At 58.5% G+C, this 52,387-nt stretch overlaps 2 protein-coding genes across 2 annotated transcripts; one reads left to right on the top strand and one right to left on the bottom strand.

The window, feature by feature from the left end:
• Positions 1-14,599: 14,599 nt before the first annotated feature.
• LOC140474346 (dolichol-phosphate mannosyltransferase subunit 3-like) lies at positions 14,600-18,067 on the top strand. The gene is made up of 2 exons (XM_072567685.1): positions 14,600-14,729; positions 17,233-18,067. Exon 2 carries the CDS (start codon positions 17,270-17,272, stop codon positions 17,546-17,548), a length of 279 nt encoding a protein of 92 aa, XP_072423786.1. The 5' UTR covers positions 14,600-14,729; positions 17,233-17,269; the 3' UTR covers positions 17,549-18,067.
• Positions 18,068-24,043: 5,976 nt separating this feature from the next.
• LOC140474345 (sugar transporter SWEET1-like) lies at positions 24,044-47,017 on the bottom strand. The gene is given in 8 exon segments (XM_072567684.1): positions 24,044-26,273; positions 27,819-27,938; positions 38,458-38,619; positions 41,333-41,368; positions 41,370-41,410; positions 41,413-41,456; positions 43,792-43,869; positions 46,561-47,017. Coding segments are annotated over 8 exon segments (654 nt in total). The 5' UTR covers positions 46,629-47,017; the 3' UTR covers positions 24,044-26,168.
• Between the last annotated feature and the right edge of the window lie 5,370 nt (positions 47,018-52,387).

Genomic DNA, 52,387 nt, shown 5'->3' with positions numbered 1-52,387 from the left:
GGAGGGGGTTGAGGGTGAGGGTGGGGAGGGGGGTGAGGATGGGGGTGAGGGTGGGGAGGGGGGTGAGGGTGAGGGGGGTGAGGGTGAGGGGGGTGAGGGTGAGGGTGAGGGTGAGGGGGGGTGAGGGTGAGGGGGGTAGGGGGGTGGGGGGTGAGGTTGGGGAGGGGGGTGAGGGTGGGGAGGAGGGTGAGGTTGGGGAGGGGGGTGAGGGTGAGGGTGAGGGTGGGGAGGGGGGTGAGGGTGAGGGTGGGGAGGGGGGGTGAGGGGTGAGGGGGGGAGGGTGGTGAGGGTGAGGGTGAGGGTGGGGAGGGGGGAGGAGGGTGGGGATGGGGGGAGGGTGGGGAGGGGGGGTGAGGGTGAGGGTGGGGAGGGGGGGAGGAGGGTGGGGAGGGGGTGAGGGTGGGGAGGGGGGTGAGGGTGGGGTGAGGGGGGTGAGGGGGGTGAGGGTGAGGTGGGGGAGGGGGGGGGTGAGGGTGAGGGGGGGAGGGTGGTGAGGGTGAGGGTGGGGAGGGGGGTGAGGGTGAGGTGGGGGGTGAGGGGGTGGGGGGTGAGGGGGAGGGGGGGAGGGGGGGTGAGGGTGAGGTGGGGGGAGGGGGGGTGAGGGTGAGGGGGGGGAGGGGGGGTGAGGGTGAGGGGGGGAGGGGGGTGAGGGTGAGAGTGAGAGTGAGGGTGGGGATGGGGGGGAGGGTGGGGAGGGTGGGGAGGGGGGGAGGGGGGTGAGGGTGAGGTGGGGGAGGGGGGGTGAGGGTGAGGGGGGGGAGGGTGAGGGTGGGGAGCGGGGGAGGAGGGTGGGGAGGGGGTGGGAGGGGGGAGGGGGGGGAGGGGGGTGAGGGTGGGGAGGGGGGGAGGGGGGTGAGGGTGAGGTGGGGGAGGGGGGGTGAGGGTGAGGGTGGGGAGGGGGGTGAGGGTGAGAGTGAGAGTGAGGGTGGGGATGGGGGGAGGGTGGGGAGGGTGGGGAGGGGGGGAGGGGGGTGAGGGTGAGGTGGGGGAGGGGGGGTGAGGGTGAGGGGGGGGAGGGTGAGGGTGGGGAGCGGGGGAGGAGGGTGGGGAGGGGGTGAGGGTGGGGAGGGGGGGAGGGGGTGAGGGTGGGGAGGGGGGGGAGGGGGGTGAGGGTGAGGTGGGGGAGGGGGGGTGAGGGTGAGGGTGGGGAGGGGGGTGAGGGTGAGAGTGAGAGTGAGGGTGGGGATGGGGGGAGGGTGGGGAGGGTGGGGAGGGTGGGGAGGGGGGGAGGGGGGTGAGGGGTGAGGTGGGGGAGGGGGGGGTGAGGGTGAGGGTGGGGAGGGGGGTGAGTTATGGTTTAGTTATTTACCCGTCACTGACTGCCACCCTGGGTTTTAATGGCCTCTTGTCCTGGGTACCTACATTCAGACTCTCCCCTTGGGGGTGGGGGGTTTGGGGGAGGGGGGGGTGGAGGGGAGTGTGCTTGCAGCTTTTAAAGGTACAAATCCTGACTCATTCGTTCCCCCTACCCCCACCCAGGCCGTCCTCAACGTCAGATCACTTTCATATTTTGACTGAGACACTATCCCTGGGCAGGATTCAGCCCACTCCCTCCTTGCTCTTCCTGTCTGTGTGTGTGTGTGTGTGTGTGTGTGTGTCTGTGTGTGTGTGTGTGTCTGTGTCTGTCTGTCTGTGTGTGTGTCTGTGTCTGTGTGTGTGTCTGTGTGTCTCTGTGTGTCTCTGTGTGTCTGTGTGTCTGTGTGTCTCTGTGTGTCTCTGTGTGTCTCTGTGTGTCTCTGTGTGTCTCTGTGTGTCAGCGGGTACTGGGAACAAGACAATTAGCCTTTCCCACAGCCACAACAAGACTTGGACCTTCTCCAGGGAGAGGAACTACACATTCGAGTCCAACTATTGTTTCCAAAAACACACACACACCTAAACACGTCACAACATCTCTCAGTCTCACACACACACACACACACAGGGACTGAGCTCTCTCTCACACACACACACACAGGGACTGAGCTCTCTCTCTCACACACACACACAGGGACTGAGCTCTCTCTCTCTCACACACACACAGGGACTGAGCTCTCTCTCACACACACACACAGGGACTGAGCTCTCTCTCTCTCACACACACACACAGGGACTGAGCTCTCTCTCTCTCACACACACACACACACACAGGGACTGAGCTCTCTCTCTCTCACACACACACACACAGGGACTGAGCTCTCTCTCTCTCTCACACACAGGGACTGAGCTCTCTCTCTCTCACACACACACACACAGGGACTGAGCTCTCTCTCTCACACACACACACAGGGACTGAGCTCTCTCTCTCTCACACACACACACACAGGGACTGAGCTCTCTCTCTCACACACACACACAGGGACTGAGCTCTCTCTCTCACACACACACACACACAGGGACTGAGCTCTCTCTCTCACACACACACACAGGGACTGAGCTCTCTCTCTCACACACACACACAGGGACTGAGCTCTCTCTCTCTCTCACACACACACAGGGACTGAGCTCTCTCTCTCTCTCACACACACACACAGGGACTGAGCTCTCTCTCTCTCTCTCACACACACACAGGGACTGAGCTCTCTCTCTCTCTCACACACAGGGACTGAGCTCTCTCTCTCTCACACACACACAGGGACTGAGCTCTCTCTCTCTCTCTCACACACACACACACACAGGGACTGAGCTCTCTCTCTCTCACACACACACACAGGGACTGAGCTCTCTCTCTCTCACACACACACAGGGACTGAGCTCTCTCTCTCTCTCACACACACAGGGACTGAGCTCTCTCTCTCTCACACACACACAGGGACTGAGCTCTCTCTCTCACACACACACACACACACACACACACACACACACACACACACAGGGACTGAGCTCTCTCTCTCTCTCTCTCACACACACACACACACACAGGGACTGAGCTCTCTCTCTCTCTCTCTCACACACACACAGGGACTGAGCTCTCTCTCTCTCTCTCACACACACACAGGGACTGAGCTCTCTCTCTCACACACACACACACACACACACACACACACACACAGGGACTGAGCTCTCTCTCTCTCTCTCTCACACACACACACACACACACACACACACACAGGGACTGAGCTCTCTCTCTCTCTCTCACACACACACACACACACACACACACGGACTGAGCTCTCTCTCACACACACACGCAGGGACTAAGCTCTCTCTCACACACACACGCAGGGACTAAGCTCTCTCTCACACACACACACACACACAGGGACTGAGCTCTCTCTCTCACACACACACACACACACACAGGGACTGAGCTCTCTCTCTCTCACACACACACACACAGGGACTGAGCTCTCTCTCTCTCACACACACACACACACACAGGGACTGAGCTCTCTCTCTCTCACACATACACACAGGGACTGAGCTCTCTCTCTCACACACACACACACACACAGGGACTGAGCTCTCTCTCTCTCACACACACGCACAGGGACTGAGCTCTCTCTCTCTCACACACACACACACAGGGACTGAGCTCTCTCTCTCTCTCTCACACACACACACAGGGACTGAGCTCTCTCATCACACACACACAGGGACTGAGCTCTCTCTCTCTTTCTCACACACACAGGGACTGAGCTGTCTCTCTCTCACACACACACACAGGGACTGAGCTGTCTCTCTCACACACACACACAGGGACTAAGCTCTCTCTCTCACACACACACACACAGGGACTGAGCTCTCTCTCTCTCTCTCTCACACACACACAGGGACTGAGCTCTCTCTCTCTCACACACACACACACAGGGACTGAGCACTCTCTCTCACACACACACACAGGGACTGAGCTCTCTCTCTCACACACACAGAGGGACTGAGCTCTCTCTCTCTCTCTCTCTCTCTCACACACACACACACAGGGACTGAGCTCTCTCTCTCTCACACACACAGGGACTGAGCTCTCTCTCACACATACACAGGGACTGAGCTCTCTCTCTCACACACACACACAGGGACTGAGCTCTCTCTTTCTCTCTCTCTCTCACACACACACACACACACACACACACAGGGACTGAGCTCTCTCTCTCACACACACACACACACACAGGGACTGAGCTCTCTCTCTCTCTCTCTCACACACACACACACACACAGGGACTGAGCTCTCTCTCACACACACACACACACACACACACAGGGACTGAGCTCTCTCTCTCTCTCACACACACACAGGGACTGAGCTCTCTCTCTCTCACACACACAGGGACTGAGCTCTCTCTCTCTCACACACACACACACACACAGGGACTGAGCTCTCTCTCTCTCACACACACACACACACAGGGACTGAGCTCTCTCTCTCTCACACATACACAGGGACTGAGCTCTCTCTCTCTCTCTCTCACACACACACACACAGGGACTGAGCTCTCTCTCTCTCACACACACACACACACAGGGACTGAGCTCTCTCTCTCTCACACATACACAGTGACTGAGCTCTCTCTCTCTCACACACACACACAGGGACTGAGCTCTCTCTCTCTCACACACACACAGGGACTGAGCTCTCTCTCTCTCACACACACACACACACACACACACACACACAGGGACTGAGCTCTCTCTCTCTCTCTCTCTCTCACACACACAGGGACTGAGCTCTCTCTCTCTCTCTCACACACACACAGGGACTGAGCTCTCTCTCTCTCACACACACACACACACACACACACACACACACACAGGGACTGAGCTCTCTCTCTCTCTCTCTCACACACACACACACACACACACACAGGGACTGAGCTCTCTCTCTCTCTCTCTCACACACACACAGGGACTGAGCTCTCTCTCTCTCTCTCACACACACACACACACACACACAGGGACTGAGCTCTCTCTCTCTCACACACACACACACAGGGACTGAGCTCTCTCTCTCTCTCACACACACACACACACACAGGGACTGAGCTCTCTCTCTCACACACACACACAGGGACTGAGCTCTCTCTCTCACACACACACACAGGGACTGAGCTCTCTCTCTCTCTCACACACACAGACAGGGACTGAGCTCTCTCTCTCACACACACACACACAGGGACTGAGCTCTCTCTCTCTCTCACACACACAGGGACTGAGCTCTCTCTCTCTCTCTCACACACACACACACACACACACACACAGGGACTGAGCTCTCTCTCTCTCTCTCTCACACACACACACACACACACACACACACACGGACTGAGCTCTCTCTCACACACACACGCAGGGACTAAGCTCTCTCTCACACACACACACACACAGGGACTGAGCTCTCTCTCTCACACACACACACACACACACAGGGACTGAGCTCTCTCTCTCTCACACACACACACAGGGACTGAGCTCTCTCTCTCTCACACACACACACAGGGACTGAGCTCTCTCTCTCTCACACACACACACACACACAGGGACTGAGCTCTCTCTCTCTCACACACACACACACACAGGGACTGAGCTCTCTCTCTCACACATACACACAGGGACTGAGCTCTCTCTCTCTCACACATACACACAGGGACTGAGCTCTCTCTCTCTCACACACACACACACAGGGACTGAGCTCTCTCTCTCTCTCTCACACACACACACAGGGACTGAGCTCTCTCATCACACACACACAGGGACTGAGCTCTCTCTCTCTTTCTCACACACAGGGACTGAGCTGTCTCTCTCTCACACACACACAGGGACTGAGCTGTCTCTCTCACACACACACACAGGGACTAAGCTCTCTCTCTCACACACACACACACAGGGACTGAGCTCTCTCTCTCTCTCTCACACACACACAGGGACTGAGCTCTCTCTCTCTCACACACACACACACAGGGACTGAGCACTCTCTCTCACACACACACACAGGGACTGAGCTCTCTCTCTCACACACACAGAGGGACTGAGCTCTCTCTCTCTCTCTCTCTCTCTCTCTCTCTCACACACACACACACAGGGACTGAGCTCTCTCTCTCTCACACACACAGGGACTGAGCTCTCTCTCACACATACACAGGGACTGAGCTCTCTCTCTCACACACACACACAGGGACTGAGCTCTCTCTCTCTCTCTCTCTCTCACACACACACACACACACACACACACACACACACAGGGACTGAGCTCTCTCTCTCACACACACACACACACACACACAGGGACTGAGCTCTCTCTCTCTCTCTCTCACACACACACACACACAGGGACTGAGCTCTCTCTCACACACACACACACACACACACACACAGGGACTGAGCTCTCTCTCTCTCTCACACACACACAGGGACTGAGCTCTCTCTCTCTCACACACACAGGGACTGAGCTCTCTCTCTCTCACACACACACACACACAGGGACTGAGCTCTCTCTCTCTCACACATACACAGGGACTGAGCTCTCTCTCTCTCTCTCTCACACACACACACACACAGGGACTGAGCTCTCTCTCTCTCACACACACACACACACACAGGGACTGAGCTCTCTCTCTCTCACACACACACACACAGGGACTGAGCTCTCTCTCTCTCACACATACACAGTGACTGAGCTCTCTCTCTCTCACACACACACACAGGGACTGAGCTCTCTCTCTCTCACACACACACAGGGACTGAGCTCTCTCTCTCTCACAGATACACACAGGGACTGAGCTCTCTCTCTCTCTCTCACACACACACACACACACACACACAGGGACTGAGCTCTCTCTCTCTCTCACACACACACACACAGGGACTGAGCTCTCTCTCTCTCTCACACACACACACACACACACACACACACAGGGACTGAGCTCTCTCACACACACACAGGGACTGAGCTCTCTCTATCTCACACACACACACACACAGGGACTAAGCTCTCTCTCTCACACACACACACAGGGACTGAGGTCTCTCTCTCACACACACACAGGGACTGAGCTCTCTCTATCTCACACACACACAGGGACTGAGCTCTCTCTATCTCTCACACACACACAGGGACTGAGCTCTCTCTCTCTCACACACACACACACAGGGACTGAGCTCTCTCTCTCTCACACACACACACACAGGGACTGAGCTCTCTCTCTCTCACACACACACAGGGACTGAGCTCTCTCTCTCTCACACACACACACACACACACAGGGACTGAGCTCTCTCTCTCTCTCTCTCTCACACACACACACACACAGGGACTGAGCTCTCTCTCACACACACACACACAGGGACTGAGCTCTCTCTCTCTCTCTCACACACACACACACACACAGGGACTGAGCTCTCTCACACACACACACAGGGACTGAGCTCTCTCTCTCTCTCACACACACAGGGACTGAGCTCTCTCTCTCACACACACACACACACACACACACACACACACAGGGACTGAGCTCTCTCTCTCTCTCACACACACACACAGGGACTGAGCTCTCTCTCTCTCTCTCACACACACACACACACACAGAGGAATGGATCTCTCTCTCTCTCTCTCTCACACACACACAGGGACTGAGCTCACATCAAACAGTCGCTCTGTAACCCCAGGGCGGGGAAGGTGAGGACTACAAATGCTGGAGGTCAGTGTCGAGAGTGTGGTGCTGGAAAAGCACAGCAGGTCAGTCATCCTGATGAAGGGTTTATGCCCAAATCATCGATTCTCCTGCTCCTCAGATGCTGCCTGACCTGCTGTGCTTTTCCAGCAACACACTTTCAACTCTGCAATCTCGGTCACTCTCAGACCCTCCAGGTCGATAGGATAGTGAAGAAGGCGTTTGGTATGCTTTCCTTTATTGGACAGAGTATTGAGTACAGGAGTTGGAGGGTCATGTTGGGGCTGTACAGGACATTGGTTACCACTGTTGGAATATTGTGTTCAGTTCTGGTCTCCTTCCTATCGGAAAGATGTTGTGAAACTTGAAAGGGTTCAGAAAAGATTGACAAGGATGTTGGAGGGTTTGAGCTACAGGGAGAGGCTGAACAGGCTGGGGCTGTTTTCCCTGGAGCGTCGGAGGCTGAGGGGGTGACCTTATAGAGGTTTATAAAATCATGAGGGGCATGGATAGGGTAAATAGGGCAAGGTCTTTTCCCTGGGGTGGGGGAGTCCAGAACTAGAGGGGCATAGGTTTAGGGTGAGAGGGGAAAGGGCCCTAAGGGGCAACTTTTTCACCCAGAGGGTGGTTCGTGTATGGAATGAGCTGCCAGAGGAAGTGATGGAGGCTGGTACAATGACAGCATTTAAAAGGAATCTGGATGGGGACATGGATAGGAAGGGTTTGGAGGGAATATGGGCCAAGTGGGACCAGTCACTCTGACTCTAAGTTGATACCACAAGCTGCCTGAACCCCCCCCACCCCCCTGCACTCTGTCTCTTTGATTGGTGGGGTTTGTGGAGGGAGTGGGGGGGCATTGAGTTGGGAAGGACGTTTCCCAGATTAGGAACACCAGTGTGGGAGGGGAACGGGGGTGGGAAGGGAAGAGGGGCTCCAGTTCATGCCCAGAGAGACCGGGGAGTTAGTCATTGGGGGGGTCGGGGGAGACAGAAATCTGGGATCGTTTCCCCCTTGGAGCGGGGGAAGGTTAAGGAGGGGAGGCATGGAAGGGAGTGTGTTGAGGGAATGAGGGACGAATTTCTCCCAGTGAAAGGAGGGTGGTACAATGACAGCATTGTACCACACGGGGTTAAGGGAGGGGGGGAGGTTAAGGACAAAGATCGAGGAGATGCGGGGGAAAAAGGGAGGGGGTTGAAGAGCGAGACGGAGAATGAGTCGGAAAAGGGGGCCCATTCAAGTGGGGACCGTCAAAATGGGAGAGAGTCAAAGGGGCGTGGGGATGGGAGGGGAGTGCGACAGATTGGAGAGCGCTCTCAAGAGGGCTAGCACAGACACGATGGGCCGAGAGGACTGCATCTCTATCTCTCTTCTACGCAGGAGGGAAACGTCAACCCAAAAACAAAAGGCCGTATGAGGAGACGGGATCGGAGCATTATCAGCTGTTGCGGAAAACAGGAAAGGGAGCAAGTCTCTCTCTCTCTCTCTCTCTCACCCTCCCTGCAGAGTTCGATCATGAGACACTCGCTGGCTTTTATCCTCAAAGCTTGGGACTTCTACAGGAAGACAGAGAGAGGAAAAACACGGACGACTGAACAGATTTACAACAGAGTCACAGAGAAGGACAGCAAGGACACAGACCCTATGGCCCAACAGACCCAGATATCCCAACCCAATCTAGTCCCACCTGCGAGCCCTTGGCCCATCTCCCTCCAAACCCTTCCTATTCATGTCCCCATCCATCCACCTTTTAAATGCTGTCATTGAACCAGCCTCCATCACTTCCTCTGGCAGCTCATTCCATACACGTACCACCCTCTGGGTGAAAACGTTGCCCCTCAGGTCTCTTTCCCCTCTCACCCTATGCCCCACGAGTTGATTAGATTAGATTCCCTCCAGTGTGGAAACAGGCCCTTCGGCCCAACCAGTCCCACACCGACCCTCCGAAGAGTAACCCACCCAGACCCATTTCCTTCTGACTAATACACCGAACACTACGGGACAATTTAGCATGGCCAATCCACCCTAACCTGCACATCCCTGGGGCACTATGGGACAATTTAGCATGGCCAATCCACCCTAACCTGCACATCCCTGGGCACTATGGGACAATTTAGCATGGCCAATCCACCCTAACCTGCACATCCCTGGGCACTATGGTACAATTTAGCATGGCCAATCCACCCTAACCTGCACATCCCTGGGCACTATGGGACAATTTAGCACGGCCAATCCACCCTAACCTGCACATCTCTGGGCACTATGGGACAATTTAGCACGGCCAATCCACCCTAACCTGCACATCCCTGGGCACTATGGGACAATTTAGCATGGCCAATCCACCCTAACCTGCACATCCCTGGGCACTATGGGACAATTTAGCATGGCCAATCCACCCTAACCTGCACATCCCTGGGCACTATGGGACAATTTAGCATGGCCAATCCACCCTAACCTGCACATCCCTGGGCACTATGGGACAATTTAGCATGGCCAATCCACCCTAACCTGCACATCCCTGGGCACTATGGGACAATTTAGCATGACCAATCCACCCTAACCTACACATCCCTGGGCACTATGGGACAATTTAGCATGGCCAATCTACCCTAACCTGCACATCCCTGGGCACTATGGGACAATTTAGCACAGCCAATCCACCCTAACCTGCACATCCCTGGGCACTATAGGACAATTTAGCATGGCCAATCCACCCTAACCTACACATCCCTGGGACACTATGGGACAATTTAGTATGGCCAATCCACCCTAACCTGCATATCCCTGGGCACTATGGGACAATTTATCATGGCCAATCCACCCTAACCTACACATCCCTGGGCACTATGGGACAATTTAGCATGGCCAATCCACCCTAACCTGCACATCTTTGGACTGTGGGGAGGAAACCCATGCAGACACGGGGGAAGAATGTGCAAACTTCACACAGAGCAGTCGCCTGAGGCTGGAATCAAACCCGGGTCCTGGCGCCGTGAGGCAGCGGTGCTAACCACTAACCCACCGTGCTGCCTCGCGTTCTGGACTCCCCGATCCCAGGGAAAAGACCTTGCCTATTTACCCTATCCATGCCCCTCATGATTTTATAAACCTCTATAAGGTCACCCCTCAGCCTCCGACGCTCCAGGGAAAACAGCCCCAGCCTGTTCAGCCTCTCCCTGTAGCTCAAACCCTCCAACATCCTTGACAATCTTTTCTGAACCCTTTCACAACATCTTTCCGATAGGAAGGAGACCAGAATTGCATGCAATATTCCAACAGTGGCCTCACCAATGTCCTGTACAGCCACAACACGACCTCCCAACTCCTGTACGGATATTCCCTTCGTTTTTGGAAGTTCGTTTAACGCTATTTCACTTTAAAAAGAGAGCCACCTTCGTCCCTAGGAGAAAGCAAGGGACGGCAGATGCTGGAGATCTGAGCCGAAAGAGTGGTGCTGGAAAAACGCAGCCGGTCGGGCAGCATCTGAGGAGCAGGAGAATTGACGTTTCGGGCGAGAGGCTCGAAGGGCTGAATGGCCTACTCCTGCATCTATTGTCTATTGTCTATTGCCTTCTTTCGAACCCCTTTCTCGCCAACTGAAGAGCATTTTCGCTTTCCCAAAAACGGGTGAAATGTTTCCCTCGTAAAGTAGTGCTTCCTCACTTCCTGCTATTTCGACTTACAAAAGTCTACTTTCGGATAGCGGGGAGAAACCTCCACTCCATGCTCTTGACCAATAAAGGAAAGCATACCAAACGCCTCCTTCACTATCCTATCTACCTGTGACTCCACTTTCAAGGAGCTATGAACCTGCACTCCAAGGGTCTCTCTGTTCAGCAACACTCCCCAGGACCTCACCATTAAGTGTATAAGTCCTGCTAAGATTTGCTTTCCCAAAATGCAGCACCTCGCATTTATCTGAATTAAACTCCATCTGCCACTTCTCAGCCCATTTGATCAACGTCCTGTTGTATCCTGTTAAGGACAATAACCTATTGGAATGATATTGTGAAACGTGAAAGGGTCCGAGTTTTGAATACAGGAGTTAGGAGGTCATGTTGCGGCTGTACAGGGCACTGTTAGAATATTGCGTGCAATTCTGGTCTCCCTGCTATAGGAAGGATGTTGTGAAACTTGAAAGGGTTCAGAAAAGATTGACAAGGATGTTGGAGGGTTTGAGCTACAGGGAGAGGCTGAACAGGCTGGGGCTGTTTTCCCTGGAGCGTCGGAGGCTGAGGGGGTGACCTTATAGAGGTTTATAAAATCATGAGGGGACATGGATAGGGTAAATAGACAAGGTCTTTTCTCTGGGGTGGGGGAGTCCAGAACTAGAGGGGCATAGGTTTAGGGTGAGAGGGGAAAGGGACCTGAGGGGCAACTTTTTCACACAGAGGGTGGTGCGTGTATGGAATGAGCTGCCAGAGGAAGTGGTGGAGGCTGGTACAATGACAGCATTTAAAAGTGATGATTCGGAGATGCCGGTGTTGGACTGGGGTGTGCAAAGTTAAAAATCCCACAACACCAGGTTATAGTCCAACAGGTTTAATTGGAAGCTCCACAAGCACCAATTAAACCTGTTGGACTATAACCTGGTGTTGTGAGATTTTTAACATTTAAAAGGATGGGGACATGGTTAGGGAGGGTTTAGTGGGATATGGGCCGGGTGCTGGCAGGTGGGACTAGATTGGGTTGGGATATCTGGTCAGCATGGACGAGTTGGACCGAAGGGTCTGTTTCCGTGCTGTACATCTCTGTGACTCTAAAACCGTAACTAATAGGAACAGGAAGACGCCATTCAGTCCCTCAGGTTGAGGGAGAGTCCCTGAGTTTGGCCGCAGGATCCTTGCTCCACAGCTCTCCCACGATGAGGTGGTTATTCCCAGGGACACACTGAGACTGCAATAGGGTGAAGGTATCTCAGTAAAACAAGGGGCTACGCTGGAGAGGAACCAATCAAAGATTGTTCCTGGGCCTCTTGAGGACATCTTAGACGCTGGACGCCAACAGCTCGGGCAGCTGGTTCAGTTTTAAGGAGACCGGAATTGCAGTGGGGGGGGGGGAACGGGGATCTGTTCAAGGAGAGACGGCCTGAGCTCAGGAAACCCACGGGCCCCTGTGGGGGAGTGATGAGAATGGGGATAGTGATGGGGACAGGAAACGGTGACAGAGATAGGGAGGGGGTGTAGGGGGTGACAGAGATAGGGAGGGGGTGTAGGGGGTGACAGAGATAGGGAGGGGATGGGGGGGTGACAGAGATAGGGAGGGGATGTAGGGGGATGGGGGGTGACAGAGATAGGGAGGGGGTGTAGGGGGTGGAGGGGGTGACAGAGATAGGGAGGGGCTGGAGGGGGTGACAGAGATAGGGAGGGGGTGTAGGGGGCTGGAGGGGGTGACAGAGATAGGGAGGGGGTGTAGGGGGCTGGAGGGGGTGACAGAGATAGGGAGGGGGTGTAGGGGGCTGGAGGGGGTGACAGAGATAGGGAGGGGGTGTAGGGGACTGGAGGGGGGTGACAGAGATAGGGAGGGGGTGTAGGAGGCTGGAGGGGGGTGACAGAGATAGGGAGGGGGTGTAGGGGGATGGGGGGTGACAGAGATAGGGAGGGGGTGTAGGGGGCTGGAGGGGGTGACAGAGATAGGGAGGGGGTGTAGGGGCTGGAGGGGGTGACAGAGATAGGGAGGGGGTGTAGGGGACTGGAGGGGGGAACAGAGATAGGGAGGGGGTGTAGGGGCTGGAGGGGGGGACAGAGATAGGGAGGGGGTGTAGGGGCTGGAGGGGGGGACAGAGATAGGGAGGGGGTGTAGGGGGATGGGGGGTGACAGAGATAGGGAGGGGGTGTAGGGGGATGGGGGGTGACAGAGATAGGGAGGGGGTGTAGGGGGCTGGAGGGGGTGACAGAGATAGGGAGGGGGTGTAGGGGGCTGGAGGGGGTGACAGAGATAGGGAGGGGGTGTAGGGGGATGGGGGGTGACAGAGATAGGGAGGGGGTGTAGGGGGCTGGAGGGGGTGACAGAGATAGGGAGGGGGTGTAGGGGCTGGGGGGGGTGACAGAGATAGGGAGGGGGTGTAGGGGGCTGGAGGGGGTGACAGAGATAGGGAGGGGGTGTAGGGGACTGGAGGGAGGGGACAGAGATAGGGAGGGGGTGTAGGGGGATGGGGGGTGACAGAGATAGGGAGGGGGTGTAGGGGACTGGAGGGAGGGGACAGAGATAGGGAGGGGGTGTAGGGGGATGGGGGGTGACAGAGATAGGGAGGGGGTGTAGGGGGCTGGAGGGGGTGACAGAGATAGGGAGGGGGTGTAGGGGCTGGAGGGGGTGACAGAGATAGGGAGGGGGTGTAGGGGGATGGGGGGTGACAGAGATAGGGAGGGGGTGTAGGGGGCTGGAGGGGGAGACAGAGATAGGGAGGGGGTGTAGGGGGATGGGGGGTGACAGAGATAGGGAGGGGGTGTAGGGGGATGGGGGGTGACAAAGATAGGGAGGGGGTGTAGGGGGATGGGGGGTGACAGAGATAGGGAGGGGGTGTAGGGGCTGGAGGGGGAGACAGAGATAGGGAGGGGGTGTAGGGGGATGGGGGGTGACAGAGATAGGGAGGGGGTGTAGGGGGATGGGGGGTGACAGAGATAGGGAGGGGGTGTAGGGGGATGGGGGGTGACAGAGATAGGGAGGGGGTGTAGGGGCTGGGGGGGGGTGACAGAGATAGGGAGGGGGTGTAGGGGCTGGGGGGGGGTGACAGAGATAGGGAGGGGGTGTAGGGGCTGGGGGGGGTGACAGAGATAGGGAGGGGGTGTAGGGGCTGGGGGGGGGTGACAGAGATAGGGAGGGGGTGTAGGGGGCTGGAGGGAGGGGACAGAGATAGGGAGGGGGTGTAGGGGGATGGAGGGGGTGACAGAGATAGGGAGGGGGTGTGTCTATGTTTGCATGGCAGCTGCGCATGCGCCCTTCTGCCCTTCGCTGTTGGGCGCGTGTGCGGCTGCGCCGGCTGGATGGTGGGAGGCGGGGGGGGTTCGCCCAGCCGCCCGGATGTGACGTCGGGCCGCCCGGGCCGCCTCGGGGCGGTGGGCGCACTACAACTCCCGTGAGCGCCCGCGGCAGGCACTTCCGGTCGGGGGCCTGGCGGACGGAGCGGGAGCGGGAGCGGGAGCGGAGCAGGTACCGCGCGGTGTCGGCGGCGGCGGCGGGGGAGAGAGCGCGGGGCCGGTGCTCGGGGCCTACCGGGATTAAACCCAGCCCCTTCCTCCTCCTCCTCCTCCTCGTCCGCCGGAGAGTGTGTCCGTCCAGGGTGCTGTCCTGGGTTGTTGTTGTTTTCTTTTGTCGCGGTGGTTGTGGGGGGGGGAAGCGGGGCAGGCGGACGGTTTCAAACGCCCCAACGTCAGCGGAGTGACGTCACCGCGCCCTTACGTCGCACGGCCGCGGGGGAGGGGGCGGGGCTGTGGTAGGCTCCGCCCCCTCACCCAGGCACCTTGGTCACAGGATCATTCAGGTTCCCAAAGAAACAGGCGACCCCACTGCCCCCCCACTCACCCCCCAAACCATTCCAGCAGCCCCCACCCAGACACGGTCCCTACCCCCTACATGTCCCAGGGCCAATCCACCCTAACCTGCACATCCCTGGGGCACTATGGGGACCATTTAGCATGCCCAATCCACCCTAACCTGCACATCCCTGGACACTATGGGACAATTTAGCATGGCCAATCCACCCTAACCTACACATCCCTGGGCACTATGGGGACCATTTAGCATGCCCAATCCACCCTAACCTGCACATCCCTGGACACTATGGGACAATTTAGCATGGCCAATCCACCCTAACCTGCACATCCCTGGGGCACTATGGGACAATTTAGCATGGCCAATCCACCCTAACCTACACATCCCTGGGCACTATGGGACAATTTAGCATGGCCAATCCACCCTAACCTGCACATCCCTGGACACTATGGGACAATTTAGCATGGCCAATCCACCCTAACCTGCACATCCCTGGGCACTATGGGGACCATTTAGCATGGCCAACCCACCCTAACCTGCACATCCCTGGGGCACTATGGGACAATTTAGCATGGCCAATCCACCCTAACCTGCACATCCCTGGGGCACTATGGGACAATTTAGCATGGCCAATCCACCCTAACCTACACATCCCTGGGCACTATGGGTCAATTTCCCACGGCCAATTCACCCTAACCTGCACATCCCTGGACACTGGGCTGAAGGGACTCTTTGCGTGCTGTATGGTCACTACAAGGCTCACCTGGTGGCTCCCCCATTCTGCCTGCCCCACCCATGTCTTGAGAGCTATTCAGCCCCTCCATTCTGTTCTGCAGCTTGATAAGATCACGGCAGATTGCCACTGTGGATTGATTCCTGCCCCCACCGCTCCCCTGCCCAATATCCGTTCGTTCAAACAACGTTCATTCACCTCCTCGGGGGAAAAACATTACATCAAACCTGCCAACCACGCTATCCCTGACACAGATCGACTCCAGCCTCTCCAAGTGGTGATTAATTCTGTCCTCAGATTGGTTTCCAATAGCATTCCTCCCAACGAGTTTCAGTTGCGTTTATTGCCCTCGTTTACCTTCCTCACCCTTGAACAGTGGTGCTGCGTTCGTTACCCACAAGTCACCTCCTACGTCCAGGGACAATTTCAAAACTGACATCGGTGTTCCTGCAATCGCTGTCCTTGCCTCCTACAGTAACATTGGAAGACATCTCAATTCGGCCCAGGGATTTATCAAATTTTAAACCTGCCAAATCTAATCCATCCTCCCTCTCAGTTGTAATTTGTTCAATCCTCTCCACTTATTTCAATGCTTACATTATACCAACCATACCTACACCTGCCTCACAGCACCAGGGACCCAGGTTCGATTCTACCCTCAGGCCTACAGACGGTGTTTGGACATTCTCCCCATGTCTGTGTGGATTTGACCTGGGTACTCCGGTTTCCTCCCTCAGTCCAGGGATGTACAGGTTCGGGTGGATTGGCCATGCTAAATTGTCCCATAGTGCCCAGGGATGTACAGGTTAGGGTGGATTGGTCATGCTAAATTGTCCCATAGTGCCCAGGGATGTGCAAGTTAGGGTGGATTGGCCGTGCTAAATTGTCCCATAGTGCCCAGGGATGTGCAGGTTAGGGTGGATTGGCCATGCTAAATTGTCCCATAGTGCCCAGGGATGTGCAGGTTAGGGTGGATTGGCCATGCTAAATTGTCCCATGGTGCCCAGGGATGTGCAGGTTAGGGTGGATTGGCCGTGCTAAATTGTCCCATAGTGCCCAGGGATGTGCAGGTTAGGGTGGATTGGTTATGCTAAATTGTCCCGTAGTGCCCAGGGATGTGCAGGTTAGGGTGGATTGGCCATGCTAAATTGTCCCATAGTGCCCAGGGATGTACAGGTTAGGGTGGATTGGTCAGTGGTAAATATAGAGGACGAGGGTGGGGGAATGAATCCGGGTGGGTTAATCTTCGGAGGGTCGGTCTGGCCTTGTTGGGCCGAAGGGCCTATTTCCACACTGGGGATTCTGTGCTCCGGCTCTTCTCCCCGCCTCTCCTAACCAGACGGGATTTCTGGGGCCTGGAACGTCTCTCTTTCTGGGTTTAATCTGTGTGTGTGTGTGTCTCTCTCTCTCTCTCCTTTCGCACCACAGGAGGAGCTGACCCTTGACCCCGTGCCACTTGCTGACCATGACAAAGCTGGGCCAATGGCTGCTGACGCTGGGGCTGCTGGGAGGGACCTGGGCCGGCCTGACCTTCGACGCCCTGGGCCTGGGCCTGCCCGAATCCGGCCGCCGCCTCCTCTGGCCGCTGCCCGCCTACCTGCTGGTCGCCTTCGGCTGCTACTCCCTGGCCACCGTGGGATACCGCCTGGCCACCTTCAATGACTGCCGAGGGGCCGCGGAGGAACTGCAGGCTCAGATCCGAGAGGCGCGGGCCGACCTAGAGAGCCGGGGTTTCTGCTTCTGAGGTGGAGGGGGTGGGCTTGGGGTCACCCTCCCACCCCCCCCCCCTTCTCCCACCTCTGTTAGAATCCCACCTTCCCTCCCCTCGCTGTGAATGGGAAGGCCTCAGTCATCCCTTTCTGCACTGTTTGGCGTGGGGTGGGGGGGGTGGAGCGAGAGGCATCCCTCCCCTCCTCAAACAAATAAGGGTCCAACCAGGGAGGGGTGGGTGGGGGAGAGTGTTCCCTTCGACCTTTCTTGGGGAAATGCGAAGGGGAGCGAGACTGAAACCAAAATGGATTCTCTACCCCCCCCCCCCGCCCCGGTGAGAAGCAATGGCTTCTGTGGCTAAATAGCTTCCCCCCCCCCCCACCCCCCACAACGCAGCCTCCTTACCATCGGTGGGGGAGAGGGGGGGGGAGTGGTGGTAGAGATCCCTCAGGGTGAGGATTGGGGGAATGGTGGGGAACCGCCAACCTCTTGGCACGTTTTGCTGTTTGTACCTCACGCGTTGGAAGCCTCGATTAAAATCACGTTCCACTGACTAGGCCTCAATATCTCAAGCGTATCGATAGGATGTCCTAGGGGTGGGGTGCACTTACCCCGTGCCACGTCACGGTGAGGGGTGTGGGTGGTGTGACTCATTGGCTGGCGTCCAGCGTTCATTGCCCCGTTTTCCCCCTTGAGAAAGTTTGGGGGGGGGTGGCGGTGGTTTGGAGTGGCCATCTTGGACAGCGATGCTCACCCCCACCCCATCCGGAGTGGGGACGTAGTGCCCCATTAGGGAGGGAGTTCCAGGCTTCTGACCCCATGAATCACAGAATCCCTACAGTGTGGAAACAGGCCCTTCGGCCCAACAGGTCTGCACCGACCCTCTGAAGAGTATCCCACCCAGACCCATTCACCAATCCTACTATTCGGCAATTAGCCTCAAATAATGCACCTCACTGGGCACTATGGGACAATTTAGCATGGCCAATCCACCCTAACCTGCACATCCCGGGACACTATGGGACAATTTAGCATGGCCAATCCACCCTAACCTACAAATCCCTGGGCACTATGGGACAATTTAGCATGGCCAATCCACCCTAACCTGCACATCCCTGGGCACGACGGGACAATTTAGCATGACCAATCCACCCTAACCTGCACATCCCTGGAGCACTATGGGACAATTTCGCACGGCCAATCCACCCTAACCTGCACATCCTTGGGCACTATGGGACAATTTAGCATGGCCAATCCACCCTAACCTGCACATCCCTGGGCACTATGGGACAATTTAGCATGGCCAATCCACCCTAACCTGCACATCCCTGGGCACTATGGGACAATTTAGCATGGCCAATCCACCCTAACCTGCACATCCCTGGGCACTATGGGACAATTTAGCATGGCCAATCCACCCTAACCTGCACTTCCCTGGGGACTATGGTACAATTTAGCATGGCCAATCCACCCTAACCTGCACATCCCTGGGGACTATGGTACAATTGAGCATGGCCAATCCTCCCTAACCTGCACATCCCTGGGCACTATGGGACAATTTAGCATGGCCAATCCACCCTAACCTACACATCCCTGGGAACTATGGGACAATTTAGCATGGCCAATCCACCCTAACCTGCACATCCCTGGGCACTATGGGACAATTTAGCATAGCCAATCCACCCTAACCTGCACTTCCCTGGGGACTATGGTACAAGTTAGCATGGCCAATCCACCCTAACCTGCACATCCCTGGGCACTATGGGACAATTTAGCATGGCCAATCCACCCTAACCTGCACATCCCTGGGCACTATGGGACAATTTAGCACGGGCCAATCCACCCTAACCTGCACATCCCTGGGCTCTATGGGACAATTTAGCACGGGCCAATCCACCCTAACCTGTACATCCCTGGACACTATGGGACAATTTAGCATGGCCAATCCACCCTAACCTGTACATCCCTGGACACTATGGGACAATTTAGCATGGCCAATCCACCCTAACCTGCACATCCCTGGGCACTATGGGACAATTTAGCACGGGCCAATCCACCCTAACCTGCACATCCGTGGGCACTATGGGACAATTTAGCACGGGCCAATCCACCCTAACCTGCACATCCCTGGGCTCTATGGGACAATTTAGCACAGGCCAATCCACCCTAACCTGCACATCCCTGGGCACTATGGGACAATTTAGCACGGGCCAATCCACCCTAACCTGCACATCCCTGGGCTCTATGGGACAATTTAGCACGGGCCAACCCACCCTAACCTGCACATCTTTGGACTGCGGGAGGAAACCCACACAAACACGGGGGTGGGGGTGGGGAAGAATGTGCAAACCCCACACAGCCAGTCGCCCCCAAGGCGGGAATCGCACCATGAAGCAGCGGCTGTAACCACTGAGCCACTGTTGAGAGAGTGGGAGAGCACGGGCTCGTGGACTGAGCGGCCTGCACGCTGTAAGACCTCCCGAAGGAGAGGAGAGTGGTGCATGCTCTCGTGACCATCTCACCGTGCATATCCCCAGCGTGTAATGTGAGCGGAAACTTTTATTCCTGGATCTCACAGCGCTACTTCGCATTTCCTGCCTTTGATACGGAGTGTCTAATTATCCCACAGTCTGTCCATCATCACTCGAGTTTGGGAAAAACACCGAGGTCGTGTCAATCTGATTACAGATGTTGAGTCACAGATGTACAGCACGGAAACAGACCTTTCGGTTCAACCAGTGCATACCAACTGTAATCCCAAACTAAACGTTATCTGTCTCTGTGTCTGAGTCAGCCGCTAATAATAATTAATGTCCGTTCCTGTCGGTGGGAATCATTTCAGGAAACTCACTGTAGTTATCATCTCAAGGGGTTCGGGGTGAGTAATATACAGAATAACAGATACCCCGGGAGGGAGTTACAGACTGGAATCTAATCGAGGGGTTCGGGGTGGGTTATATACAGAATAACAGATACCCCGGGGAGGGAGTTACAGACTGGAATCTAATCGAGGGGTTTGGGGTGGGTTATATACAGAATAACAGATACCCGGGAGGGAGTTACAGACTGGAATCTAATCGAGGGGTTCGGGGTGGGGGTTATATACAGAATAACAGATACCCAGGAGGGAGTTACAGAGTGGAATCTAATCGAGGGGTTCGGGGTGGGGGTTATATACAGAATAACAGATACCCAGGAGGGAGTTACAGAGTGGAATCTAATCGAGGGGTTCGGGGTGGGTTATATACAGAATAACAGATACCCGGGAGGGAGTTACAGGCTGGAATCTAATCGAGGGGTTCGGGGTGGGGGTTATATACAGAATAACAGATACCCAGGAGGGAGTTACAGAGTGGAATCTAATCGAGGGGTTCGGGGTGGGGGTTATATACAGAATAACAGATACCCAGGAGGGAGTTACAGGCTGGAATCTAATCGAGGGGGTCGGGGTGGGGGTTATATACAGAATAACAGATACCCGGGAGGGAGTTACAGACTGGAATCTAATCGAGGGGTTCGGGGTGGGTTATATACAGAATAACAGATACCCGGGAGGGAGTTACAGACTGGAATCTAATCGAGGGGTTCGGGGTGGGTTATATACAGAATAACAGATACCCGGGAGGGAGTTACAGACTGGAATCTAATCGAGGGGTTCGGGGTGGGGGTTATATACAGAATAACAGATACCCGGGAGGGAGTTACAGACTGGAATCTAATCGAGGGGTTTGGGGTGGGTTATATACAGAATAACAGATACCCGGGAGGGAGTTACAGACTGGAATCTAATCGAAGGGTTCGGGGTGGGGTTTATATACTCAATAACAGATACCCCGGGAGGGAGTTACAGACTGGAATCTAATCGAGGGGTTCGGGGTGGGGGTTATATACAGAATAACAGATACCCGGGAGGGAGTTACAGACTGGAATCTAATCGAGGGGTTCGGGGTGGGTTATATACAGAATAACAGATACCCGGGAGGGAGTTACAGACTGGAATCTAATCGAGGGGTTCGGGGTGGGGGTTATGAACAGAATAACAGGAAGATCATTGTTACTCCTTAATCAGATTAGAATTTAATTTCAGGCTAATTAGATTAGATTACTTACAGTGTGGAAACAGGCCCTTCGGCCCAACAAGTCCACACCGCCCCGCCGAAGCGCAACCCACCCATACCCCTACATCTACCCCTTACCTAACACTACGGGCAATTTCGCATGGCCAATTCACCTGACCTGCACATCTTTGGACTGTGGGAGGAAACCGGAGCACCCGGAGGAAACCCACGCAGACACAGGGAGAACGTGCAAACTCCACACAGACAGTTGCCTGAGGCGGGAATTGAACCCGGGTCTCTGGTGCTGTGAGGCAGCAGTGCTAACCACTGTGCCACCGTGCCGCTAATTAATTAAATTTAAATTAAAAATCCTGGGGGTTCCCATTGAGAGAGAATCTAACCATCGCCCCCTTGATGTTCAATGGCGTTACCATCACTGAATCCCCCCCCCACTATCAACATCCTGGGGGTTCCCATTGAGAGAGAATCTAACCATCACCCCTTTGATGTTCAATGGTGTTACCATCACTGAATCCCCCCACTATCAACATCCTGGGGGTTCCCATTGAGAGAGAATCTAACCATCGCCCCCCTTGATGTTCAATGGTGTTACCATCACTGAATCCCCCCCCCCCCCCCACTATCAACATCCTGGGGGTTCCCATTGAGAGAGAATCTAACCATCGCCCCCCTTGATGTTCAATGGTGTTACCATCACTGAATCCCCCCCCCCCACTATCAACATCCTGGGGGTTCCCATTGAGAGAGAATCTAACCATCGCCCCCCTTGATGTTCAATGGTGTTACCATCACTGAATCCCCCCCCCCCCACTATCAACATCCTGGGGGTTCCCATTGAGAGAGAATCTAACCATCGCCCCCCTTGATGTTCAATGGTGTTACCATCACTGAATCCCCCCCTCCCCCCACTATCAACATCCTGGGGGTTCCCATTGAGAGAGAATCTAACCATCGCCCCCCTTGATGTTCAATGGTGTTACCATCACTGAATCCCCCCCCCCCGACTATCAACATCCTGGGGGTTCCCATTGAGAGAGAATCTAACCATCGCCCCCCTTGATGTTCAATGGTGTTACCATCACTGAATCCCCCCCCCCCCCACTATCAACATCCTGGGGGTTCCCATTGCCCAGAAACTGAACTGGACCCAGCCCCATATAAACCCAGCGGCTCCAAGAGCAGGTCAGAGGCTGGGAATCCTGCAGCGAGTAACTCCCCTCCTGACTCCCCCCACCCCAAAGCCTGTCCCACCATTGACAAGGCACAAGTCAGGGGGTTGAGGGGAATACTCCCCACTCGCCCCTGGACGGGGAGGGGGGAGGGGGGGGCAGCTCCAACACCACTTGCGACGCTCGACACCATCCGGGGACAAAGTCGATCCCCCACCCCCTCCCTCCACCCCTCCGCCTCACACCCACAAACACCCCCCGCCCCACACCCACAAACACACCCCTCCCTCCACCTCACACCCACAAACACCCCCCGCCCCACACCCACAAACACCCCTCTGCCTCACACCCACCACCCCATACCCAGAAACACCCCCTCCCTCCACCCCACATCCACAAACACCCCCCTCCCTCCACCCCCCCCAGAAACACCCCCCTCCCTCCACCCCTCTGCCTCACACCCACAACACCCCCTGCCCCATACCCAGAAACACCCCCTCCCTTCACCCCTCCACCCCACACCCACAAACACCCCCCTCCCTCCACCCCAGCCCCTCACCCACAAACAGCCCCCTCCCTCCGCCCCACACCCACAAACACCCCCCTCCCTTCATCCCCCCACCCCACACCCACAAACACCCCTCTCCCTCCACCCTCCGCCCCACACCCACAAACACACCCCTCCCTCCACCCCCCGCCCCTCCCTCCACCCCCCACCCCACACCCAGAAACACCCCCCTCCGCCCCACACCCACAAACACCTCCCCCTCCCCCCCGAGTCACAGCAGGGTGGACCGCCTACAAGACCCATTGCAGTGAGGCTCCCGAGACAGCACCTTCTCCAAACCAGAAGAAGTTATCGGGGGAGGTCCTGTACTCAGGATGCGTCGAGTCCACTGCCCTCAGCGGTGGGAGAGTCAGAGCCATGAGGTACCTTGAAATGTCCGCTGGACAAGCCAGTGGACAGTCAACCGAGGGGCTGTGTCGGTCAAGTTGATCCCAAGGTTTAAGATAAACGCTCGGCCCACCTCAGTCAGCTTGATCTAAGATGGATTCGGGGCCTGTTCTACATTTGATTATATCGTCCATTCCTGTGGGAGTGGGGGGGTCAGAATCCCACATGGGCGGGGCTGGTGGAACAGGGGGTCAAAATGGCCACTCGCCGCCCCCCCCCCCCCCCCCCCAAACTTCTGCAAAGGGGTATCTTGGAACGTCGGGGTCTTGGCGCGGCTACAACAGCCGTCTGTGCCGATTCGGTCCTGAATATTACTCTCTCCGGCATTTCTGGCAAAAGTACATTTATTGAAACGGTCGCAGAGTAACGCAAGTGGCACATTTAAATATAAAACAAAAATACACATTCTGGGTCCCTTTACGAATTGGGACAACGGGCTGGTGGTTCCCTTGCCCTCAATCGGACCGGGCCCAGCACAGGGCCACGTGTGTAAACCGCGCACTACCACAGATACTCAGACACAGGAGCTTCGACGGACACCCAGTGTGTTCGGGCTGAGTCCAAGAGCCTTTCCCAATCAGGAGAGGGAGGCCGCAGGGTAGAGATGGAGCTGTATCTCCCCTGTTCACGGGGGGAACCGTGACAGGGGGAGGGGGCGCAAGAGGTCAATATGAGACCGTCACTATTAAAGCCAAATTAGGGATTGAGGGAAACCAATACCTTTCCACCAAAAGAGAGGGGGAGACTCGCTCTCACGGGGAGTGTGGGGGGGGGGGGGGAGAATGGGGAACTCACTCCCAACGGGGAGTGGGGGGAGAATGGGGGACTCGCTCCCAACGGGGAGTGGGGGGAGAATGGGGGACTCGCTCCCAACGGGGAGTGGGGGGGAATGAGGGACTCGCTTCCAATGGGGAGTGGGGGGGAATGGGGAACTCGCTCCCAATGGGGAGTGGGGGGGAATGGGGAACTCGCTCCCAATGGGGAATGGGGGAGAATGGGGAACTCGCTCCCAACGGGGAGTTGGGGGGAGAATGGGGGACTCGCTCCCAACGGGGAGTGGGGGAGAATGGGGAACTCGCTCCCAATGGGGAATGGGGGAGAATGGGGAACTCACTCCCAACGGGGAGTGGGGGGGAATGAGGGACTCGCTTCCAATGGGGAGTGGGGGGAGAATGGGGGACTCGCTCCCAACGGGGAGTGGGGGGGAATGAGGGACTCGCTCCCAACGGGGAGTGGGGGGGAATGGGGAACTCACTCCCAATGGGGAGTGGGGGGAGAATGGGGGACTCACTCCCAACGGGGAGTGAGGGGGGAGAATGGGGAACTCACTCCCAATGGGGAGTGGGGGGAGAATGGGGGACTCGCTCCCAACGGGGAGTGGGGGGGAATGAGGGACTCGCTCCCAATGGGGAGTGGGGGGAGAATGGGGGACTCGCTCCCAATGGGGAGTGGGGGGAGAATGAGGGACTCGCTCCCAATGGGGAGTGGGGGGAGAATGGGGGACTCGCTCCCAATGGGGAGTGGGGGGAAGAATGGGGGACTCACTCCCAATGGGGAGTGGGGGGAGAATGGGGGAACTCGCTCCCAATGGGGAGTGGGGGAGAATGGGGAACTCACTCCCAACGGGGAGTGGGGGGAGAATGGGGAACTCACTCCCAATGGGGAGTGGGGGGAAGAATGGGGGACTCACTCCCAATGGGGAGTGGGGGGAGAATGGGGGAACTCGCTCCCAATGGGGAGTGGGGGGAGAATGGGGAACTCACTCCCAACGGGGAGTGGGGGGAGAATGGGGAACTCACTCCCAACGGGGAGTTGGGGGGAGAATGGGGGACTCACCACCCTAATGGGAGATGAAGGGGGAAGAGGGGGTGTGGAAGGAGATCAACGCGGGGCAGCTCCAGCACGAAGCAGAGGGGCTGAACAGCCTGTCTGTCAGACTTAGGACAATAAGGTCAGAGAAACCCAAACGGAGTAGGGGTCTGCCCAAGGGGGAAAGGGTGGGGGCACAAGGGGCAATTGGAGGATGGTAAGCTCAATGTCAGGCAGGATGCAGAGTCAGAGAGAGAGGGAGGGGAATCCAAAATGGAGAACCGGGAATGGTTGGCATTGTGAGAGCCCGTACCCCAGTCAGAGTGTGTGCCCATACCCCAGTGAGAGTCAGTTCACCACCAAAAGACATTTCCAACTAAGATTGAAATCAGAACGCGAACCACAGCTGATTCTGTGAACAATTTTCTCTCTCCAGTTGAAATGTTCTTCTCTGACAATTTGGCGAGAGCGTGTTGGCTGTGAATCGATCTGTCCCTTAATCCCCGGGGCATCGTCCAACAGTCTGTCTGCTCCTGTGGGATTTTCGGAATGGTACGCAGTTTCTCCGTCCAGAGGAGGCAAGGCAAAATGAATTGGCGTCAGGCCTTAGGCCCGAGTCAGGCCTTAGGCCCGAGTTAGGCCTTAGGCCTGAACAGGCCGAAAGGGGAATTTCTCCTGCACAGGGGAAAACCTCCAGAATAACCAAAAGCGCACGAGACTGGTGAGGATTCCTGGGACATTTGGAATCTGCAGGGGGGAGGGGTACGGAGGGAGGGGAGAGAGAGAGGGAGGAAGAAATGCAACAAAAGTTGACCAAACCATACTCCGATGACATTGGCTCCCAATCCCTCAGGGTGAAGGGCAGTGGGCAATGCCACCCCAAAAAAGGGGAGCCTATCCACACCCTCACCGTCCCCCCACGACCCCAAACCACTGCAGGACATTGCATTTATCGAGCTCCCAACTCCTTCCTCTCCCTCAGCCCACAGCTACCTCCCAAACTTCAGGACAGCTGGCACATAGGAAGGTCACCCAAACGCAACACATCACCCTCGGTCCACACAGCCCTCAGCGCTGACCCTCTAACAGCGCCCGCTCCCTCAGCACTGACCCTCCGACAGCACCCACTCCCTCAGCACTGACCCTCCGACAGCGACCACTCCCTCAGCACTGACCCTCCAACAGCACCCGCTCACTCAGCACTGACCCTCCGACAGTGCCCACTCCCTCAGCACTGACCCTCAGACAGTGCCCACTCCCTCAGCACTGACCCTCAGACAGTGCCCACTCCCTCAGCACTGACCCTCCGACAGCGACCACTCCCTCAGCACTGACCCTCAGACAGTACCCACTGCTTTAGCACTGACCCTCCGACCGTGCCCACTCCCTCAGCGCTGACCCTCCGACAGCGCCCGCTCCCTCAGCACTGACCCTCCGACAGTACCCACTCTCTGAGCACTGACCCTCAGACAGTGCCCACTCCCTCAGCACTGACCCTCCGACCGTGCCCACTCCCTCAGCACTGACCCTCCGACAGCGCCCACTCCCTCAGCACTGACCCTCCGACAGCGCCCACTCCCTCAGCACTGACCCTCCGACAACTCCCACTCCCTCAGCGCTGACCCTCCGACAGCTCCCACTCCCTCAGCGCTGACCCTCCGACAGCGCCCGCTCCCTCAGCACTGACCCTCCGACAGCGCCCACTCCCTCAGCACTGACCCTCCGACAGCGCCCGCTCCCTCAGCACTGACCCTCAGACAGTGCCCACTCCCTCAGCACTGACCCTCCGACAGTACCCACTGCCTTAGCACTGACCCTCCGACCGTGCCCACTCCCTCAGCGCTGACCCTCCGACAGCGCCCGCTCCCTCAGCACTGACCCTCCGACAGTACCCACTCTCTGAGCACTGACCCTCCGACCGTGCCCACTCCCTCAGCGCTGACCCTCCGACAGTACCCACTCTCTGAGCACTGACCCTCCGACCGTGCCCACTCCCTCAGCACTGACCCTCCGACAGCGCCTGCTCCCTCAGCGCTGACCCTCCAACAGCGCCAACTCCCTCAGCACTGACCCTCCGACAGCGCCCACTCCCTCAGCACTGACCCTCGGACAGCGCCCACTCCCTCAGCACTGACCCTCCGACAGCGCCCGATCCCTCAGCAATGACCCTCGGACAGTACCCACTCCCTCAGCACTGACCCTGCAGTCTGGTGAGAAGGTGAGTGAAGTCTGTGTGACCCACCATTGGAGTTTAACCCTTTGAGTACCTCCCTGCCCCAGTGGGTTAATTACCACAATGTAGGGGTCTGTGAGCTGAGCACCGTACAGAGTCCAGGAGGTCGATGTCAAGAGGGTTGCTACCGTCAGTGGGAACGAGAGGCATTTTGTTGACCGGGTTCGGACTATCTTGGCCTGAGCAATATGAGAAAGAGAAAGAGAGGGGTGAAGGAGCATCACCGAGGCTCTGTCTTTCCACCATTCTACACTGAACCCTCTCCTTCTGCTCCCCTCCACAGAGAGTGCGTGGGCCCTAACGCCAGATTCCCACAGTCATCCCCAGGCCGCAGGCTCCACACCACACACACACACACACACACACACACACACACACTAGGCCGCAGGCTCCAACACTACCCACATTAATCCCCAGGCCGCAGGCTCCACACCACACACACACGCTAGGCCGCAGGCTCCGACACCAGCCACACACTAGGCCGCAGGCTCCCACACTACCCACATTAATCTCCAGGCCGCAGGCTCCACACCACACACACACGCTAGGCCGCAGGCTCCGACACCAGCCACACAATAGGCCACAGGATCCAACATCAGCCACGTGCTAGGCCACAGGCTCCAACACCACCCATACTAATCCCCAGGTCATAGGCTCCAACACGAGGCACACGCTAGGCCACAGGCTCCAACACCACCCATACTAATCTCCAGGTCATAGGCTCCAACACCACACACACACGCTAGGCCGCAGGCTCCGACACCAGCCACACACTAGGCCGCAGGCTCCAACACTACCCACATTAATCTCCAGGCCGCAGGCTCCACACCACACACACACGCTAGGCCGCAGGCTCCGACACCAGCCACACAATAGGCCACAGGATCCAACATCAGCCACGTGCTAGGCCACAGGCTCCAACACCACCCATACTAATCCCCAGGTCATAGGCTCCAACACGAGGCACACGCTAGGCCACAGGCTCCAACACCACCCATACTAATCTCCAGGTCATAGGCTCCAACACCACACACACACGCTAGGCCGCAGGCTCCGACACCAGCCACACACTAGGCCGCAGGCGCCAACACTACCCACATTAATCCTCAGGCCGCAGGCTCCAACACCAACCACATGCTAGGCCACATGCTCCAACACCACCCATACTAATCCCCAGGTCATAGGCTCCAACACCAGCCACGTGCTAGGCCACAGGCTCCAATGCCACCCATACTAATCCCCAGGTCATAGGCTCCAACACTAGGCACACGCTAGGCCACAGGCTCCAACACCACCCATACTAATCCCCAGGTCATAGGCTCCAACACTAGGCACATGCTAGGCCACAGGCTCCAACACCACCCATACTAATCCCCAGGTCATAGGCTCCAACACTAGCCACATGTTAGGCCACAGGCTCCAACACCACCCATACTAATCCCCAGGTCATAGGCTCCAACACTAGGCACACGCTAGGCCACAGGCTCCAACACCACCCATACTAATCCCCAGGTCACAGGCTCCAACACGAGGCACACGCTAGGCCACAGGCTCCAACACCACCCATACTAATCCCCAGGTCATAGGCTCCAACACGAGGCACACGCTAGGCCACAGGCTCCAACACCACCCATACTAATCCCCAGGTCATAGGCTCCAACACGAGGCACACGCTAGGCCACAGGCTCCAACACCACCCATACTAATCCCCAGGTCATAGGCTCCAACACCACCCATACTAATCCCCAGGTCATAGGCTCCAACACGAGGCACACGCTAGGCCACAGGCTCCAACACCACCCATACTAATCCCCAGGTCATAGGCTCCAACACGAGGCACACGCTAGGCCACAGGCTCCAACACCACCCATACTAATCTCCAGGTCATAGGCTCCAACACTAGCCACATGTTAGGCCACAGGCTCCAACACCACCCATACTAATCCCCAGGTCACAGCCTCCAACACTAGCCACACGCTAGGCCGCAGGCTCCGACACCAGCCACACAATAGGCCACAGGATCCAACATCAGCCACGTGCTAGGCCACAGGCTCCAACACCACCCATACTAATCCCCAGGTCATAGGCTCCAACACGAGGCACACGCTAGGCCACAGGCTCCAACACCACCCATACTAATCCCCAGGTCATAGGCTCCAACACGAGGCACACGCTAGGCCACAGGCTCCAACACCACCCATACTAATCCCCAGGTCATAGGCTCCAACACGAGGCACACGCTAGGCCACAGGCTCCAACACCACCCATACTAATCCCCAGGTCATAGGCTCCAACACCACACACACACGCTAGGCCACAGGCTCCAACACCACCCATACTAATCCCCAGGTCATAGGCTCCAACACGAGGCACACGCTAGGCCACAGGCTCCAACACCACCCATACTAATCCCCAGGTCATAGGCTCCAACACGAGGCACACGCTAGGCCACAGGCTCCAACACCACCCATACTAATCCCCAGGTCATAGGCTCCAACACGAGGCACACGCTAGGCCACAGGCTCCAACACCACCCATACTAATCCCCAGGTCATAGGCTCCAACACCACACACACACGCTAGGCCACAGGCTCCAACACCACCCATACTAATCCCCAGGTCATAGGCTCCAACACGAGGCACACGCTAGGCCACAGGCTCCAACACCACCCATACTAATCCCCAGGTCATAGGCTCCAACACGAGGCACACGCTAGGCCACAGGCTCCAACACCACCCATACTAATCCCCAGGTCACAGCCTCCAACACCAAGCTCACGCTAGGCCACAGGAACCAACAACAGCCACACACTCGGCCACAGACTCTGTTATCAAACACAAACAAGGCTGCAAGACCCTGTGTAGAAAGTGAGGACAGCAGATGCCTGTGGCCCTGTGATACCCTGCAGTTCCCAGGGCCAACTACCCACCATAGGCCACAGGCCTGAACACCACCCTCGCATAAGTCACAGGGCCCAAGTCTAATGTCAACTACACACTCAACTGGTGTTGCCCAGGACCAACCACACACTCGACCACAGGCCCCAGGGCCAACCACAGAGTGGGCCAAAAGCCCCAGGGCTAACCATACACTAGGCCCCAGGCCCAACCACAGAGTGGGCCACAAGCCCCAGGGCCAACCACATGAGGTCACAGGCCCCGGGGCCAACCAACACAAGGCCACAGGCCCCAGGGGTAACTACACATGAGGCCACAGGCCCCAGGGCCAACCACACACGAGGCCATAGGCCCCAGGGCTAACCACACACAAGGCCACAGACCCGAGGGCTAACCATACACTTGGCCCCAGGGCTAACCACACATGAGGCCACAGGCCCCAGGGCCAAACACACGAGGCCACAGGCCCCAGGGCCAACCATACACGAGCCACAGACCCCAGGGCTAACCACAGAGTGGGCCACAGGCCCCAGGGCCAACCACACACTAGGCCACAGGCCCCAGGGCCAACCACACACTAGGCCACAGGCCCCAGGGCCAACCACACACTAGGCCACAGGCCCCAGGGCCAACCACACACCAGGCCCCAGGGCCAACCACACGCTCGGCCACAGGCCCCAGGGCCAAACACACACTAGGCCACAGGCCCCAGGGCTAACCATACACTAGGCCACAGGCCCCAGGGCCAACCACACACTAGGCCACAGGCCCCAGGGCCAACCACACACTAGGCCACAGGCCGCAGGACTAACCACACACGAGGCCACAGGCCCCAGGGTTATCCACACACGAGGGCACAGGCCCCAGGGCTAACCATACACAAGGCCACAGACCCCAGGGCTAACCACACACGAGGCCACAGACCCCAGGGCCAACCACAGAGTGGGCCACAGGCCCCAGGGCCAACCACACGCTAGGCCACAGGCCCCAGGGCCAACCACACACTAGGCCACAGGCCCCAGGGCCAACCACACGCTAGGCCACAGGCCCCAGGGCCAACCAGACACTAGGCCACAGGCCCCAGGGCCAACCACACACTAGGCCACAGGCCCCAGGGCTAACCATACACAAGGCCACAGACCCCAGGGCTAACCACACACGAGGCCACAGACCCCAGGGCCAACTACAGAGTGGGCCACAGGCCCCAGGGCCAACCACACACTCGGCCACAGGCCCCAGGGCCAACCACACACTCGGCCACAGGCCCCAGGGCCAACCACACAGTAAGCTACAGGACCCAGGGCCAACCCCACACTAGGCCACAGGCCCCAGGGCCAACCCCACACTAGGTCACAGGCCCCAGGGCCAACCACACATGAGGCCACAGGCCCCAGGGCTAACCACAGAGTGGGCCACAGGCCCCAGGGCCAACCACACGCTAGTCCACAGGCCCCAGGGTCAACCACACACTAGGCCACAGTCCCCAGGGCCAACCACACACCAGGCCCCAGGGCCAACCACACGCTAGGCCACAGGCCCCAGGGCCAACCACACACTAGGCCACAGGCCCCAGGGCCAACCACACACTAGGCCACAGGCCCCAGGGCTAACCACACACTCGGCCACAGGCTCCAGGGCCAACCCCACACGAGGCCACAGACCCCAGGGCCAACTACAGAGTGGGCCACAGGCCCCAGGGCCAACCACACACTAGGCCACAGGCCCCAGGGCTTACCATACACTAGGCCACAGGCCCCAGGGCCAACCACACACTCGGCCACAGGCCCCAGGGCCAACCACACACTCGGCCACAGGCCCCAGGGCCAACCACACACTCGGCCACAGGCCCCAGGGCCAACCACACACTCGGCCACAGGCCCCAGGGCCAACCCCACACTAGGCCACAGGCCCCAGGGCCAACCCCACACTAGGTCACAGGCCCCAGGGCCAACCCCACACTAGGTCACAGGCCCCAGGGCCAACCACACATGAGGCCACAGCCCCAGGGCTAACCACAGAGTAGGGAAAAGATTTAAAAGGGACCTAAAGGGCAACATTTTCACCCAGAGGGTGGTACGTGTATGAAATGAGCTGCCAGAGGAATTGGTGGAGGCTGGTACAATGACAACATTTAAAAGGCATCTGGATGGGGGTGTGAATAGGAAGGGTTTGGAGGGATATGGGCCAAGTGCTGGAAAATGGGTCGAGTTTGGGTTAGGATATCTGGTCGACATGGACGAGCTGGACCAAAGGGTCTGTTTCCGTGCTGTACATCTCCATGACTCTATGACCCAAGGTCATCCACGCACCAGGCCTCAGGCCCTGTCGGCCATCCACGCACCAGGCCTCAGGCTCTGTGGGCCATCCACACACCAGGCCTCAGGCTCTGGGGGCCATTCACACACAGGCCTCGGGCCCTGAGGGCCATCCACACACCAGGCCTCGGGCCCTGTGGGCCATTCACACACCAGGCCTCGGGCTCTGTGGCCATCCACACACCAGGCCTCGGGCTCTGTGGCTATTCACACACCAGGCCTCGGGCCCTGAGGGCCATCCACACACCAGGCCTCAGGCCCTGTGGGCCATCCACACACCAGGCCTCGGGCTCTGTGGGCCATCCACGCACCAGGCCTCGGGCTCTGTGGGCCATCCACGCATCAGGCCTCGGGCTCTGTGGCTATTCACACACCAGGCCTCGGGCCCTGAGGGCCATCCACACACCAGGCCTCGGGCCCTGTGGGCCATCCACACACCAGGCCTCAGGCTTTGTGGGCCATTCACACACCAGGCCTCGGGCCCTGTGGGCCATCCACACACCAGGCCTCGGGCCCTGTGGGCCATCCACACACCAGGCCTAAGGCCCTGTGGGCCATCCACACACCAGGCCTAAGGCCCTGTGGGCCATCCACACACCAGGCCTAAGGCCCTGTGGGCCATCCACACACCAGGCCTAAGGCCCTGTGGGCCATCCACACACCAGGCCTCTGGCCCTGTGGGACATCCACACACCAGGCCTCTGGCCCTGTGGGCCATCCACACACCAGGCCGCAGGCTCTGAGGGCCATCCACACACCAGGCCGCAGGCTCTGAGGGCCATCCACACACCAGGCCTCAGGCTCTACGGGCCATCCACACACCAGGCCGCAGGCTCTGAGGACCATCCACACACCAGGCCTCAGGCTCTATGGCCATCCACACACCAGGCCTCAGGCTCTGTGGGCCATCCACGCACCAGGCCTCAGGCTCTGTGGGCCATCCACGCACCAGGCCTCAGGCTTTGTGGGCCATTCACACACCAGGCCTCGGGCCCTGTGGGCCATCCACACACCAGGCCTCGGGCCCTGTGGGCCATCCACACACCAGGCCTCGGGCCCTGTGGGCCATCCACACACCAGGCCTAAGGCCATGTGGGCCATCCACACACCAGGCCTAAGGCCCTGTGGGCCATCCACACACCAGGCCTAAGGCCCTGTGGGCCATCCACACACCAGGCCTAAGGCCCTGTGGGCCATCCACACACCAGGCCTAAGGCCCTGTGGGCCATCCACACACCAGGCCTCTGGCCCTGTGGGCCATCCACACACCAGGCCTCTGGCCCTGTGGGCCATCCACACACCAGGCCTCTGGCCCTGTGGGCCATCCACACACCAGGCCTCTGGCCCTGTGGGCCATCCACACACCAGGCCTCTGGCCCTGTGGGCCATCCACACACCAGGCCGCAGGCTCTGAGGGCCATCCACACACCAGGCCGCAGGCTCTGAGGGCCATCCACACACCAGGCCTCAGGCTCTATGGCCATCCACACACCAGGCTGCAGGCTCTGAGGGCCATCCACACACCAGGCCGCAGGCTCTGAGGACCATCCACACACCAGGCCTCAGGCTCTATGGCCATCCACACACCAGGCTGCAGGCTCTGAGGGCCATCCACACACCAGGCCTCACGCTCCATGGCCATCCACACACCAGGCCTCAGGCTCTATGGGCCATCCACACACCAGGCCTCGGGCCCTGAGGGCCATCCACACACCAGGCCTCAGGCTCTACGGGCCATCCACACACCAGGCCTCGGGCCCTGTGGGCCATCCACACACCAGGCCTAAGGCCCTGTGGGCCATCCACACACCAGGCCTAAGGCCCTGTGGGCCATCCACACGCCAGGCCTCTGGCCCTGTGGGCCATCCACACGCCAGGCCTCTGGCCCTGTGGGCCATCCACACGCCAGGCCTCTGGCCCTGTGGGCCATCCACACGCCAGGCCTCTGGCCCTGTGGGCCATCCACACGCCAGGCCTCTGGCCCTGTGGGCCATCCACACGCCAGGCCTCTGGCCCTGTGGGCCATCCACACGCCAGGCCTCTGGCCCTGTGGGCCATCCACACACCAGGCCTCTGGCTCTGTGGGCCATCCACACACCAGGCCGCAGGCTCTGAGGGCCATCCACACACCAGGCCGCAGGCTCTGAGGGCCATCCACACACCAGGCCTCAGGCTCTATGGCCATCCACACACCAGGCCGCAGGCTCTGAGGGCCATCCACACACCAGGCCGCAGGCTCCATGGCCATCCACACACCAGGCCTCAGGCTCTATGGGCCATCCACACACCAGGCCTCGGGCCCTGAGGGCCATCCACACACCAGGCCTCAGGCTCTACGGGCCATCCACACACCAGGCCTCAGGCTCCATGGCCATCCACACACCAGGCCTCAGGCTCCATGGCCATCCACACACCAGGCCTCAGGCCCTGTGGGCCATCCACACACCAGGCCTCGGGCCCTGTGGACCATCCACACACCAGGCCTCGGGCCCTGTGGGCCATCCACACACCAGGCCTCAGGCCCTGTGGGCCATCCACACACCAGGCCTCAGGCCCTGTGGGCCATCCACACACCAGGCCTCGGGCCCTGTGGACCATCCACACACCAGGCCTCGGGCCCTGTGGGCCATCCACACACCAGGCCTCGGGCCCTGTGGGCCATTCACACACCAGGCCTCGGGCCCTGTGGGCCATCCACACACCAGGCCTCGGGCCCTGTGGGCCATCCACACACCAGGCCTAAGGCCCTGTGGGCCATCGACACACCAGGCCTCGGGCCCTGAGGGCCATCCACACGCCAGGCCTCGGGCCCTGTGGGCCATCCACACACCAGGCCTCAGGCTTTGTGGGCCATTCACACACCAGGCCTCGGGCCCTGTGGGCCATCCACACACCAGGCCTCGGGCCCTGTGGGCCATCCACACACCAGGCCTAAGGCCCTGTGGGCCATCCACACACCAGGCCTAAGGCCCTGTGGGCCATCCACACACCAGGCCTAAGGCCCTGTGGGCCATCCACACACCAGGCCTCTGGCCCTGTGGGCCATCCACACACCAGGCCTCTGGCCCTGTGGGCCATCCACACACCAGGCCTCTGGCCCTGTGGGCCATCCACACACCAGGCCGCAGGCTCTGAGGGCCATCCACGCACCAGGCCGCAGGCTCTGTGGGCCATCCACGCACCAGGCCTCGGGCTCTGTGGGCCATCCACGCACCAGGCCTCGGGCTCTGTGGCTATTCACACACCAGGCCTCGGGCCCTGAGGGCCATCCACACACCAGGCCTCAGGCCCTGTGGGCCATCCACACACCAGGCCTCAGGCTTTGTGGGCCATTCACACACCAGGCCTCGGGCCCTGTGGGCCATCCACACACCAGGCCTCGGGCCCTGTGGGCCATCCACACACCAGGCCTCGGGCCCTGTGGGCCATCCACACACCAGCCTAAGGCCCTGTGGGCCATCCACACACCAGGCCTAAGGCCCTGTGGGCCATCCACACACCAGGCCTAAGGCCCTGTGGGCCATCCACACACCAGGCCTAAGGCCCTGTGGGCCATCCACACACCAGGCCTAAGGCCCTGTGGGCCATCCACACACCAGGCCTAAGGCCCTGTGGGCCATCCACACACCAGGCCTCTGGCCCTGTGGGCCATCCACACACCAGGCCTCTGGCCTGTGGGCCATCCACACACCAGGCCTCTGGCCCTGTGGGCCATCCACACACCAGGCCGCAGGCTCTGAGGGCCATCCACACACCAGGCCGCAGGCTCTGAGGGCCATCCACACACCAGGCCTCAGGCTCTATGGCCATCCACACACCAGGCTGCAGGCTCTGAGGGCCATCCACACACCAGGCCGCAGGCTCTGAGGACCATCCACACACCAGGCCTCAGGCTCTATGGCCATCCACACACCAGGCCGCAGGCTCTGAGGGCCATCCACACACCAGGCCTCACGCTCCATGGCCATCCACACACCAGGCCTCAGGCTCTATGGGCCATCCACACACCAGGCCTCGGGCCCTGAGGGCCATCCACACACCAGGCCTCAGGCTCTACGGGCCATCCACACACCAGGCCTCTGGCCCTGTGGGCCATCCACACGCCAGGCCTCTGGCCCTGTGGGCCATCCACACGCCAGGCCTCTGGCCCTGTGGGCCATCCACACGCCAGGCCTCTGGCCCTGTGGGCCATCCACACGCCAGGCCTCTGGCCCTGTGGGCCATCCACACGCCAGGCCTCTGGCCCTGTGGGCCATCCACACGCCAGGCCTCTGGCCCTGTGGGCCATCCACACGCCAGGCCTCTGGCCCTGTGGGCCATCCACACGCCAGGCCTCTGGCCTGTGGGCCATCCACACGCCAGGCCTCTGGCCCTGTGGGCCATCCACACGCCAGGCCTCTGGCCCTGTGGGGCCATCCACACGCCAGGCCTCTGGCCCTGTGGGCCATCCACACGCCAGGCCTCTGGCCCTGTGGGCCATCCACACGCCAGGCCTCTGGCCCTGTGGGCCATCCACACACCAGGCCTCGGGCCCTGTGGGCCATCCACACACCAGGCCTCGGGCCCTGTGGGCCATCCACACACCAGGCCTCGGGCCCCTGTGGGCCATCCACACACCAGGCCTCTGGCCCTGTGGGCCATCCACACACCAGGCCTCTGGCCCTGTGGGCCATCCACACACCAGGCCTCTGGCTCTGTGGGCCATCCACACACCAGGCCTCTGGCTCTGTGGGCCATCCACACACCAGGCCTCTGGCTCTGTGGGCCATCCACACACCAGGCCGCAGGCTCTGAGGGCCATCCACACACCAGGCCTCAGGCTCTATGGCCATCCACACACCAGGCTGCAGGCTCTGAGGGCCATCCACACACCAGGCCGCAGGCTCTGAGGGCCATCCACACACCAGGCCTCACGCTCCATGGCCATCCACACACCAGGCCTCAGGCTCTATGGGCCATCCACACACCAGGCCTCGGGCCCTGTGGACCATCCACACACCAGGCCTCGGGCTCTGTGGGCCATCCACACACCAGGCCTCAGGATCTATGGGCCATCCACACACCAGGCCTCAGGCTCCATGGCCATCCACACACCAGGCCTCAGGCCCAGTGGGTCATCCACACACCAGGCCTGAAGCTGGTGGAAGTAACGCTGGAGCCGCTTGGAGAAAGGCAAGACAGAGAGGGAGGGAGAGAGAGAGAGAGGGAGGGAGAGAGAGAGAGAGAGAGAGAGAGCGAGGGGAGAGAGAGAGAGGAGAGAGGAGAGCGAGGGAGAGACAGAGAGAGAGGACAGAGAGGGAGAGACAGAGAGGGAGAGACAGAGAGGGAGAGACAGAGAGGGAGAGACAGAGAGGGAGAGACAGAGAGGGAGAGACAGAGAGGAGAGACAGAGAGGGAGAGACAGAGAGGGAGAGACAGAGAGGGAGAGAGAATTTGGAGACCGGGCCGCGCACAGGCGTTTTCTCCCCACTCGGCGGAGATTTACCAGGTCAGCGAGTGGCGAGAGGTACATGGAGATGGTGAAGGCACTGCACAGGAAACCCAACTGGTGTAGACGGAGCTCGGAGTCTGACACCAGCATCGCAAAGTAGTAATACACTGTCCCCAAGATGGCTCCAGCTAGGACGACCTTGGTCATCACCTGGAACTGTGACAAGAAACACACAAAACAAACACATCAAATAAACATATCTTGGGGTCATGCCCCCGAAGGTCCACACCAACTTTAGCCTCAGTGTTTCAGACAGGGTCACTCCAATAACTTGACACTTGACCCTTGACCCTGCTCCCCACCCACGTCCTCCTGTGGCCTTTCTCCCATGATCCCTTTGCACCATGACTTGTCCAGGCTCAATTATTGACTGGTGATTGGTGTAGACTTTTGGAGAGGAGCTCAGGGAGTACCTTATTCCTGATGAAGGGCTTTTGCCCGAAACGTCGATTTCGCTGCTCCTTGGATGCTGCCTGAACTGCTGTGCTCTTCCAGCACCACTAATCCAGTATTTGGTTTTCAGTGGGTGCTGTCGGAGGGTCAGTGCTGAGGGAGTGGGCACTGTCAGAGGGTCAGTGCTGAGGGAGTGGGCGCTGTCAGAGGGTCAGTGCTGAGGGAGGTGGGCGCTGTCGGAGGGTCAGTGCTGAGGAGTGGGTGCTGTGGGAGGGTCAGTGCTGAGGGAGTGGGCGCTGTCGGAGGGTCAGTGCTGAGGGAGTGGGTGCTGTGGGAGGGTCAGTGCTGAGGGAGTGGGCCGCTGTCGGAGGGTCAGTGCTGAGGGAGTGGGCGCTGTCAGAGGGTCAGTGCTGAGGGAGTGGGCACTGTCGGAGGGTCAGTGCTGAGGGAGTGGGCGCTGTCAGAGGGTCAGTGCTGAGGGAGTGGCGCTGTCGGAGGGTCAGTGCTGAGGGAGTGGGTGCTGTGGAGGGTCAGTGCTGAGGGAGTGGGTGCTGTCGGAGGGTCAGTGCTGAGGGAGTGGGGCTGTCGGAGGGTCAGTGCTGAGGGAGTGGGCGCTGTCGGAGGGTCAGTGCTGAGGGAGTGGGCACTGAGGAGCAGGCTGTGTCAGAGGGTCAGTGCTGAGGGAGGGGTCAGTGCTGAGGGAGTGGGCACGAGGGAGGGTCAGCGCTGAGGGAGGGTCAGTGCTGAGGGAGCAGGCGCTGAGGGAGGGTCAGCGCTGAGGGAGTGGGTGCTGTCGGAGGGTCAGTGCTGAGGGAGTGGGCACTGTTGGAGGGTCAGTGCTGAGGGAGTGGGCACTGAGGGAGGGTCAGTGCTGAGGGAGCAGGCGCTGAGGGAGGGTCAGCGCTGAGGGAGGGTCAGCGCTGAGGGAGTGGGTGCTGTCGGAGGGTCAGCGCTGAGGGAGTGGCGCTGTCAGAGGGTCAGTGCTGGGGGAGCAGGCGCTGAGGGAGGGTCAGTGCTGAGGGAGCGCAGTGCTGAGGGAGTGGGCGCTGTCGGAGGGTCAGTGCTGAGGGAGCGGGCGCTGTCGGAGGGTCAGTGCTGAGGGAGTGGGCACTGTCGGAGGGTCAGTGCTGAGGGAGTGGGCAGTGTCAGAGGGTCAGTGCTGAGGGAGTGGGCACTGTCAGAGGATCAGTGTTGAGGGAGCGGGCACTGTCGGAGGGTCAGTGCTGAGGGAGGGGGGCATTGTCGGAGGGTCAGTTGCTGAGGGAGAAAGCACTGTCGGAGGGTCAGTGTTGAGGGAGCGGGCACTGTCGGAGGGTCAGTGCTGAGGGAGGGGGCATTGTCGGAGGGTCAGTGCTGAGGGAGTGGGCGCTGAGGGAGGGTCAGTGCTGAGGGAGTGGGCGCTGAGGAGGGTCAGCGCTGAGGGAGCGGGTGCTGAGGGAGGGTCAGTGGTGAGGGAGTGGGCGCTGAGGGAGGGTCAGTGCTGAGGGAGTGGCGCTGAGGAGGGTCAGCGATGAGGGAGGGTCAGCGCTGAGGGAGGGTCAGCGCTGAGGGAAGTGGGGTACTGTCGGAGGGTCAGTGCTGAGGGGAGTGGGCACTGTCAGAGGGTCAGTGCTGAGGGAGTGGGTGCTGTCGGAGGGTCAGTGCTGATGGAAGTGGGCACTGTCGGAGTTCAGTGCTGAGGGTGCAGGCGCTGAGGGAGGGTCAGTGCTGAGGGGAGCAGGCGCTGAGGTAGGGTCAGTGCTGAGGGAGCGGGCGCTGTCGGAGGGTCAGTGCTGAGGGAGCGGGCACTGTCGGAGGTTCAGTGCTGAGGGAGTCGTGGGCACTGTCAGAGGGTCAGTGCTGAGGGAGCGGGCACTGTCGGAGGGTCAGTGCTGAGGGAGCGGGCACTGTCGGAGGTCAGTGCTGAGGGAGCGGGGTGCTGTCGGAGGGTCAGTGCTGAGGGACGGGCAGTTGTCCCCATACTCCTCAAGAAACCAACCAGTTTTGGGAAAATAATAACCCATTGGCCACATTAGTGGGTTGGTAACACCTGGCAGGGGTTGCCGGGGGTGGGGGTTGGAATCCCACCAGGGGAGACCCCCCCCCCCGCCATGTCTGGGCCCTACACGTGACTCCAGACTGCCCACTTAACCAAAATGTCAGGACTCGAGATTCTCCAATTAGGGAGGCGAGGAGCGGGAGCGGGACTAACCCCCCCCCTCCCCCCTTCGCCCCACCGCACCCACACACCATCCACACACAAAATGATTTTCCAGAAGAGTCCTCCCCACCCCTCATTCTCCTGGACGGGAGAGAAGGATTATCACATCGGGATGGTGCGTTGCCAGGATCCCATTCCATCGCGAGTCAAGGGAAGGGAAGGCCGAAAGGGGGTGTTGTGGAGTGGGAAAGAAGGGGTGGGGTGTGGTGGGTCCTCACAGGGCATCTGGGGGGGGGGGAACCACGGGATGGAGGGTGGGGAGCGTCCACGGCCTACCTTCTCATTGCTGAAGTACAGGTAGGCCAGGATGTTAGCAGAGCTGGAGGGAGACGCCAATCCAGTTGACCGTCATCACGTCCAATCACCTTTGAGTTGACCGTAGTAGAGCCATCCACAGTTACTGCGGGGGGGGAGATTGGGGAACAGAAACGGAGTCAGTCAAACTCCCCTCTCTTTGCCAGAACCCCACCCCCAACAGACCCAAAGCCCAGGGGCTTGTCGGAGGAAAGTCCCAGGCTCCAAATGCGCCTAGTGGCAGGGGGGGGGGGGGGGGGGGGGGGGGGGGGGGGGGGGGGGGGGGGGGGGGGGGGGGGGGGGGGGGGGGGGGGGGGGAAAGGGGATTTGACGCCCGTAGGGGAGGAGGGTCAGAGAAACGGTGGGACCCGGCACTCTGCATTGATGTAGCGTCCGACGTGTGTGGCAAAACCTCCCGGGGTGAGGTGGGAGTGGGAGAGGGGAGGGTCGCCTCTCTGTGTTGCCCAGCACCGACCCAGACCCTTCAGCCCAACTAGTCCATGCTGACCAGATTGGGCCAGCATGGTGGCTCAGTGGTTAGCCCCGCTGCCTCACGGCTCAAGAGATCAGGGATCGAATCCCCCCCATCCCCGGGGTGTCTCTGACTGTGTGGAGTTTGCACATTCTCCCCGTGTCTGCGTGGGTTTCCTCCGGGTGCTCCGGTTTCCCCCCACAGTCCAAGATGTGCAGGTTAGGGTGGATTGGCCATACTAAATTGTCCCTTAGTGCCCAGGGGTGTGCAGGTTAGGGTGGATTGGTCATGCTAAATTGTCCCTTAGTGCCCAGGGGTGTGCAGGTTAGGGGTGGATTGGCCTGGGGTAAATGTCGGGGAATGTAGGGAGTGATGGTCTTTGGAGGGTCAGTTGGACTTATTGGGCTGAAGGGCCTGTATCCACACTGTAGAGATTCTCATTCTCATATCCCAACCCAATCTAGTCCCACCTGCCAGCACTTGGCCCATATCCCTCCAAACCCTTCCTATTCATGTCCCCATCCAGATGCCTTTAAATGCTGTCATTGTACCAGCCTCCACCACTTCCTCTGGCAGCTCATTCCATACACGTACCACCCTCTGGGTGAAAAAGTTGCCCCTCAGGTCCCTTTCCCCTCTCACCCTAAACCTATGCCCCTCTAGTTCTGGACTCCCCCACCCAGGGGAAAAGACTTTGCCTATTTATCCTATCCATGCCCCTCATGATTTTATAAACCTCTATAAGGTCACCCCCTCAGCCTCCGACGCTCCGGGGAAAACAGCCCCAGCCTGTTCAGCCTCTCCCTGTAGCTCAAACCCTCAACATCCTTGTCAATCTTTACTGCACCCTTGCTAGTTTAACAACATTTTTCCCAAAGCAGGGAAACCAGAATTGCATGCAGCCTTCCAAAAGTGGCCAAATCAACTTCCTGTACAGCCACAACATGACCCTCCCAACTCCTGGACTCAATACTCTGACCAATAAAGGAAAGCATACCAAACACCTTCTTCACTATCCTATCGACCTGTGACTCCACTTTCAAGGAGCTATGAACCTGCACTCCAAGGTCTCTTTGTTCAGCAACACTCCCCAGGACCTTACCATTAAGTGTATAAGTCCTGCTAAGATTTGTTTTGGAAATGAATCCAACATTGCATTTGTAGGAAAGATGCGAATGTCTCAGAGAGAAAGAGAGAGAGAGAGAGAGAGAGAGAGACAGAGGGAGAAAGAGAGAGAGAGACAGGGAGAGAATCAGAAAGAGAAAGAGTGAGACACAGAGACAGAGAGAGGGAGACAAAGAGAGAGAGAGAGAGAGAGAGAGACAGAGAAAGAAGAGGGGGAGATAGAGAGAGAGAGATACAGAGAGAGAAGGGGGGGATTGGCAAGAAATTTCAGTGATGAGGATGGATCTCAGGGGTTGGGACCCCGGGAGAGGGAGATGGAGGATTTGCAATATCGCTGGCTGGGGGGGGGGGGGGGAGAAATGGGCAAAGAGAAGAGAGGGAGGGGGCGAAGGAACGAGGAGGGGCATGGAGACAATTTTTCACCCCCATCGCTCCCCTTGATGTTCAATGGTGTTACCATCACTGAACACCCCCCCCCCGACTATCAACATCCTGGGGGTTCCCATTGAGAGAGAATCTAAACCATCGCCCCCTTGATGTTCAATGGTGTTACCATCACTGAATCCACCCCCCCCCCACTATCAACATCCTGGGGGTTCCCATTGAGAGAGAATCTAACCATCGCCCCCTTGACGTTCAATGGTGTTACCATCACTGAATCCCCCCCCCCCACTATCAACATCCTGGGGGTTCCCATTGAGAGAGAATCTAACCATCGCCCCCTTGATGTTCAACACCCCACCCCACACCCACAAACAGCCCCCTCCCTCACCTCTTCCCCCCCCCCCCCCCCCCCCCACCAATCTCCCAAACCATGCCCCACCCCTCAATCCCCAAGACTTACTTGATGGCCGTGGTGAGGAATGGCAGGAACTGGATATCCACAGTACTGCTCCCAGATATCATCCGCCGAACATCTGAGCTGGGGGGGGGTGAGGGGAGGGGGGTGAGGGGAGGGGGGTGAGGGGAGGGGGGTGAGGGGAGGGGGGTGAGGGGAGGGGGGTGAGGGGAGGGGGGTGAGGGGAGGGGGGTGAGGGGGGGGGGGTGAGGGGGGGGGGGTGAGGGGGGGGGGGTGAGGGGGGGGGGGGGTGAGGGGGGGGGGTGAGGGGGGGGGGTGGGGGGGGGGGTGAGGGGGGGGGGGTGAGGGGGGGGGTGGGTTGAGGGGTGGGGGGTGGGTTGAGGGGAGGGTGGGGGGGTGGGGGGAAGCAGAAAACAACATCGTCAGAGGCTGAGGGGTGACCTTATAGAGGGTTATAAAATCATGATGGGCACGGAGAGGGTAAATAGGGCAAGGTCTTTTCCCCTGGGGTGGGGGGAGTCCAGAACTAGAGGGGCATAGGTTTAGGGTGAGAGGGGAAAGGGACCTGAGGGGCAACTTTTTCACCCAGAGGGTGGTACGTGTATGGAGTGAGCTGCCAGAGGAAGTGGGGGGAGGCTGGGACGACTGAAATGGTGGATGGGGGCCGTGAATAGGAGGGAATGTGGGCCAAGTGCTGGCCAACGGGACTAGATCGAGTTGGGATATTAGGTCGGCACGGACGGGATGGGTCTGTTTCCGTGCTGGACAACTCAATGACTCTGAGCGGCCTAACCAATGTCCTGTACAGCCTCAACATGACCTCCCAACTCCTGGACTCAATACTCTGACCAATAAAGGAAAGCACACCAAACGCCTTCTTCACTATCCTATCGACCTGTGACTCCACTTTCAAGGAGCTATGAACCTGCACTCCAAGGTCTCTTTGTTCAAATCCCTCCCCTCCTCCATAACCCTCGATTCCCTTTCTGATTGGAAAAAGACTCAGAAAGGCAGGAGGTCATTAGCAACAGGGTCAAGGGTTAATTCCTCATCCAACACCCGAGAAGCATCGCCCCACCGCCCCAAAACCTCTTGAAAAACTTGGGGTGATTTTAGCCTGAACCCACCCTCCCCTCCCGATCTCGGCAACAGATCTCGGGGAGACGCTACTCCAGGGTTTGGCAACTCTCCAGGATGAGATAATCTCCCGGATCGGGGGGCGGGGGGGGGAGGGGGGGGGTCCTCATTTGCCCCACCCCCACTCCTACCCCAACACCCTCCTCCCCACCCCCCCAAACATCGCGGTCTTTGGGGGAGGGAGTGGATTTCTTCCCTCACCTCGCTACACCCTCTCCTGTCAGTCACCTTCCCAACTCCCCCCACCCCTTCCCACAAATAGTGGGGGGGGGGGGGGCCGGTGTGTGAGAGAGAGGGGGTTACGGTGAGTGGGTGGGGGTCAGATCTGCGATGGGATGTCACACAGAAATTCTCAAAGGTTTGGGAAAATTCGGAGGGGGGTGGTGGGGCGATGTGGGGAGGGGGCTTCATTTTAAGGGAGTTCTTTGAGATTTTGAAACGGGGGGGGGGGGGTCAGGCTTTAAGGGAATCCTTTAATGTTTGGGGAGGGGGTCCTTGCCCATCGAGGCTGGGAGAGGGTATTGCAGTGGGTGATAGGTGAAACTGATCAGAGATATTGATCAGGGGAAGTTTCAGACGGTAATGAGGGGGTGAAACTGATCAGAGATATTGATTGGGGTGAGGGGGAGTGTGATGTTGATCAGGCCCAGAGTTTCGGGGGGGGGGGGGGTGAATCTGAACAAAGATATTGATCAGGGGTGTTTCCGGGGCTGATATTGATCAGAGGTGACGGTGTGAGATTGATCAGGGGAGGTTTCGGGGTGAAACAAGATCAGAGATATTGATCAGGGGAGTTTCATGTGATGGGGTTGTGAAATTGATCGAGATATTGATCAGGAGAAGTTTCAGGGGAGTGACACTGATCGGAGATATTGATCAGGGGAGTTTCAGGGTGTGAGGGGATGAAACTGATCAGTTTCGGGGAGGGGGGGGCAGGTGAAACTGATCAGTTGGCGATATTGATCAGGGGCAGTTTCGGGGGGGAGGGGGTGAAACCGATCAGTTGGAGATATTGACCAGGGGGCAGTTTCAGGGGGGTGGCTCTGATCAGTTAGAGATATTGACCAGGGGCAGTTCGGAGGTGGGGGGAGGTGGGGGGAGGTGGGGGAGGTGGGGGGAGGTGGGGGGGAGGTGGGGGAGGTGGGGGGGGGGGAAGGGGGGGAAGGGGGAGGTGGGGGGGGGGAAGGGGGGGGAAGGGGGAGGTGGGGGGGGGAAGGGGGAGGTGGGGGGGGGAAGGGGAGGTGGGGGGGGGAAGGGGGAGGTGGGGGGAGGTGGGGGGAGGTGGGGGGGGGGGAAGGGGGAGGTGGGGGGGGGGAAGGGGGAGGTGGGGGGGGGGAAGGGGGAGGTGGGGGGGGGAAGGGGGAGGTGGGGGGGGAAGGGGGAGGTGGGGGGGGGAAGGGGGAGGTGGGGGGGGGAGGTGGGGGGGGGGGAAGGGGGGAGGTGGGGGGGGGGAAGGGGGAGGTGGGGGGGGGAAAAGGGGGAGGTGGGGGGGGGGAAGGGGGAGGTGGGGCGGGGGGGGAAGGGGGAGGTGGGGGGGGAGGTGGGTGTGGGTGGTGACACTGATCAGTTAGAGATATTGACCAGGGGGCAGGTTCAGGGGGGAGGGGGGGTGACTTATTGACCAGGGGCAGGTTCAGACAGGTCTCCCCCCCCCCAAGATCCCAGGGTGTTACTTACAGGCCTGTACCGAACATCCAGATAGTGAAGATGAGACAGCACCATGATAGGAAGTGAAGGAAGTCCATGTTGGTGTGTGGAGGGGGGTCCCTGTTCTCTCTCCCTCTCTCTGGGTTACGGTGTTTACCAGGGTCCGCTCGGGGATACAATGTCACCCTGTCCGGGATACAATGTCACCGAGAGTCAGAGGCGGCTTACCTGAGGCTCTGGGACACACACAGGGACAGAGCCCCCTCTCACACACACAGACACAGGGGGGGGGGGGGGGGGTGAAGGCCGGGGAGATGCGGCCGATCCAAACCTCCAACACAAACACAACCAGAAAACACAGACACGTGGACAACTGGGAGGAAATAGGAAGCACTTCAGATTGGGGAACAGCAGCTCCACCTCCCAGGGTCACAGCTCAGAGCCCGGCTCACAGTCCCTGTGTGTGAGAGAGAGAGAGGGAGGGAGAGCTCAGTCCCTGTGTGAGAGAGAGAGAGGGAGAGCTCAGTCCCTGTGTGTGTGTGAGAGAGAGAGAGAGAGAGAGCTCAGTCCCTGTGTGTGTGTGAGAGAGAGAGAGAGAGCTCAGTCCCTGTGTGTGAGAGAGAGAGAGAGCTCAGTCCTGTGTGTGTGTGAGAGAGAGAGAGAGAGCTCAGTCCCTGTGTGTGAGAGAGAGAGAGAGAGGGGAGAGCTCAGTCCCTGTGTGTGAGAGAGAGAGAGAGAGAGAGCTCAGTCCCTGTGTGAGAGAGAGAGAGAGAGAGAGCTCAGTCCCTGTGTGTGAGAGAGAGAGAGAGAGAGAGGGAGAGCTCAGTCCCTGTGTGTGTGAGAGAGAGAGAGCTCAGTCCCTGTGTGTGAGAGAGAGAGAGAGAGCTCAGTCCCTGTGTGTGAGAGAGAGAGAGAGCTCAGTCCCTGTGTGTGTGTGAGAGAGAGAGAGAGAGCTCAGTCCCTGTGTGTGTGTGAGAGAGAGAGAGAGCTCAGTCCCTGTGTGTGAGAGAGAGAGGGAGAGCTCAGTCCCTGTGTGTGTGAGAGAGAGAGAGCTCAGTCCCTGTGTGTGAGAGAGAGAGAGAGAGAGAGGGAGAGCTCAGTCCCTGTGTGTGTGAGAGAGAGAGAGCTCAGTCCCTGTGTGTGAGAGAGAGAGAGAGAGAGAGCTCAGTCCCTGTGTGTGAGAGAGAGAGAGAGAGCTCAGTCCCTGTGTGTGTGTGAGAGAGAGAGAGAGAGCTCAGTCCCTGTGTGTGAGAGAGAGAGGGAGAGCTCAGTCCCTGTGTGTGTGAGAGAGAGAGAGCTCAGTCCCTGTGTGTGAGAGAGAGAGAGAGAGAGAGGGAGAGCTCAGTCCCTGTGTGTGTGAGAGAGAGAGAGCTCAGTCCCTGTGTGTGAGAGAGAGAGAGAGAGCTCAGTCCCTGTGTGTGAGAGAGAGAGAGAGAGCTCAGTCCCTGTGTGTGAGTGTGAGAGAGAGAGAGAGCTCAGTCCCTGTGTGAGAGAGAGAGAGAGAGAGAGCTCAGTCCCTGTGTGTGAGAGAGAGAGAGAGAGAGAGGGAGAGCTCAGTCCCTGTGTGTGTGAGAGAGAGAGAGCTCAGTCCCTGTGTGTGAGAGAGAGAGAGAGAGCTCAGTCCCTGTGTGTGAGAGAGAGAGAGAGAGCTCAGTCCCTGTGTGTGAGAGAGAGAGAGAGCTCAGTCCCTGTGTGTGAGTGTGAGAGAGAGAGAGAGCTCAGTCCCTGTGTGAGAGAGAGAGAGAGAGAGAGCTCAGTCCCTGTGTGAGAGAGAGAGAGAGAGAGAGAGCTCAGTCCCTGTGTGAGAGAGAGAGAGAGAGCTCAGTCCCTGTGTGAGAGAGAGAGAGAGCTCAGTCCCTGTGTGAGAGAGAGAGAGAGCTCAGTCCCTGTGTGAGAGAGAGAGAGAGCTCAGTCCCTGTGTGAGAGAGAGAGAGAGCTCAGTCCCTGTGTGAGAGAGAGAGAGAGCTCAGTCCCTGTGTGAGAGAGAGAGAGAGAGCTCAGTCCCTGTGTGAGAGAGAGAGAGAGCTCAGTCCCTGTGTGAGAGAGAGAGAGAGCTCAGTCCCTGTGTGAGAGAGAGAGAGGGAGAGCTCAGTCCCTGTGTGTGAGTGTGAGAGAGAGAGAGAGAGAGAGAGAGAGAGCTCAGTCCCTGTGTGAGAGAGAGAGAGAGCTCAGTCCCTGTGTGAGAGAGAGAGAGAGCTCAGTCCCTGTGTGAGAGAGAGAGAGAGAGAGAGCTCAGTCCCTGTGTGTGAGAGAGAGAGAGAGAGAGAGGGAGAGCTCAGTCCCTGTGTGTGTGAGAGAGAGAGAGCTCAGTCCCTGTGTGTGAGAGAGAGAGAGAGAGCTCAGTCCCTGTGTGTGTGTGAGAGAGAGAGAGAGAGCTCAGTCCCTGTGTGTGTGTGAGAGAGAGAGGGAGAGCTCAGTCCCTGTGTGTGAGAGAGAGAGGGAGAGCTCAGTCCCTGTGTGTGTGAGAGAGAGAGAGCTCAGTCCCTGTGTGTGAGAGAGAGAGAGAGAGAGAGGGAGAGCTCAGTCCCTGTGTGTGTGAGAGAGAGAGAGCTCAGTCCCTGTGTGTGAGAGAGAGAGAGAGAGAGCTCAGTCCCTGTGTGTGAGAGAGAGAGAGAGAGCTCAGTCCCTGTGTGTGTGTGAGAGAGAGAGAGAGAGCTCAGTCCCTGTGTGTGAGAGAGAGAGGGAGAGCTCAGTCCCTGTGTGTGTGAGAGAGAGAGAGAGCTCAGTCCCTGTGTGTGAGAGAGAGGGAGAGCTCAGTCCCTGTGTGTGAGAGAGAGAGAGAGAGCTCAGTCCCTGTGTGTGAGAAGAGAGAGAGAGAGCTCAGTCCCTGTGTGTGAGTGTGAGAGAGAGAGAGAGCTCAGTCCCTGTGTGAGAGAGAGAGAGAGAGAGAGAGCTCAGTCCCTGTGTGTGAGAGAGAGAGAGAGAGAGAGGGAGAGCTCAGTCCCTGTGTGTGTGAGAGAGAGAGAGCTCAGTCCCTGTGTGTGAGAGAGAGAGAGAGAGCTCAGTCCCTGTGTGTGAGTGTGAGAGAGAGAGAGAGAGCTCAGTCCCTGTGTGTGAGTGTGAGAGAGAGAGAGAGCTCAGTCCCTGTGTGAGAGAGAGAGAGAGAGAGAGCTCAGTCCCTGTGTGAGAGAGAGAGAGAGAGAGAGCTCAGTCCCTGTGTGAGAGAGAGAGAGAGAGAGCTCAGTCCCTGTGTGAGAGAGAGAGAGAGAGAGAGAGAGAGCTCAGTCCCTGTGTGAGAGAGAGAGAGAGCTCAGTCCCTGTGTGAGAGAGAGAGAGAGCTCAGTCCCTGTGTGAGAGAGAGAGAGAGCTCAGTCCCTGTGTGAGAGAGAGAGAGAGCTCAGTCCCTGTGTGAGAGAGAGAGAGAGCTCAGTCCCTGTGTGAGAGAGAGAGAGGGAGAGCTCAGTCCTGTGTGTGAGTGTGAGAGAGAGAGAGCTCAGTCCCTGTGTGTGAGTGTGAGAGAGAGAGAGAGAGAGAGAGAGAGAGAGAGAGCTCAGTCCCTGTGTGAGAGAGAGAGAGAGCTCAGTCCCTGTGTGAGAGAGAGAGAGAGCTCAGTCCCTGTGTGAGAGAGAGAGAGAGCTCAGTCCCTGTGTGAGAGAGAGAGAGAGCTCAGTCCCTGTGTGAGAGAGAGAGAGAGCTCAGTCCCTGTGTGTGAGAGAGAGAGAGCTCAGTCCCTGTGTGTGAGAGAGAGAGAGCTCAGTCCCTGTGTGTGAGAGAGAGAGAGCTCAGTCCCTGTGTGTGAGAGAGAGAGAGCTCAGTCCCTGTGTGTGTGTGTGTGTGTGAGAGAGAGAGAGAGAGAGAGCTCAGTCCCTGTGTGTGTGTGTGTGTGAGAGAGGGAGAGCTCAGTCCCTGTGTGTGAGAGAGAGAGAGAGAGAGAGAGAGCTCAGTCCCTGTGTGTGTGAGAGAGAGAGAGAGAGCTCAGTCCCTGTGTGTGTGAGAGAGAGAGAGAGAGAGCTCAGTCCCTGTGTGTGTGAGAGAGAGAGAGAGAGAGAGCTCAGTCCCTGTGTGTGAGAGAGAGAGAGAGCTCAGTCCCTGTGTGTGTGTGAGAGAGAGAGAGAGAGCTCAGTCCTGTGTGTGTGTGAGAGAGAGAGAGAGAGCTCAGTCCCTGTGTGTGTGTGAGAGAGAGAGAGAGAGCTCAGTCCCTGTGTGTGTGTGTGAGAGAGAGAGAGAGCTCAGTCCCTGTGTGTGTGTGTGTGAGAGAGAGAGAGCTCAGTCCCTGTGTGTGTGTGTGTGTGAGAGAGAGAGCTCAGTCCCTGTGTGTGTGTGGTGTGTGTGTGTGTGTGTGTGTGTGAGAGAGAGAGAGCTCAGTCCCTGTGTGTGTGTGAGAGAGAGAGAGAGAGAGAGAGAGCTCAGTCCCTGTGTGTGTGTGAGAGAGAGAGAGCTCAGTCCCTGTGTGTGTGTGTGTGAGAGAGAGAGAGCTCAGTCCCTGTGTGTGTGTGTGTGAGAGAGAGAGAGCTCAGTCCCTGTGTGTGTGTGTGTGTGAGAGAGAGAGAGAGAGCTCAGTCCCTGTGTGTGTGTGAGTGAGAGAGAGAGAGCTCAGTCCCTGTGTGTGTGTGAGTGAGAGAGAGAGAGCTCAGTCCCTGTGTGTGTGTGAGTGAGAGAGAGAGAGCTCAGTCCCTGTGTGTGTGTGTGAGAGAGAGAGAGAGCTCAGTCCTGTGTGTGTGTGTGTGAGAGAGAGGAGAGAGAGCTCAGTCCCTGTGTGTGTGTGTGAGAGAGAGAGAGAGCTCAGTCCCTGTGTGTGTGTGTGTGTGAGAGAGACAGAGAGAGCTCAGTCCCTGTGTGTGTGTGTGAGAGAGAGAGAGAGCTCAGTCCCTGTGTGTGTGTGTGTGGAGTGAGAGCGAGAGAGAGCTCAGTCCCTGTGTGTGTGTGTGAGAGAGAGAGAGAGAGAGCTCAGTCCCTGTGTGTGTGAGAGAGAGAGAGAGAGCTCAGTCCCTGTGTGTGTGTTTGTGTGAGAGAGAGAGAGAGCTCAGTCCCTGTGTGTGTGTGTGTGAGAGAGAGAGAGCTCAGTCCCTGTGTGTGTGTGTGAGAGAGAGAGAGAGAGAGCTCAGTCCCTGTGTGTGTGTGTGAGAGAGAGAGAGAGAGCTCAGTCCCTGTGTGTGTGTGTGAGAGAGAGAGAGAGAGCTCAGTCCCTGTGTGTGTGTGTGAGAGAGAGAGAGAGAGCTCAGTCCCTGTGTGTGTGTGTGAGAGAGAGAGAGCTCAGTCCCTGTGTGTGTGTGAGAGAGAGAGAGAGAGCTCAGTCCCTGTGTGTGTGTGTGAGAGAGAGAGAGAGCTCAGTCCCTGTGTGTGTGTGTGAGAGAGAGAGAGAGAGCTCAGTCCCTGTGTGTGTGTGTGAGAGAGAGAGAGAGAGAGCTCAGTCCCTGTGTGTGTGTGTGTGTGAGAGAGAGAGAGAGAGCTCAGTCCCCTGTGTGTGTGTGTGTGAGAGAGAGAGAGAGAGCTCAGTCCCTGTGTGTGTGTGGTGAGAGAGAGAGAGAGAGAGCTCAGTCCCTGTGTGTGTGTGTGTGAGAGAGAGAGAGAGAGCTCAGTCCCTGTGTGTGTGTGTGTGAGAGAGAGAGAGAGCTCAGTCCCTGTGTGTGTGTGTGAGAGAGAGAGAGAGAGCTCAGTCCCTGTGTGTGTGTGTGTGAGAGAGAGAGAGAGAGAGCTCAGTCCCTGTGTGTGTGTGTGTGAGAGAGAGAGAGAGAGCTCAGTCCCTGTGTGTGTGTGTGTGAGAGAGAGAGAGAGAGCTCAGTCCCTGTGTGTGTGTGTGAGAGAGAGAGAGAGAGCTCAGTCCCTGTGTGTGTGTGTGAGAGAGAGAGAGAGAGCTCAGTCCCTGTGTGTGTGTGTGAGAGAGAGAGAGAGAGCTCAGTCCCTGTGTGTGTGTGTG

This window comes from Chiloscyllium punctatum, unplaced genomic scaffold (genome assembly GCF_047496795.1).
Source record: "Chiloscyllium punctatum isolate Juve2018m unplaced genomic scaffold, sChiPun1.3 scaffold_953, whole genome shotgun sequence".
NCBI lineage: Eukaryota > Metazoa > Chordata > Chondrichthyes > Orectolobiformes > Hemiscylliidae > Chiloscyllium > Chiloscyllium punctatum.
This window is presented reverse-complemented; position numbering and strand designations above follow the sequence as displayed.

Bases quoted from the DNA above. Each gene is read 5' to 3' on its own strand.
- LOC140474346 (XM_072567685.1), top strand. From the start codon at position 17,270: ATGACAAAGCTGGGCCAATGGCTGCTGACGCTGGGGCTGCTGGGAGGG.